General features: G+C 39.2%; 2 protein-coding genes across 3 annotated transcripts; one reads left to right on the forward strand and one right to left on the reverse strand.

Annotated features, from left to right (window-relative positions):
- The first annotated feature begins 31228 nt into the window (after nt 1-31228).
- Nucleotides 31229-33077, forward strand: LOC145119242 (phosphoglycerate mutase-like protein AT74H). Its single transcript, XM_079054869.1, has 4 exons — nt 31229-31814; nt 32290-32409; nt 32499-32793; nt 32876-33077. Exons 1-4 carry the CDS (start codon nt 31364-31366, stop codon nt 32979-32981), a joined length of 972 nt encoding a protein of 323 aa, XP_078910995.1. The 5' UTR covers nt 31229-31363; the 3' UTR covers nt 32982-33077.
- Nucleotides 33078-33129: 52 nt separating this feature from the next.
- On the reverse strand, nt 33130-38911 carry LOC145119241 (uncharacterized). Of its 2 annotated transcripts, XM_079054868.1 has the most exons (6): nt 38610-38911; nt 37288-37371; nt 36903-37199; nt 34852-36809; nt 33331-34753; nt 33130-33211 (listed from the first exon to the last, which is right to left on the reverse strand). In XM_079054868.1, exons 2-5 carry the CDS (start codon nt 37288-37290, stop codon nt 33352-33354), a joined length of 3660 nt encoding a protein of 1219 aa, XP_078910994.1. In that variant the 5' UTR covers nt 37291-37371; nt 38610-38911; the 3' UTR covers nt 33130-33211; nt 33331-33351. The 2 variants fall into 2 exon arrangements, with proteins under 2 accessions (XP_078910994.1, XP_078910993.1); XM_079054867.1 differs by having other exon boundaries at nt 33130-34753.
- Nucleotides 38912-72089: the final 33178 nt, after the last annotated feature.

A 72089-nucleotide genomic window follows, 5' to 3' on the forward strand; every position in this document is an offset into this window, starting at 1 on the left:
TATTAATGATAAGAAGTTAAATTAGGGAACCGTATTTACGACTCCTAACTCCGTCACTGGTCTCACGAACACAAAATTAGTTAATTACTTATATTTCATAATTTGTATTAATAATATTTTTTATGTTTATTATTATCTTAGTTACATCACGTTCGATATATTGAATAGCAACCTCAAAATTTCATTATTGTTAAGTTTATATAAAATGACTTCATTTGATTAAATTTTATTGTCGAGTGACATTTTTTATATAACATATGTTTAAAAATAATAAACTATATAAAACTTTATAAAATATTTCACAAAATATAATCAACTAGTTAATTAAAAAAAATTAGAGAAGGTTTATAGAAATATGTTTTGTTAAATATACAAATGTTGTAAAAAAAAAACACTCGGCGTTAGCTAGTCGTTAGAATGAAGTTAAGTAAATAATCGGTTAGGCGAGAATTAATTAGGGGATTAAACGATGACCCTAAATTGCTAATTCATTGATTTTTAAAAAAATAAATATAGCTAATATGATAACAAAGTTCGTAAATATCACGAATATCACAAAAAATGTAACAACCCAATTTTTCAAAAGAAAATTTTCATTTTTGATTAATCAAATACCTTCTCCAGACCATGAAATCCCAAACACATTATAAAAGCTACATATACCACATAAGTCATGCATACAACATATAAGGAAGCCATGGAAACCCTCCAGGGTCTTACACCTAGTGCCACTGGAACCCCCACGTGATCTTAGCTGCCTGCCATGGGAACCCCCACATGGTCTTCCTGCCATGGGAACCCCCACATGGTCTTCACTACCAAACAAGACATAATGCAAACTACATATGCAAATATACTAGGATGCCTTGGAAACCCTCCAAGGTCTTACACCAAATGTCACGGGAACCACCACATGGTCTCAGACTACTACCATGGGAACCCCCCAAGGTCTTCTATGCAAATGTCCTACTAACATAACGCATATTCAATCAACAATCCACATATCATAAAATGGGTCGGCCTTGGTGCCTTAGACCCATTGGTATGGTGAGAAGACTCACATCTCACATTCTTCTTGGTCAAGCGGGTCAATGGCACAACAATCTTGGAGAAATCCTGGATAAATCTCCGATAATAGCCTGCTAAACCCAAGAAGCTACGGATCTCGGAAGCATTCTTCGGTACTTCCCACTGCATCACTGCCTCAACCTTGGCGGGATCAACCGAAATACCCTCCTGGTTGATGATGTGCCCCAAAAACTGTACCTCTCGCAACCAGAAATCACACTTGGAGAACTTGGCATACAGCCTCTCAGCCCTTAGGGTCTCCAATACCTCTCTCAGATTCTGCTAATGCTGCTCCTTGGTCTTAGAATAGACCAAGATATCATCAATAAAAACGATCATCGACCGATCCAGTATCGGTCTACACACTCTGTTTCATGAGATCCATGAACGCTACTGGGGCATTGGTGAGCCCAAATGGCATCACCACAAACTCATAATGTCCATACTGAGTCCTGAAAGCTGTCTTCGGTATGTCCTCATCTCGAATCCTCATCTGATGGTATCCCGACCGTAGATCAATCTTGGAAAACCAAGACACGCCCTGCAGTTGATCGAACAAATCATCGATCCTCGGTAATGGATAACAGATCTTCACCGTTAGTTTGTTCAGCTCTCGATAATCAATGCACATCCTGTGTGACCCATCCTTTTTTTCACAAACAGGATCGGAGCTCCCACGGGGAAATACTCGGTCGGATAAACCCTCGGTCTAGCAGCTCCTGAAGCTGCATAGATAGCTCCTGCATCTCGGGCGGTACTAGCCGGTACGGTGCCTTTGCTATCGGTGCGGCACCCGACACTAAATCAATGTGAAACTCCACTTGCCTCTCCGGAGGCACTCCCAGTAACTCCTCGAGAAAGACATCCCGATACTCCTGTACAACCGACACACTGCCCACCTCCGTCGTAGGATCCACCCTCGTATCCGAGATATAAGCCAGAAATCCCATACATCCCTGCTGCAGAAATCTCCTAGCCCTCGCAGCTGAACAAAGGGTTGGCCCCTGCGGGGCCCTCTCACCATGAATAACTAGTTCTCCCCCACTTGGGGTTCGAACCCCCACCAACTGGCGCTCGCAATCAATCATGGCCCCATTGGCCCTCAGCCAGTCCGTCCCGACAATCATCTTCATCCCTCTCAACGGTATCGGGAATAGATCAACACGAAACCTCTCTCCAAGCACATTCAGGACACAGTCCCGATACACCCTCGCAGCACTCACAGTGCGGTCATCTGCAATCTCTACCTCGAGCGGGGAATCCAAAGTTCCCGACGTATCCCGGAACTTCTTGCTAAGAGCAAGAGACACGAATGATCGGGTAGCTCCCGAATCGAACAAAACATGAGCCGACATACCATTGACCAAAAAGGTCCCTATACATAAGCACAATGTACACATAAGCAGTGCAAATAATATAGAGCATAGAAGAATAAACACGTACCAGCCACAACGTCTGGTGCTGCCCGAGCCTCCTCGGTAGTAAACTGAAATGCGCGGCTCTTCACTGCTGGAGCATTCGCCTTAGCAGGGCGGCCATCAGTAATCCTCATCGTGGCGGGCGCAGGCGCCGTCACTGCTCCCCCTCCCTGCAACCTCAGATAATCGGCCTTTTATGGCCAGTCTGGTTGCAGTGGAAACATATCAAGCCCTTCTTGGGGCAATCCCTGCTCACGTAGCCCGGCTGACCACACGTATAACATACCGGGCTCGCCCCCGGCAAACTCCCCCATGAGATCTCCCACACTTGGCACACCGGCCACGGTCCTACTGGCCCTTACTAGATGAATCTGAGGTCTTAGGCTTTTTAACCTGACCCACTGCTGCTTGTGCCTGCTCAGGCTTCTGCTTGGTGCGGAAGTCCAGCTCCATCTCCCGCTTGCAGGCCTTCTCCACCATCTCATTCAGGGTTTTGCACCCTGTAAATCTCATGAACTCCCAGATATCATCCCTCAGCATGGAATGATATTTCGTCCTTTGCATGCCCTCATCGGTAGCATGTGGGATCAACAATGTTCACTCCCGAAACTTGGCGGTGATCTCTGCCACAGTCTCGGTGGTCTGCTGGAGCTCCTGGACTCCCTCACCATCTGTTGCACCTCAATAGCTGGTGCAAACTCCAAATCAAATCGCCGAACAAACTCATCCCATGTCATCTCAGCTACACCGGCTGATCCCACCTGACTAGTCACCTCGCCCCACCAGTCTCGGGCTCTGTCTCTCAGCATGCATGAAGCAAAACCCACATTTGTTGCATCCGGGCAAGAACTCGTGCGTTGGGCGTTCTCGATATCCGCCACCCAGCGACGGCTAACAATGGGGTCCTTGACCCCGAAAAACTTCGGCGCTCCACACGCCTTGAACTCCCGGAACGAGGGAGTTCGGGCTCTGACCTGGCCCGCAGCAATCTCGGCTCTGAATGACCTGAGCCTCTCCTCCATAATCTCCATCATACCCTCCTTGACCGTCCCAAAGATAACTGGGGTAGCGTCTAGAATGCCTCTCGTAACCTCGACTGTGATGAGCTTGTGCAGCCTCTCATCAATGGGCTCAGTACCGCTGCCCGACCCAGATCCAGATCCAGATCCTGATCATGATCCTGATCCCCCTGTCCCAAATCGTGTCACCACCATGTTGAATTGAAATGTCATAAATCATAATGATCAGGATATCTATATAGAGGATCTTCCCACACCGGTCCTCCTTAGAGCTTCCAGGTCTAACATTGGTGCGGGTACAGGTCATGTGCTTTCAGTAGTATGGGCCCAATACTACCTTCCACACCAACCTGTACCTTCCCCAATGCTATACCTGATAACTCCAATTCATCCCAAAATAAATCATATCCCACCAACTAGGACATATCTCAAATCCTAGGCGATCCTAAGATTTACCCTACTCACATCAATCAGACCAATCATAGCAGGTTGCCTTTATGCATGCAAATTATATACAGAAAAATGATCAAATAGGCTTTCGAATAATAGATTCTACCCTACAACCACAACCAAACAAGGAACACGAAATAAGGCCAAATCAATCATTCTAAGGCTATAAGCTCCTAACCGTATACAATTTAAGAAGCATACACATAGCAAGATCCATACGATTATCATAGCTCAAATATCAGTATAACATGGCTAACATATTGGGGAACTACTTACTTGGCTCGGCCGATCACGCGCGTTGTACTCTCCTCTTTTCCATTCTTTAAAAGTAATAAGTTTCATTTTATTTTTGAAAACAGTTTTACCATTTCCCTAGTTTGAGTCCCGACACACCCGAGAGTGTGCCTGAATCTCTCAAACCAAGGCTCTGATACCAACTTGTAACAACCCAATTTTTCAAAAGAAAATTTTCATTTTTGATTAATCAAATACCTTCTCCAAACCATGAAATCCCAAACACATTTGTTTTTAAAATTCATAACAATAACAATCTTATTCTAAAACATCAGAGTGTCCCATAAAACGCCTGAGAGATAGTGCATGCCGCGACATCAAGCCTTGCCCTTGCCCTTAGGCTCAGATGTACCTGCAACAAATCCACAAACTGTAAGCTAATGCTTAGTGAGTCCCCCGGAGAATACCCCACACACAATCCACATAACACATATCATATAAGCTATAAAAGCTACATATACCACATAAGCCATGCATACAACATATAAGGAAGCTATAGAAACCCTCCAGTGTCTTACACCTAGTGCCATTGGAACCCCCACGGGGTCTTAGCTGCCTGCCATGGGAACCCCCACATGGTCTTCCTACCATGGGAACCCCCACATGGTCTTCACTACCAAACAAGACATAATGCAAACTACATATGCAAATATACTAGGATGCATTGGAAACCCTTCAAGGTCTTACACCAAATGCCACGGGAACCCCCACGTGGTCTCATACTACTGCCACGGGAACCCCCCGACGTCTTCTATGAAAATCTCCTACTAACATAACGCATATTCAATCAACAATCCACATATCATAAAATGGGTCGGCCTTGGTGCCTTAGACCCATTGGTATGGTGAGAAGACTCACCTCTCGGATGTTAAACTGAAAAGCTAGAATCAGATATGTCCCACGTGCTGCTCCAACTCAACTGCCTATAATCATTATGTTATTACTTGTCACAATCCCATAATTACCCTCAACGTCAACCCTGGTCAACCCTAGTCAAAGTCAAGGTCAACAGTCCATGTTGACCTCAACTCGTCGAGTGGATTCAACCACTCGTCGAGTTCCTGTATGAATCGTTAACTCGCCGAATTACCTTTGTAACTCGTCGAGTTTCTCCCGAGTCTATTCCACTGAATCCCGCATCAACTCGTCGAGTTACCCTAGTGACTCGTCGAGTTCTTCATATGTCCAGAAAACTAATGTCTGATCAGACCAAAACCCTAATCCTTCACTGCACTCTCCAGAAACCCAGATCGGACAAACCCTACCCCGACTCGTCGAGTCAGCTAAGGGACTCGACGAGTTCCTTCAGTCCTTCCAAAGTTCAGCCCTTTTCAGTAGGATCTAGGGTCCCAAACTCCCTTAGTGTAGATACCACGTAAAGTTGCAAACTTTACGTGCATGCAAGGCCCTTCAAGGCCATAACATCAAAATTAGGCTTCTTAAAAGGTTTTTGTGCATGGAAAGGTGTTAGGTTGCATAAAGTGAGCAACTTTATGTTATTGGGGACCTAGAATGGTCCAGATCTGGAACCATATCCTTGTGATAAGTCCAAATCCGAGTAGGACACCTTTTTGGCACCAAAAGTGACATTTTACTTCAAGAAAGCAGATCTAAGCAACTAAAGGTCAAGATGGTGACTTTATACCTCAATATGGTCGCCAATACAGCGTAGAAGTCGGATCTACTGCTTCCCTCTTTGCTCCTTATTCTTCAAGCTCCAAGATCTTCACAATCACACCAAAAAATCACTCTCAAAGGCTCTCTTTCTCTCTCTAGAGGGTGCAAGGCTCAAGCTAGGGCTTCTCTAGCTGTAGGGACGATGGAAAAGGCTAGGAATGAGCCATAAGTTCTTTAAATAGGGTCAAAACCCCTGAAAAATAGGGTTTCTCTTTTACAGTGCCTACTCGTCGAGTCGGGCCCTCCGACTCGTCGAGTAGGCCCGAAGTTCCGCGTCCTCATAATAACCTCTACTCGATGAGTTGGAGCTCCCCAACTCGCCGAGTCCATGCACAAAACCCTTAAAATAGATAAATTCAATAATACATGGAACAGGTGTTACAAAAAAGTTAAATTAATATAATTAATGCAACACTAATAACTCATTAGATAGTTTTATTGAGATAGATTTTCTTCAAAGTGTTAAAATTTAATCGTTTGCTACTGCTTCACTTAGTTTGTAGGTAGTGATTAATCGTTATACATTTTCTAGTCGGTTGGGTATCGTCTAAGGACTAATCGGAGATTAATCGGGACCAAGTCGGATTTTTTGCAACACTAAATATAACTAATGGAAATATAATTTGATAAGTTATATTTAGGCGTGCTAGGTTTCTGATAAGAAAGAGGCATATGTGAACTTCTTGAGTAACCCGTTAGAAAGAAGATCAACACTTAGACCAGCTGACATTTTAATTTTTGGATAGATATGAAGGAAGCATGCATTTGTGGATCTAACACGGGTTTTCCCTCTTGTGGGCTTGAGCAGTGGGGTTTTTACTATGAGACATGTTGTTTAAAAGCTACTTTATGCAAAGTGACAAAACATGCGAAAACGTGCTTGAAAAATCAACACGTGTTTATGCCTTTTGTGTGTGATACTTTCGATTTCTTTGTGCCAGATGCTATGAAGCTTCTCAATAGAGTCCAACACGTCATGTATATTAATGTTATGACCTCAAAATCTATATATGAATATTGGTTTTTTTAAAAAGTGTTGTTATCCAAAAAGGGTTAGCGGCGCAGCTTAAAAAAAGTGCTGCTATTCAAAAAAGTTAGCGTCGCAACTTGTTGTCCGTTTACCCGCTATATATATACATATATATATATATATATATATATATATATATATATATATATATATATATAATACTTTTATGTTTAGTGATGCGACATCCACCTCCGACGAGTCTTCTAGTCTTCTGCTCCGGCGGAGATCTGGATATCACAGTGCAAACCCGTTAGAGCCGACCCAGGGAATGTGCCCCGGGAGCAGGCTCCGACGGTCAAGTTAGATCAGCTAGAAGATCTGAGATGGTTCTCCATAGCTGGAGGGAACCATCTTGGTGCTGGTGGTGGCTGACGGCGGCGGGTGGCGGCTGAGCCATCCTGCCGGAGTATAGTGGCGGCTGAGCCATGGGGAAGTCTAGTGGTGGCTGAACCACTTGGGAGAGAGTCCAGGGGAAAGGGTCTAGGGAAAGAGTCCTCCTTCATGGAGGAGGTACTGTTCATTATATAGGGGACAATTAGGTCAGGCCTTGGGCCAGCCCAATTCAGGCCCAGCTAGCAAGGAGCTGGGCGAGGCCGCCCGGAGGCGCCGGGCGGGGCTGGCGGGCGCGCACCAGGAGAGGATGGCAAGGGAGTGCCAGGCGAGGGAGCGCCTGGCCGAGCCGGCAGGAGAGTCCCCAGCAGGGCTGGCAAGGGAGTCCCCAGCAAGGCTGGCAAGGGAGCGCCAGGCAAGGCTGGCAAGGGAACGCCAGGCAGGGCTGGCAAGAGCGCGCCAGGCCAGGCTGGCGCACTAGAGCAGTCTAGGCCATGCCAATGGACCATATATCATCAAGTCCCCACAGTCTGGTGTTATTGGTACGCGGCTAATGACATCGGACTGGACTAAGTCGTATAAACCAACAGGAGAGTCCCGAGGGAGGCTGGCAAGGGAGTCCCCGACAGGGTTGGCAGGAGCGCGCCAGGCCAGGCTGGCGCGCTAGAGCCGTCTGGGCTATGCTAATGGACCATATATCATCAAGTCCCCCCAGTCTGGTGTTATTGGTACGCGGCCAATGACATCGGACTGGAACTAGTCATATAAACTGTGCGTCGTCAAGTCCCCCTAGTCTGATGCGATTGGGTTGCTGACAATCGGATCGGACTAGATAAAGCACCAAAGCATTAAATAATAGAAAGAATGACCGAACCTCGCCCACGAAAGTCGTGGGGTTGTGCAAAGAGCCAAACATTGTTTATGCAGCTTGAGCTGACTTGATACTCCTTCATTGAGAGGAGTGTGATATGATTGGTGTGACGCAACGTAACTGTTGTTGTGATCATGCGGACCGAGGCTGCTAAAGAGTGTTACGCGACACTGATGTCGGTGGAATGTCGGACCGGGGTAGCTAAGAAGCGTAAGCTTGCCATTCAGTCCCTGAGACTGTTATCCGACGTGATTGTTGTGGTAGCCATGCGAGATGGGATGTCACTGTTGGGTTTTGAGCATTCTAACACTTCCTAAGTGTACATGCAACCCTATTAAACCTTGGATCTATGTTTGTCTAAGATACATGCAAAATATTGTTTTCCAAGGTTTATAACCTATCTAGCATGGCATGGGGTACTTTTAACCATAAAAGAACTAGATGAATTACATACCTTTTGTTGATTGTTGATTCCTTGGAGTTTGAGAGCCAAGCACCAATAATGTGAATGCCTCAAATGGAAATCACAAATCACCACAAACTTGGAAAATGTATGAGAGAGTATACTAACTCTTGATTTTGGCCACCACACTTACACACACATAAGGGTGTTTTTCATGCAACATAAGCTTGTTTATATAGTGTACATGGTTAGGGTGAAACCCTAATAACCCATGTCTTTTCCTCTTCCAAGGATCTATGGGTAAAAGCTCCATGGATCATCCATGGACTTCCATATAAGCTTAGCCCATTCCCAAATGAGTGTTAGCCCACACCATATAAATATAATAGCCCATGATTTAATTAGTCTTCCTTTTGATCACTAAATTAATTCATAATTAATTCAAGATTAAAACTAATTAAGTAACATGACTTTATATTAATATATTATAACTTATAATATATTAATAAATCGTACGTATACAACTCTCATAAAATTATCCATAACTAGTTTGGGTGAAGTGCAACCCAAATGGACCATGCCGGGTCGGGTCAAGTATATACCAAATAAGTTATGGACTTAGACATCTTATCCAACAGACTCCCACTTGGATAAGTCTAATAACTGTATTTGCCTATATTACTTCAGGAACCAACCGACAATCGTAGCTCTCGAAAACTCTTGTGAACTATGAAGCGCCATTTTAGATAAGTGATCATATAATCCTCTGCTCTCATGATATCAGCCGGACAAATACATGGAACAATGTCTTACTTATTATCTAGCAGTTGTTTCTCGATTTCCGATTTGTTTGACAAAGAACTTAACTGAACACATCAATTTAGTTCTGACCGGGCCCGGTACATGGGTCAACACAAAATCATTGAGGGGCCCAGATATCGCTTCTATTTATAGAAGGAACAGATAAACTTCGACTCATATGCTTTTTCTACTACTTATTGAATTGCACACAAAGGCACGTTTTATAACATCAAGTTACTGATGCGTTTACGTGCAATCAATGCACAACCAACTCATAGGTAACAACTCATATCTCTAGGTTTGAAGACTTATATGATATTACCGTCTCACGATCACTCGAGATAAATTCCATGAAGTGATACAAGTGAGCGTGGGTTTATTCTAATACTCATAACTTATGAGTACTCATGAATGTTGTAGCAACCATTGCTATGGCTAAACACCTTTAGTCATCTACAATCCCAATTCATGACAGTCTTGATTCATACCTACTTCCGACATATGACCGACTGTGGAGAGTTTGAATAAATTAATTATTCTGGAAGTCAAAACATGCAAAACTGAAACAATAGTAAATAATTGACAATGATAGCAACACTTTACTCATAAATAAATCACAAATTTTATTCATCATCAAACGTCGATTACATTTTACAAGTTTCAGAAAAGGCTATCTAATCTGTAAAACTAATATCGTCCCTCAGCCCGATGCGCCTCGCATGCTGCAAATGCTTCACCCTCGTCAGTCCCTTCGTAAGGGGATCCGCAGGGTTCTCATCTGACGATACCCTCTTTGCCACGAGGAGTCTCTCTTCTATCTTGTGTCTTATGAAGTGATATTTTCTGTCAATGTGTCGGGATCTGCCATGATGTCTTGGTTCCTTGGCTAAGGCAACCGCACTATTGCTGTCACAGAAAATCTCCATAGGCTCCTTAATAGCTGGTACAACTCCAAGGTCTCTGATGAAGTTCCTCAGCCATATCGCCTCCTTTGCCGCTTCACTCGCTGCTATGTACTCTGATTCACAAGTCGAATCAGCTACAGTCTCCTGTTTGGAACTCTTCCAAGTGATTGCCCCTCCATTTAAGGTAAAGACCCAGCCCGACTGAGAGCGGAAGTTATCCCTATCAGTCTGAAAGCTAGCATCACTATACCCTACTACTCTCAAGTCATCACTCCCACCAAGGGTAAGGATCCAATCCTTAGTCCTCCGCAGGTACTTGAGAATATTCTTTACCGCAGTCCAATGAGCCTTGCCAGGGTTCCCCTGATATCTGCTGACCATGCTCAAAGCGAAGGCCACATCAGGACGGGTACAAGTCATAGCATACATGATCGAACCAACAACGGAAGCATAAGGTAATCGACTCATCTCAGCTATCTCATCTTCTATACTCGGGCTCTGAGCCTTGCTCAGTTTGGCATTGCTTTGGATCGGAAATTCTCCTTTCTTGGAATTCTGCATGTTGAACCTTTTCAACACCTTATCCAAGTAGATACTCTGACTAAGTCCAATTAGTCTTTTACTCCTTTCTCTTAATATCCTTATCCCTAGGATATAGGTAGCTTCTCCAAGGTCCTTCATAGCAAAGCACTTCCCAAGCCAGGACTTAACCTCCTGCAAGGTTGGGATGTCATTTCCTATGAGTAGTATGTCATCCACATACAGTACCAAAAAACTAACTATACTCCCACTAGCTCTGACATACACGCAGGACTCATCTTCACTTCTTGAGAAACCAAACTCTTTGACCTTCTCATCGAAACAAAGATTCCAACTTCGAGATGCTTGTTTCAATCCATAAATGGATTTCTCAAGCTTGCACACTCTATTGGGGTACTCTGCACTGACAAAACCTTCTGGCTGATTCATGTAAACATCCTCAGCCAACTTTCCGTTAAGGAAAGCGGTTTTGACATCCATTTGCCATATTTCATAATCATGAAATGCAGCAATGGCTAGCATAACCCTAATAGACTTAATCTTTGCTACTGGTGAAAAGGTTTCATCATAATCAATACCCTGAGTCTGAGTAAACCCCTTCGCAACCAGTCGAGCCTTATAAGTGAGCACCTTTCCATCCATGTCGGTCTTCTTCTTGAAGATCCATTTGCACCCGACTGTCTTACGGCCTGGTACATTGTCAACCAAGTTCCAAACTTGATTGTCATACATGGACTGTATCTCGCTGTCCATAGCCTCCTTCCATTTTAGCAGACTCTGGGCCTGCCATGGCTTCCTTAACACTGTTAGGTTCATCCAGATTTACCAGTGTACTGTCACTGATAAATGTATCACCTTCCGTAGTAATATGAAATCCATAATAAAACTCAGGTGTGTTCCTAACCCTTGTGGAACGCCTCGGAAGTATAGACTCGTCAGCTGGATCAACAGGAATTTCCTCCTCAAGTTGATTGCTAGTGTCTGAGGTTCCTTCACCAATTGAGTCTTGAATTTCTTCAAGGTCAATTTGCCTCCCACTGTCTCCTTGGTTTATAAATTCTCTCTCTCGAAAGACCCCTCTCCTAGCCACAAAGACCACATTCTCACTGGGTCTGTAGAAGAGGTAACCAAAGGATTTTTGTGGGTAGCCGATGAAAATACACCTTTCACTTCGAGGTTCGAGCTTGTCATGAGTTTTGCGCCTCACGAAAGCCTCGCAACCCCAAATCTTGATATGGTCTAGATTGGTAACTTTCCCAGTCCACATTTCATGAGGTGTTTTGGCAACCTTCTTTGTAGGGACTAGATTAAGGATGTGGGCGGCAGTCTCTAAGGCATACCCCCAAAAAGAGATTGGTAGCGAAGCTCGACTCATCATAGAGCGAACCATGTCCAACAAAGTTCGATTGCGCCTCTCAGCTACACCATTCAGCTGTGGTGTCCTGGGAGGTGTCAATTGTGAGACAATCCCACACTCCTTAAGATAGTCGAGGAACTCAGTACTAAGATACTCACCACCTCGATCGGATCGAAGCATCTTAATGTTCCTGCCCAATTGATTTTCTACTTCCTGTTTAAACTCTTTAAACCTTTCAAAAGTTTCTGACTTATGTTTGATTAAGTAGACATAACCATATCTACTAAAATCATCAATAAAAGTCACATAATAGCGATTAGCATCCCTTGTGGCGGTTTTGAATGGTCCACATACATCAGTATGTATAAGGTCCAACAAACCCTCACCCCTTGCACAAGTACCAGTGAAGGGTGATTTTGTCATTTTTCCAAGTAGACAAGACTCACAACTATCATCCGACTTGAGGTCGAACGACTCCAAGACTCCATCCTTTTGGAGCTGGCCTATGCGTTTCTTGCTTACATGTCCAAGACGACAATGCCACAAAGATGCTTTATCCAAGCTAGTAGAAGAATCAATACATAATACATTATTTCCTAAATTATCTACAACCGATACAGTTTCATACACACCATCACAAGGTAATGCTTTAAAATAAAGAACATTATTAAAGAAAGCATTAATACTACCAACTTCATTATCAAAAGAAAAGGTAAAACCTTGTTTGTACAAAGCATGAAAGGAAATAATATTCCTCGCCATTTCAGACGAGTACACACATTTATTCAAATCTAACTTTAACCCACTATCTAGCAACAAAGTATAAACTCCAATCTTGGTAACAGGTGCAACCTTCTTGTTCCCCATGATTAAGTTTATCTTTCCGTGCTCCACATCCTCACTTCTTCTTAGGCCCTGCAAGTCACAACAGATGTGAATACCACAACCTGTATCAAGAACCCAAGAATTAGAATATGGTGAGTTATTAGACAATATAGTGTAAATACCTGCATGGGATGGTTTCACTTTCCCATCCTTGACATCCTGCAAGTACTTTGGGCAGTTTCGCTTCCAGTGCCCCTTATTTTGACAGTAGAAGCATTCAACATCCTTAGGGATGGCAGAAGGAGTGATAGAACCACCTTTGGTTCCAGATGAGGAGCCTTCAAGGGACTTTCCCTTGGTACCCTTCGAAGGGTGCTTCCTCTTCTTCCCTTTGCCTTGCCCGATAGCCAAAACAGGGGTAGTAGTAGGAGTAGGAGTAGCAACCGACTTACTCTTAAGACCACTTTCGGCAGTCTTCAGAAGTCCTTGAAGCTTACTGAGTGTGACTTCCTCCTTGTTCATGTGGTATGTCATACGAAATTGATCATAACACGATGGAAAGGAGTGCAAAATGATATCAATTGCCAACTCCTCAGGGAAGTTCACATTCAGTTTCATTAGACGGTCCACATACCTTTGCATTTTCTGCATGTGGCTCGTGATTGGTTCGCTATCCTTCATACGGGTAGTGATCATGGAGGAGATTATTTCATACCGCTCTTGACGAGCACTCTGATGGTACCTTTCCATCAGATCCTGATGCATCTCAAAAGGGTAATAGTCCTCATAGGACTTTTGGAGTTCAGCTGTCATGGTGGCCATCATGATGCATGCCACCTTGGTGGCATCTCTTTCATGTGCCTGATACTCAGCGACCTCCTCAGGAGTAGCAGTGGACTCATCAAGCTCTTTTAGCTCCTTATCGAGGACATATTCCTTGTCCTCGTAACGAGTAACCATCCTGATGTTCCGGATCCAATCCATGAAGTTGGAACCATCAAAGATGACCCTCCCACAAAGGTTCATGAGGGAAAAGGAGCCAGTAGGGTTAGAGCCCGAAGCTTTGTTGTTGGAAGACATCTGAAAAGAAGAAAACAAGTTCAGATTAGATATATCGAATCCTTAATAATACACCCAAATGTAATATTAAGGCTAGGATCCAACACAATATATTAGAACTTAGAAGAGGGATGCCGTAATCTAAGCTATAATATATTTGAAGGTAGGTGAATGACGATTCACCAATTTCCACCATGAAAACGAAATGAATTATTAGGTTTAATTGGCTTTTTGAAATTCCTAGATTCTTTTGAGATTCATTGAACTTTTCAATGGCATGTTTCAATCTCGATTGTGCCCTTCAAGTTTTGTGACTGGGATGCCGAGGATCACAAAACAAGGTGTGAATAACCATGCAAATTCACTTGGTACCCTTAATATTATCACCTAATCAATGTGCCGGTTAACCACACACGCTCCACCGATCTATGATAAACATTAAGTCACCCTTCGTTATCCTTACTAGTCCAAGTTAGTGTGCTGGTTAACCACACACGCTCCACCAACGACTTGGTAAGGTACAAAGTGTGAATTTCATGGGTTAGCACCATATTCACATTTTCCTAAAGTAACTAAGATTGGGAGTTTATATAAGGTTTAGTTACTTTATAATATTCATCATATTTTTAATGAGAATTTATAAGTCCTTGTCCTACCCGTTCGGCTAACGACCCTCCACCAGTCAAGCAAGCGGTGGGTGAGAGTGGACACCCATTAAGTTGCCATTTTATAGGCAACAACCTTATACCCACCTTATAGACTGGCTTTGTGAATGAGGCGTACTAGCGGTAAGACGACTTTGATCTTATACATATATATAATAATTAACCATTAATGTTATAAATAGTATAAGGGTTGAATTTTAACTTTTAAAACTCTAAGGGTTTGGAATTAAAGTATATTAAAGTGTGTGTAACTTTACAAATTCCAAAACTTGAGGACAAGTTTTGAAACTATTCAAAACCTTTCATTTCATAACTTATGAATTAAAGGTTCATAAAAATGAAGACTCTTCATTTCCATGTAACTTATGTGTTTTAAGTGTGTGTTTAAAAGAAGTGACCTTTGGATATCCATAACTTGAGGACAAATTATGGACTCCATTAAAACACATAAATGATCAAGAATTAATCCTAAACAATTCAGCAAATAATTCCTATCATCTTCTAAATTCATAAGAACATGAACATGATCATCAAAGTTTCAAGAATTATATGAACACATACAAAGCATGAAATTTTGATATAAGCTATTGTAAATGGATTAGAACAACCATTACACCAACTAAAACAAGTTTTAAAACACCAAAACAGTTTAGGGTAATGTTTCTAGTCCATTTCCAGCAGCAAAAGTCGAAAATCTGCATTCTGAGGCTCCTACTCGCCGAGTGCACGAACCTACTCGGCGAGTAGGATGAGTTTACACATGAACTCGGCGAGTCCCCCCATGGACTCGGCGAGTTCATCAGTCAGACAGCAAAAAAAAACGACTTTTTATCACTATTTTGCATCAAGTATCAAACAAACAAGCCTAGGCTCTGATACCACTGTTGGGTTTTGAGCATTCTAACACTTCCTAAGTGTACATGCAACCCTATTAAACCTTGGATCTATGTTTGTCTAAGATACATGCAAAATATTGTTTTCCAAGGTTTATAACCTATCTAGCATGGCATGGGGTACTTTTAACCATAAAAGAACTAGATGAATTACATACCTTTTGTTGATTGTTGATTCCTTGGAGTTTGAGAGCCAAGCACCAATAATGTGAATGCCTCAAATGGAAATCACAAATCACCACAAACTTGGAAAATGTATGAGAGAGTATACTAACTCTTGATTTTGGCCACCACACTTACACACACATAAGGGTGTTTTTCATGCAACATAAGCTTGTTTATATAGTGTACATGGTTAGGGTGAAACCCTAATAACCCATGTTTTTTCCTCTTCCAAGGATCCATGGGTAAAAGCTCCATGGATCATCCATGGACTTCCATATAAGCTTAGCCCATTCCCAAATGAGTGTTAGCCCACACCATATAAATATAATAGCCCATGATTTAATTAGTCTTCCTTTTGATCACTAAATTAATTCATAATTAATTCAAGATTAAAACTAATTAAGTAACATGACTTTATATTAATATATTATAACTTATAATATATTAATAAATCGTACGTATACAACTCTCATAAAATTATCCATAACTGGTTTGGGTGAAGTGCAACCCAAATGGACCATGCCGGGTCGGGTCAAGTATATACCAAATAAGTTATGGACTTAGACATCTTATCCAACAGTCACCAGTAACCATCTACATAGTCTGCATTAATAACCATCTTGAGGATCTTTCTTGCTTGGGCTACACCTAGCTGGATTGCGGCGTACCAACCCTACTCCCCCCCCCCCTTTCTTAGAGGAGGCGAGGAATAGATTCCGAGAGCTGGGCGACTAGGTTGCCAGCGAGGGTCACGTAGTGAGACTATTGCCGATAGCCAGACAATAGAATTGTTGAGGGATAGGCAAGGAGGCTATAGGTTGGGGTTGCATAGCAATACCGTTTCTGGGAGCCAGGAAACAGAGGTGTTGTGGGGTACGCGGTGAGGCTACAGGTAAGGTTGCACAGCGAAACCATTTCCAAGAGCCAGGAAACAGAGATATTGTAGGGTACGCGGCTAGGCTACAGGTCGGGTTACGCAGCAAGACCGTTTCCGAGAGCCAGGAAACAGAGATGCTATGGGGTACGCGGCTAGGCTACAGGTCGGGTTACGCAGCAAGACCGTTTCCGAGAGCCAGGAAACAGAGATGCTGCGGGGTCGTAGGTAGCAGGGTCGCTGTCGGGATGACCTTCTTGCTGGAGAGTATCCTCACTATAGCAGGTTGTAATGTGGATAACACTTCATCGATCGTCCGAGCACAAGAGAACCATGATGATTGTGAGAGAGGAAGCACCAAGATCATGGTGTGGAAGAAGCTTGTGATGCGCGACTTATGATGCGCGACTTAGGAGAATAGCTTGGGCTTAGCAGTCAATGATCATGGAGGTTTCATGCGGGAAAGCCTCGCGTGTAACAGATCGGGTTTGGTTGCTAACGATCGTAGATAAATCATGCGGAAGAGCGTCGCGTGGAATGGATCGGGCTTGGCTGCCAGCGATCGTAGATAGATCACGCGGAAGGGCGTCGCATGGAATGGATCAGGCTTGGCTGCCAGCGATCGTAGATAGATCACGCGGAAGGGCGTCGCGTGGAATGGATCGGGCTTGGCTGCCAGCGATCGTAGATAGATCACGCGGAAGGGCATCGCGTGGAATGGATCGGGCTTGGCTGCCAGTGATCGTAGATAGATCACGCGGAAGGGCGTCGCGTGGAATGGTCGGAGCAAGTTGCTATAATGGAGTCGGGCTGAGAAGCCAGGCGACTCAAGGCGAGGGTACTAAACCTCGCATGCGGAGCTTGCCGCTATAATGGAGTCGGGCTGAGAAGCCAGGCGACTCGAGGCGAGGGTACTGAACCTCGCATGCGGAGCTTGCCGCTGTAATGGAGTCGGGCTTGGAAGCCAGGCGACTCGAGGCGAGGGTACCGAACCTCGCATGCAGAGCTTGCCGATGTAATGGAGTCGGGCTGGGAAGCCAGGCGACTCGAGGCGAGGGTACTGAACCTCGTATGCGGAGCGTGCCGCTATACTAGAGTCGGGCTGAGAAGCCAGGCGACTCGAGGCGAGGGTACTGAACCTCGCATGCGGAGCTTGCTGCTATAATGGAGTCGGGCTGAGAAGCCAGGCGAATCGAGGCGAGGGTACTGAACCTCGCATGCGGAGCTTGCTGCTGTAATGGAGTCGGGTTGGGAAGCCAGGCGACTCGAGGCGAGGGTACCGAACCTCGCATGCGGAGCTTGCCGCTGTAATGGAATCGGGCTGGGAAGCCAGGCGACTCGAGGCGAGGGTACTGAACCTCGTATGCGGAGCGTGCCGCTATACTGGAGTCGGGCTGAGAAGCCAGGCGACTCGAGGCGAGGGTACTGAACCTCGCATGCGGAGCTTGCCGCTGTAATGGAGTCGGGCTGGGAAGCCAGGCGACTCGAGGTGAGGGTACCGAACCTCGCATGATTGGGCGTAGCACCCTACAATCTATGTGTCTAGCTCGTGTGACCAGTCTGAGTTAAAGCGGAATGGTACCTGGTGCTTTGCTGCATCTCTAGTCATACTAATAATTGATGCCCTCGGTGTCTTGGTTGTTTGCGGAGAGCTATGTGGCAGTGCTACCTAGAGCTCGATAGTGTAGCTATTGTCAAGTGGTGCGTAGCGAGACTGCTGTCAGGAACTGGTCAGCAGGGCCGTTGAGGCCCGGGCAGCGAGCTGTTAGCGATAGGTGAGTAACACGACTATTGAGAGTTGGACCACGTGGCTACTCTTCCAATCCGGAATACCAACGTCACCTCGGGGATACACCATCATTCATGGTTCTTTATGTACTTTAACTCTTTCCCTTGGGAATAACAATCACATCTACATAGTTTCGTACCAACCCTACTCCCCCCCCATTTTTTCTTCTTAGAGGGGGTGAAGAAAAGAGAAATATGGATGTACAGTTGTTGAAAGTTGAGATACATAGCTGCTGGAAAGAGCTAGGCGACACAAGTGCTAACAAAAAGTGGATAACACGGCTGCCGAGAGCTAAGCAGCGCGACTGCTGGGAGTCAGACAAAGTAGCTGCTGATGGTTGGGCTTTGCAGCTGCTGAGCCAGGTCGTGTCGCTGCTGAAGGTCGAGCTATGCGACTACTAAGAGCTGGGCAGTAAGACTAGCCGGGGTCGGTCAACATGAATGTGAGAGTTGATTAGCGAGACTTCCCGGGATTGGTCAACACGGCTGCTGATGACCGCGCAGCGCGGTTACTGATGGATATTTCGAAACGCTTCAAGAGTAGTAGTAGTAGTGTACTACTCTTCTCCTCCCCCTTTTTTTTTGAAAATACCAAGTGTATTCTGAAATGTATTTGCCGAGCGAGGCTTGCGGCGTGCGAGTATAAAATTGCTAATTTTTGTCTTGCAAAATTGGATCATTTTTGCATTGGAGGTAACCCATTAAATACCAATTTATATGAAACCCAAACTGTCACAGCCCAAAATCGCTATTTGTTCTTGTTAGAGCCCGCGAATAATCAACCCAAGTTCATATTCTCCTTCTTTTTTTTAAAAAAAAACTCCGAGCGTTCCAGACCTGGGTTGCAACACATTTTTTAGAATCTGGCTTTTTGATTAAAGTCACAACATTTGAGCATTGATTGACACACTAATTTATTTTTGCAAAAAACTGGGCCATTTAATTGTCTTTAGGCAGCCAAGATGCCAAAATATATAAGAAGTCCAAATAAGATCTCACAGCCCACATACAAATGCAGCCCGTTAGGGTATATGGAGCTGTAAGTCCATATTCTCTCTTTTTTTGTGTACGTTTTTGAACGTCCATGGGTATCAAGTGTGGGGCTGCTTCCTTTGGCTTTCATCTTACAACCGCCTCCCCTTCTCGCTCTCATGATCCTTCCCAAGGGTGCTCCGACGAAGAAAAAAGGACACTAGAAAAAACCCTGTCGATTGTAGAGGGACATCGGAGCATCGAGTTCTAATGGCGACGGTAAGTTGTTAGGTCGAAGGTTGAGGGTGAGGTGGATCGGTGATGTTGTGGTTTCGTTCGCAGGTGGCGATAATGGAGAGCGCGAAGGCTAGCGGCGGCGATGGAGGACACGGAGGCAGGTCGTGTTTGGCGGAAACGCTGCTAGCTTTTTGAGGTAGATCGGTGGTGACTGGAAGAGATAGCGTCGCTGTTTCAGCTTCTGTTGGCGGCAACGGATCTGGAAAACGAGGGGTCGGCGACTGGGCATGGTCCGGCTGTGACGGTGATTTGGTTGTGCCATTGCTTGGGCCGGTGATGATTAATCGAGTACAGGGGGCCGACAATAGCTGTTGGGCTGTTTCGTTGGCGACATTGGTTTGGAGGAGGTGGCCGGTCGGCTCGTCACCGGTGACTCATCGGGAAACAAAGGGGCTAACCTTCCTTTGGAAAGAGAAAACCAAGTGGGGCCCTGTTTTGTTTCTGATTTTCGCTGATAGCTCTATCATTTGTATGGTGCATTGTGCACCTTTACCCTTTTTTTTTTCTCTTTTTTTTTTGACATGTACGCAAAGAAATGGACCAGCTGGGTCCACATCCACATTTGTAATTTAGCTTGTATACAGTACCCGGTTACCCTCTTTTTTTTCTATATTTTTGTAAGACCATTTACTGAAATGGTAATTAAAACATAAGGGTAACTTTGAAATAAGTTAAAAATAAATACATGGTGGGTGGAAAGCATACAAAGATACTTAGATGAGACTTCTGGAAGTTTAAGAAGATAAAAGGTTTATTTATTTTTACTTCAAGTTTTTAGACAACTTGAATGAGTTTGAAGATCTTCAGCAAAATACATGAACTGAAAGTGGGTTAAGACCCATCAAAACTTCTCCTCCCTTTTTTTTTGAAGGTTTTGTACAATGTACAAGCGATACAGCTTTATGTACAAATAGTTGTTACAGAAAATGCATAACTGAAGATGAGTTTGATAATGAATGAACAAGAGATAGGTAAAACTCATAAAAAACCTCACCATTTTAAACAAAAAACGAATTTAATCAAGTTTTCTTCTCATTAAACCCTCCTTACTCTTCAGTTTGCTCCACAGATCTAAAAATCTTTTGTTTCCCATCTCTAAGCTTCCATAGGAAGCATCAAATAAACAACATGAATGAAGTTGAACATGAGAAATCAGGAATCAAAAACCGATTTTCTTGGTAATGAGCAAACAAGAGAGGTAAATACTTGTAAAATATTGTTTGTTCTTCAACTTGCTGAGTAAAATTCGAAAGTATGAACAAAAAATGAAGAAAAACTCGATTTTTTGATAACATGAACTTGATGAAATGAATAAAACTTGTAAAAGTTTCTTTTCTTCTCCATCAAGTTGCTGAAATATTCACTCAAATATAAAAACGAAAATAGATCCAAGATCTCTTTGAAAGCTTCATGAGCTGAAAACTTGAACAAATCTTGAGATCAGATCTTAAAAACGAAAACAAATTTGGAGATCTGAGCTGAAAAACGAAAAATTCTACAGATCTGATCTGAAAACGAAGTAGATCTTTGAGATCTAAAATATGGCAAAACAGATCTGAAAAGGTCTTGGCAAAAGCCAAACAGATCTGAACTAAGGAATATAGAGATGAATAGATCTGAACAAACCTTAGGTGGAAACACATCAGATCTGGGCAAAAACGAGCTTGAAACCAACTGAGGCTTTTTCTACTTGCTCGAGCCCGGGATGGCGCCAAATGATGCAACATCGACCTCCGACGAGTCTTCTAGTCTTCTGCTCCGGCGGAGATCTGGATATCACAGTGCAAACCCGTTAGAGTCGACCCAGGGACTGTGCCCCGGGAGCGGGCTCCGACGGTCAAGTTAGATCAGCTAGAAGATCTGAGATGGTTCTCCATAGCTGGAGGGAACCATCTTGGTGCTGGTGGTGGCTGACGGCGGCGGGTGGCGGCTGAGCCACCCTGCCGGAGTATAGTGGCGGCTGAGCCATGGGGAAGTCTAGTGGTGACTGAACCACTTAGGAGAGAGTCCAGGGGAAAGGGTCTAGGGAAAGAGTCCTCCTTCATGGAGGAGGTACTGTTCATTATATAGGGGACAATTAGGCTGGCAAGGGAGTCCCCGACAAGGTTGGCAGGAGCGCGCTAGGCCAGGCTGGCACGCTAGAGCCGTCTGGGCTATGCTAATGGACCATATATCATCAAGTCCACCCAGTCTGGTGTTATTGGTACGCGGCCAATGACATCGGACTGGAACTAGTCATATAAACTGTGTGTCGTCATTTAGTATCAATGAAAGTCATTGAAAAAAAACTATAAACATGATTAATAAGAATGGATGCCCTGAGGGTATTATGTATTGGGATTTTATAATATGTTCCCTAGGCCATATATAAGAACCATTTTGCCTAGCAGTAAGGGATGACTTTCTCATTTGAAAAGTCATGGGTTCAAGTCTTGCTTGAGACATAGGTGGTAATAGTTAGGAGTATATCAGTTTGTTGTTTTAAAAAAATATATCAAAAGTATTACCATAATTAAATGTAAAATGCATTTATTATGAAAATTATTAATAAAATTCACATTTAATTATGGTAATATTCTTTATAATTAACGCATTTCATATTTAATTATCACAATTTTTGTCATAATTAATGGTTCTTATATGTGCTTTAGAACACATGTTAGAAAATCCTATTTGTATTAACCGTATTACAATTATTTTTGTTACACCAAAACTATATAAAAAATAGCTATAAGAAAAAGTAAATATAGGATATTTGATTTCTCAATTTATAATTTAGTCAATAAAATATTGTAATTGTTTTTTGCGTAAGTGAAATATCACTATGCATGTTCCATATCTAAATTATGCACTTAACTTTCATAGGTCAATGTATCATTTATCATCAATGTATGATATATGATCGAATAATAAACTCTTTCTTTGGGTAGCACGTAAAGTACGTTATTTAAGTTTCATAGATACATCAAATAACAATATTACATATCCTGATTTTTTTACAAATTAGAAAAAGAAAATGAAAAGAAAGATTTATAGTACGATTTACACCTCTGCAAGTAAAAAGGTAAAGAAAAGAATCACCCACAAAAATAGGGGGTTTTATTGAAACTTGTAGTAGAGTAATCAATAATGCTAGGTGGTGGTCCATGCATCACACACCGTGGACCATCCTAAAAACCTACCACCCGCTTTTTTTTATTTATTATTCATCTCACTATCAATTTAGATTAAAAATATTTTTTCTTCTAAATTCGATTAAACTATGTTTATGTTATAAAATTGAGATATTGATTAAGCTAACACTTATAAACGAAGTAATTAATAAAAATGATTATATTTATCTCATTTATAAAAATTAACTATTTTATATAATAACATAATGTTCGTGATTGGTTACATTTGTTTGGAAGTGACAATGAAGTTGGTTAGACGTGACATAAATGATTCTAAAACCTGACATGATAGAAATAATGTATTATGGACTTTTATCGTAGATAAGGTATATTCCGGCCATACAGTTTAGATTGTTTTCAAATACATAATTTGTTTGTATAAATTCTTTTATTACGAAAAAGTTTTGCCAACATCACTCTTTACTGTTCAAATAAATAATCCTGGAACTGTTAACCATGATAAGGAAGATGTGAACGAGAGTTTAGAGTTTTGCTTTGTCACCATTAGATGTGTAGTAAGTAAATTACACGAATGGTCCTATGCTTTGGGGTAATTTGCGCGTTTGGTCCCTAACTTATTTTTTTAACTCGTAAGGTCCCTATTGTTTGTTTTTGTTACGTGATTGGTCTCTACTGTTTGTTTTTGTTACACGTTTAGTCACTGTCTTACCTAAAAAGACTATTATTTAAATAGCAAAAAATGGTGGGGTATGTAAGGTAAGGTAAAGGGGTGGGGCTGGGGGTGTTTTTATTTAAATAAATTAAAAATCAAGGGCAAAATAGTCTTTTAATGTAAGACAGGGACCAAACGCGTAACAAAAACAAACAGTAGGGACCTTCCGAGTTAAAAAAATAAGTTAGGGACCAAACGCACAAATTACCCTAAACCATAGGGACCATTCGTGTAATTCACTCGACATTTTATAATGTCACTTGTTCATTAATATTGTTTTGATTGATGGTCTAATAATTTGTAGATTCAAACATTTCTAAGTTGAGTGCTACAAATGATCATTCATAGGTAGTGCCCATTTGAAACAAAACTACTTAAAAACGACATTCATAGTTGTCACAGACAGAAACCATCAGACTGCGCCCTAGTGTACGTTTTGGGCATGAAACAGAGTGTAGCATCTTATTCATGGTAATTGATGACGATGAAGGAATGTCTTAGGGATGTAGCATTCATAACAAATATGTTTGTTTATATTGACATTACCCGTAGTCATCTATTCATGTATTCATATCATGAGAATGTCGCAATTTATTTATGAAAATGCTATATATCTCGGACTAGAAAAGCTCGGGCAATGGAACTTTTGTTACAGAATACGTGCAAATCTTATAGAATATATGATTATAATTAAATAAAATAAAATAAAAATACACTAGTTTTAAACATGTAATCTTGACTCGAAGTGGGTGGCTTGGTAATATTGGTCATGTGAAATGGGCAAGGGCCTTTTCCATAACATATGTTTCAATATAAAGACTTTTAATATTCCTATTGTTGTGTACATGATATCAATGGATGATGTAACGTCCCAAAATAGAGAGTAAATTTTTCGTTTTAAATGTGATAAAACCATTCATTTCATTTCATCAAGATAATCAGAGTTTAATATGTAATCTCATAACATCAGTGTAAAACATAAAACAAATAATGCAAAAATCTTCGGTGGATGCAATGCGATCAAACCTAGCCCTTCCCCTTTGCTACAAGATGTACCTGAAACATTTAAACTTAAAACTGTAAGCGCAAAGCTTAGAGGGTTCTCCAAAATACCACATATCATACATAAAACATACAAAACAATACGACCTATTTCAGCTAACGGGTCTATTTCAACCCATGTGAATGTTATGGTCCTCTCATAGCCTTTCATAGAGCTGTCATGGTCCTCCCATGGTCTTTCATACGGTTGTTATGGTCCTCCCATAGTCTTTAATTCAAATTTTACAAAGACAATTTAGCATACTTCATAGTATAATGAGAAGACTCACCTCTCAATCAAAGTAGACTAACACCACAGCTCGCAAAAACATAAAGGCGGGTACTACACATCACTTAACATTATTCAAATTGTCAAACCCTAGTCTACTTTCTAAAACTATCAAATTGAACAAATGTCAACCTGGTCAAAGTCAACGGTCAACAGTTAAAGTCAACCATATAGACCAACACATTGTGGCAATACATTGGTCACGTTATGGTCTGGCTCAACAAAAAAATATGATGGATCTGCCCACTGCGTTAAATGAAGTGAAGAACAAATGAAGCTTTGTATTCATAGGTTTTGGAGAGAGAGAGAGAGGGGGTCCCTCTTATTTTTTAATTGTTTAAATAAATAAATAAGTATTATATTTTAAAAAAATGAAAGAAAAAAAAATACCCCAATGGTATTACAGTCATTTCAGTTTACTGAGGGACCAAATCCGCAACAAAACTATCTCAAAAAGACCACAAAACTAAAAAAGTCGAGGTTTCGACTAAATCCAGAAAAATTACATACCACAGGGACCATTTTTATAGTTTTGTCTTAAAAATACTAATAAAAATGTGAAAGGTATATCTACTATCAACATGATCATGTCAAAAAACAAAACAATAACTAATAAAACATACTAATATGTTACTTTTTAAGCATAACTTTTATTTGTAATGCTAACTATGGATGATATATTATGTTAAGTTTCGGCTTTAAACCGGCATCAGTTTTGGTAAAAAAAAAAACTAATAAAAATAAGAAATTCATTTCAATTGTCAACATGACCATGTCAACCACCAAAACAAGTATCTAACAAAACATATTATGTTATTTTTTACGCATAACTTTAATTTGTAATGCTAACTATGCATGATATATTATGTTAAGTTTCGGGTTTGAACCTGACAACACAATTTTTGAAAAAAAAATACTAATAAAAATGAGAAACTAATTTCTACTTATTGACATATTGAAAGGGATAATCTTATCTAATATTGTTGGTGGAAGAGAATATGAAAGTCAAATTCTTTCTATAAAAACTCTAGACTAGAGAAAAAAAATTTATTTGGTGGATCTTTTTTTTTGTAGGATACCTTTTGGTTGAGGTTACAAACTTTTGAGTAAATTACATGAATCGTCCCTGGTCCAAGTGTCAAATTGCACGTGTCCCTATTTTTGAAAATTAACTCGGACCGTCCCTCATGTATTTAAATACTACCCGTCCAGTCCCTATTGTCGTTAGACGTTAGTTTTCTCTGTTTGGGTGCCCCACGTGCCTTGCACGTAGGGGTATTTTTGTCATTTCATGTTGTGTGCCCCTATTAGAGCCGTTACCCCTCCCCTGCTTTCATTTATCTTCGTCGGTCTTCTTCCCCATTACTTTTTCCCCCTTTCGTTCTTCGATTACCCTTCTCTAACCAACAAAAATGGCAATTAGATGCAATTGTGGAGCTGAAACTGTGATTCGTACCTCATGGAGCAAGAACAACCCTGGAAAACGTTACTATGCTTGTTCTAACCCGGTTAATTTCGATTTCTTGATAAATCTAACCTAATCTCCTAATTTCTCCTATTTTCTGTAAATTTTTGCATTGTTAAATGTTTTTGCACTTATTTTGCAGACTCGTGGTTGCAAGTTCATTGGTTAGGTGGTGGAGGATCAGAAATGTGCTTGTATGAACATTAGGATGAAGCTTGAACAACAAAATCTGAAACTGAAGTTGTATCTAGCTATTAGTTGGTTTCTGTTTGTGTCAATTCTAGTGTACAAAGTGTAGGATAAGTTATCAGATACGTTTACCTTTTAGTTGTACAAACTCAAGTTGGATCTATCAGTTTGCATGTTAATGAAAATTGGGTGTTTTTTTGGTAATTGCCAAACATGTATTCATACCAAAGTATTCATACCAAAACAACAATTTATATCATACCATTAAGTCATCAAACCATTACAAACATGCATTCATACATTAACAACCTAATTAATCATTAAGTCATTCAAACCATTACAAACATTCATCAAGTCAACATAGTTTGAAGTACATCGCCATCATAGTTAAAGAAGTAGCACAACATTAGTTCAAACTAAAATTACAGACCCAAAAGACATGAAAGAACATTGTTTCAAGTACATCAAAAGCATTAGCCAACCAAAAGAGAAGAAATTAATACACAAACACTAAACCATCAGACTTTTCCCTTTGTTCACAGCACCTGAGTTCTGTCCCACATCACTACCACTGGCCTGTGATCCTCCCACTGCCTGCCCCTTGCAGCTCCTACCATTATGCCCAACATTTCCATACGTTGAACATCTAACTATTCTGGTCCCTGTAGCACTATCATCTTCAGTGGCAGATCTTCTTCTTTTCTTTTTTGGCCTACCAATAGGCACATGATGTTTTAGTGGTAGTAACTTTGTTGGACAAGGACTTTTTGCCCACATCATCCTCCCATTAATTGGTTCGGTTTTAAAGGCATACATCTTTTGCCATGTCTTCAACCAGTATGTTGGGTGAACCCATGTTTCAGGTATCCCAACATTCTCATTCTCCTCATATCTCATATAGCTGCAATTGTGTGCTTGCATGGTATGTCAGTGACCTCCCACTTGTTACATGATCATGTATGTTGTGTTATGTTAACTACACATTGGTCCACACCTTCACCACCTGTAACCTGATACTTCCCATTTACACAAAACACAGCCCTATACTCTGCATCTTCACCTTTGATCTTCTCTAGAGTCTTGGTAGCTGTAGGAGTTAGTGGGTCAGAACATTTGTCAATTGTCTTTTGTACAATAACAAGCTTCTTCATTATGTATCTCTAATAAATTCCAAGCAACTTATAATTGGTTTGTCACGACCCTTGACAAGTTTGCTATTCAATGTCTCACACAGGTTGTTTAACAATGCATCGCAATGTGCTCTTCCTGTAGAATAACAATGTTGCATCATAATTTTTAGTAATCTTTTAAGATGCATACAATCAACAATGTTGAAGAATTCTAACATGTATAACTAACCTGTAAAGTGAGACCTGGACCAATGTTGGGGTGGAATGGCTTTAAGCCATTCATATGCATCATTGTTCAATTTCTTCAGTTCCTCCATTGCAATATTGAATTGTTGTACAGTTGATGTTGTTGCACATACAATCAACAATGTTGAAGAATCCTAGTATCTGATGTAGGATTGGAAGAATTATCCACTTGAAGCTTGACTGTTGTGTTTGGAGACATTTATGCTCCTTTTCATACGTTTTCACATTCCAATCATCATCCTTTTTCCATTTACTTACTAAAAGTTTCCAAGGGCACTTATTGCTTTCATCTACTTTCACTGCACTTTTCTTTTTACTTGGTCCTCCTTTTTCACCCGTTTGACTGGGTCCACCATTTATGTTCCTTTGACTTGGCCCACCTTTCCCACTAGTTTTACTTGGTCCACCTTTCCCAGAAGTCTCAAGTATCCCCATATATGGTATTGTTCATTTACATACTACCCTGACCATGTTTTTATCATTCTTGACAATATCCAATTCTCTTCTTGTCTCTATTGCATGCAAGTAAATTCTGTCGTTTGCTTCCTGAGAACTTGAGAATGTTTGAAGTATGTAGAAATGGTCACTCACTTGAGCTGCATCATTTATATGTGCCCTTTCAGCAGCCCGAATTTTATTTCTTCTTTTACTCATTTTCCCTTCATCAGATGATGACTCAGATTGTAGAACATCAGTGTTAATCACCTCCATCTCCTCATCAGACATTACTACATTCTCTGTTGTAATAGGGGCATCACCAACCCACTCCAAATTATCATCAATGTTGAGGTAGAAATCATGCATGTCCACCTCAGGATCATCCAACAAGTTATCCTCATCCACAATGAAATCACTATCATCACTATCACTTGAATCTCCACTACCCTCACTATCACTAGATCCACACAGGGCTTCACTAAAGGGTTCCATAATAGGGGGTTCCATGTTTGGTTCTTTCACAGATTCAACTTCAATAGGGGATTCCATTCTAGGGGTGAAACATGTACAACATCAGTATGACTAGGGGATTCCATGTTAGGTTCCATTGTAGGGGTTTGCATGTTTAGTTCTAAAACAGGGGGTTCAACTGTGGTTGTGTCAATCTATTCGAGACACAACCTTCTAGACCAAGAAGGGGGTTCAACAATCTCTTCAATCCTGAGTTTTGAAGGGTTAGGAGACATAGCATATGTATGCAAGTTGGTACGCCAAAATTCTATATACACTTCTATAAGCTTGTGTAAAGCAACGTAGGACCTTAAGTGATTGACATCTTGATCACTACCCAATGCAAACAACCCAAAATCTAAATCCCCTAACGGTCGTTTAAAGTGATAATACATAACCTTACCTTCTTCAACGCAACCCAACTCCTCCATCATATCATCAATGTCGTGAACAGAGAACAAATCATTGTCGATCAAGTCCACAAATTTGTATTGTCCCTTGATGTATTTTCTCCCAGGAAATTTGGTAAACTCTCCTCCATAGTGCAAGTGTATACTAAAAACAGTTGGATTCCCACCTTCACAAGAAAAAAACAACAATATTTTCAAAATCAGTGATAAAATGATCAAGAACAGAGCATAAAATGGTTGTTTTCCTTACTGTAACTTGCTTCCAAATCAATTTCATCCATCTGTGGTCGTATTCGCCACCCACTCATCTTCACTCTTGACGGAAAACTAGGGTTTTTGTGAGACGAGAAAGGTTTTGATCGGGGACTGGGTATGCAACATTTGGGTGAACTCGATATGGCGTCATACGCAGTTGATAATATACACGCGACATGAAATGACGAAGATACCCCTGCGTGCAAGGCACGTGGGGCACCCAAACGGAGAAAACTAACGTCTAACGACAATAGGAACTGGGCGGGTAGTATTTAAATACATGAGGGTCGGTTCGAGTTAATTTTCAAAAATAAGGATTGAACGTGCAATTTGGCACTTGGACCAGGGACGATTCGTGTAATTTACTCCAAACTTTTTCAAACCTAAAATACATGGTTTAAAGTTTTGGTTTCTTCAGTGTTGCTGAAACTATTTTTTTAGTAAAAAAAATTTTGTTTGAGGGATGCGTTTCGTAGGTTAGTCTTATCTCAACCAAACCCGGCCCAACACGAACCTGTTTTTCAGGTTTATGTTATTATATTTGATCGGGAAAAAAATAGTATCACTACTACTAGATATATATATGTGTCTCCCTTTTTACATGTCTACTTATAGTTTTGAGTGTCTTACATATAATTCATGTAAGCATCTCATTAATATCGACTTAAATAAAAACAAAATTTGAATACTTCCAAATAAACAGTTTAATTCGTGCAAACTGTCTTATTAGTTCGAAACTTAAAAATAATAATAAACGAAATCTTTACAAAAAAAGACAAACAAAGAAGCCTTATGGTTTTAGAACTTATGGTAGTGGGTTATTAAGATGGGTTATATCCAGAAGCCCAAACTTGATTCATCACTTGCTAGGTATGAGTAATTTTAATATTCGGCCATATAATATTGAATATTCTCCGGGTCTTAGCCATATGTTTGAAGTTTGAACCACGGATTTATCGAGTCATATTTAGTGAAAACATGTTTCTCATGCAAATATATGTGATGATCGATTTAAGTGTTTTAATTGCCATATCACAAAAAACATATAAGTACATCTATTTTTCTTAATTATTTGCTAAAATACAGCCTAAAATTTCATATTTTCTCAAAGCAACTGTTAATTTCGCAATGCCCCCATAGAAAAATACATTATTCACTGCAAAACTCACTTTTTTTATATTTTACCCGCCAAAAAATAATACCAAACAATTACTGTTCACTACAAAACCAAAATAAATTGATATTATACATATTTTCAAATTAGTCATATTTTTATGAAAAACAATTAAGATAACTGATAACATTTTTTTAAGTTCTTTGTAGTGTGATCTTCAGAAGATATTTTCACATTAAAATAAAAAAATGAGTTTATATTGTAAAAAATATATATTTAAAAAAAAAAAAAAAACAAAACTTGAATTTTAAAAAAATGTCTTAACCAATAACCATGCTGTCCTATACTCCTATTTCGGAGTACATTTTGCATTTGTTTCGAAAACAAGTGGTTATTTTTATAAAATAATTATTTTTTATTTATTTCTTATAGAATGATTAATAATTATAGTTATTTTTAGAATTTTTTTTTTAAAGTTAACAAAATACAATGACTTAATATTTAATAATAAGACAAAACAAGTTAATATTTAATAATAAGACAAAACAAGTTGAAGAAAAAAAAATTATACATGATGTGAACAAGACGAATGGATTGACCACCAGTCTCACAAAATTTCATCAAATTTCTTGCTTTGCATGATGCCATGAATATGCCCCCAAATAAATAAAAACTTCAAAGTTTCAAACCCTCTATTCTTCCATTTATACGGAGGTTTCAGTACCACCATGTCTGTCACAGCATCTTCATCGCCATATTCGACTATAATCAAGTGCTGTGAAGACACAATTGGGCGCCGAAGAAGAGTCGCCATTGACGAGAATTGTTTCCCGGAGAAGAATCTGACACTCAACGCCACCACCGTGAAACCTCCACGGCCGCGACGAATCATCCTGGTGCGACACGGGCAGAGTGAAGGAAACGTGGATGAAGGAGCTTACACGAGAGTCGCAGATCCGAGAATTAGATTGACGGAGAAAGGGAAACAAGAGGCGGAGCAATGTGGGGTGAGGATACGAGAGATGATTGAGAAGGATGGAGCTGATGATTGGAAGGTTTACTTTTACGTTTCGCCGTATCAGAGAACGATTGAGACTCTTCGTGGTTTGGGGACTGCGTTTCAACGATCGAGAATCGCCGGCGTCAGGGAAGAACCGCGGTTGCGAGAACAGGATTTCGGTGAGCTTCTTCTATCCTTATCCACCTACTCCGCCCTCTCTCTCTCTCTCTCTCTCTCTCTCTCTCTCTCTCTCTACACGTTTAAATTTGACCGGACTGCAAACCGCCACATGTTGCTTTGGTGGTAGTACCGTACAACCATATTATCCAAGTCGATTCTTAAATCTCACATTCCTTGGCTTTGATTATAGTATTAATCTTTTTTAACTTTGAATTATGGTTAAACATTGTAAAAACTAATATTATAAAAGAATAGCATAATATGAAGATTGTAAATAAAATAAAGATATAGTAGTATAAAATACCTTTTGTTTTTTAGTTTTTTTTTTATATGGACACCTTTTTACTTTCAAAGACATTTTTACATATTCTTTAAGCTTGTTTATATGTTTCATGGATAATATTCCGGTAATTGATTTTTTAAATATAAGAAATCATTTTTTTTATATTGAACGTTTGAATATCAAAATGCAAGGGAACTTCCAAGATCAAGAACAGATGAAGATTCAGAAAGCAGTTCGAGTCCAATACGGCCGTTTCTTCTACCGTTTTCCAAACGGAGAATCCGCAGCAGATGTCTATGATCGAATCACAGGTTAATTAATACTAAATTCAATTCAATTCAATTTATCATCATCTCTAAAAAAATCATATTATATAAAAGAAAGATGAAATTGTGTGTAGGGTTTCGGGAGACATTAAGAACTGATATTGACATAGGTAGATTTCAACCACCAGGGGAGCAAAGCCCGAACATGAACTTGGTCATAGTTTCTCATGGTTTAACCTTAAGAGTCTTCTTAATGAGATGGTATAAGTGGACAGTTGAACAGTTTGAAGGACTCAACAACATGCAAAATGGGAATATGATCGTTATGCAAACAGGTCAAGGTGGAAGATACAGTTTGTTAGTTCACCACACCAAACAACAAATGATGGACTTTGGTTTGACCCAAGATATGCTCGTTGACCAAGAATGGTATCTATCCATTAATCATTAACCCCTCCTTCCTTCCATGAGAGATTTATTTAAGCCAATTTTTTTGTATTGTTTTCTTCAGGCAAAAAACAGCAAAACCAGGTGAATTAAACTATGAAATCCCAACAGGCGGACCATCTTTCTTCACACATTTTGACGATGAAAACAATGGAAAATTCAGGAGCTAAGTTTTGTGTATATATAGATATGAGAAACCATTAATGATGTGTAGTGTACTTTTTTTTTCTAATAATACCAAGAAAACAGAAGGATAATTTAACTTATGCTTGATTTAAAAAGCAAAACTAAAAAAAAATATGAATGCAAAACGAAGACTAGACTAATCTGAATGCAAATTAAACCCAAGCCAGCGAAAACCAGGGGAGCAACAGCAAAGATTCAGATGAGTTTCTGAGAGCTGAAAAAAAAAAATATAAAAGAAAAAACTTTCAAAAGGTTCAGTGCTATGGGAATAAATGCGTATGTGTAATGCATATTCCTCCCTATATATTAGTAAAGGGCAAAAGTAGCACGAACCATGGTTTGGTTTGGTTTGGTTTAGTTAGCTGCCAACATCGGTTTACTATTATCACCTTCCTTCACCACCACCTCATTAGTCATCATGACCATGGAGTCAAGGTTAGATTGGTCTTTTTCTTCTTTTGTGTCAGAATCTTTCCTTTCTCTAGACCGCCGTTTAAACTCACCAACCACCACCTCCCTGTCTTCCCTCGACCGTCTTGGAAAATCTTTAAACCTGCCATTTGTCCCTGTCCCATTACTTTTGATATTCCCACGTGCATGAACTTCCAAAGCATGTTTGTCACGTGCATCAAAACCCCTCCCAAAACCATCTTCATCATCGTACTGAAACCTCTTCACATGTCCATCCATGTTATACCGCTGCTGCCTCACAAACCCCCCACGCCTGTATCCATTATCGGGTCGATCACCTTCATTACCCACATACCTGGGTCTGCCCCGCCCGGCTTCACTCGGGTCAAATCTTCCAGGTTGCCCGGATCTGTAGAACTCATTTTGCTTTGGTTTTCTTTCATAAAAACCAAATCGTTCCCTTTCCCTTGCACTTTCCCTTTCCCTTACACTCTCCCTTTCCACCACCTGTGGTGGCGGTGATCTCCGGTCAAAAACAACCGGGCGTTCCTTGTAATTTACCCACCGCGAATTCGGCGGCGGCGGTGATGAGTTACTGCTTCGAGGTCCGGAATTGTATTCCGGTTCAAACCCACCACGCCGGTAGTTGGGTGATCTTGGCCTTCGCATTCTGAAAGTAGGCGATCGACTCCGGCGTCGGAACCCGGAATTGGAAACCGGAGAACGCGTCCGCGGTCTTGAAGGTGATCTCGAATCGGAATAATGATTCCCATTCCCTCTTCTTTCCACGGGTGAAAAGCACCGGCGTCTCCTCGGGAAAGGATCTGGGTAATCCGGTAGAAACTCATCGCATTCGTCACTTCCAGGTCCATGGTATCTTCTAGGTCCGGGCCCGGGTCCTTCCCCGTCAACCCGTGTACTGTACCTCACTTGCCCGACCCGCCCGCGTCCCCTGCTCCGACCCATATTGAACCTCTCGTGACCCGTGTCCCCAGTTGGTCTTAATCCTAAACGTGCCCGAAAATCATTTGCTTCGCGATTCATTGGTGAGCGGCTTCTGAAAGGTCTACGAGTCATATATGATGAAGTGTTTGGTCTGTTTGAAGAATCATTTTGATCCATGGAGCCTTCGTTTGTTATATTATCCAAACTTCCGGAATCTTCTAGCATAGTACGAATGAATGGTTGGTTACGATCTGGGGAACGATTCCATACACCGCTTCCCCGTCCACTACCACGGTTATGCGGGGAGTATCTACCACTACCACTACCACCACGTCCAAAGGATCTTACCACACCTGATTCCCTCTCTGGTCTGGAAGCTAAACCATCACCAGACTTTGAACTGTAAATAAACACATTAACAAAAGTCAAAATGTTGACCAGACTTAAGGTCAACAAGAAAGAGATTTACTAAATATGTTTTACTTTTAGTTTTAGTACCTGCATCCTTGCACCCGAAATCTACCTCTAGAAAGGAACATGTCATGTGTCGATGGACCTCCGATACGTGTGATCGATTCCTTTCTGTAGAATCTTGACCCTTCACCTTTCATTTCCATATCCTCAGGGTCAAATCCGTCTTTTTGTTCGCCATACGAAAATTTCCGACTTGTAAAGTTTCTGGTTTTAGTGAAATTATTCAAAGAGATTCGTTGATTTTCATGATCCAATCCAGAAACGTTCATCTTCCACTCGTCTGATTGGTTCAGATTCTGGACAATTTCCTGTCTTTCACTGTTGGCTTGATTGCTAACTGTCTCATTTGGTTCTGAACCGGATAAGACTTCATCAGTGTTATGAAGTTTCTCTGGCAACACGACATTAGATGTTAAATCAGTTTCAGTGAGTTTGATTCCTGGAGAGGCTTCTTGTCCACATGGAGAGGTATTAGTTTCATGGGAATCCATGATTCCGATGTTCGAATCGTCTCCCCTGTTGTCAATCACATATTCATTTTCTTCTCCTTTCCAAGCATTTATACTCGATTCCCTTAGCTCTCCATCTTCATATTGAGAATCGTATCCACTTCCAGCTCGATTGTCAGTCTGTGAATTATCATAACGGATTCCATTCTCCAATGGCGCTTCGGATTCATGTATAGAAGGAATTGAAGCAGTTTGTAAAGGAAGTTCTGTCCCCTTGCTGGCATCATTGCTAGTTAACTCCATTTTCACCATGGATTCATCGACTTTATTTGAAAGATCTCCATTTTCCATAGAGGTTGCTGCAGGGGTAAGTGATAAATCATGTTTCTCGTATTCAGGTTTACAGGTGTTAGTCATGGCTGGTTGTGTAGTAACAGGAATGGCTGATTCCGCCACCACATTTTCTTTGGATGCATTCAAGTTTAGATAATGATCAAAACCCGGGGGCACAGAACAATCCATTGATAATTTTGTGTCAACAGCCTCAGTAGCAGAAGAAGTTTGACCACCACGAGTCGCCCACTTTGAAAAAATATCGGGTGTTGGGTTCTCCAAGGTTAGGGTTTTAGTAACAGGAATTACTGATTCCGCCACCACGGAATGTTGAGCATTATCTAGTTCACAAGACAATGGTTTTCCCAGCTTTAACTCGTTTTCGTGAGCCAGACTTTTCATCTCAATGGGTATGTTAAGATTGCTGATGTCTTTTGATGGAATCCCGGATTCCCCCTCGCTTCCAGGCTTATGATCTCCGGAATTGTCTTTTGTACAATGGTCTTTTTTGTCTTCGAAAAATGTGACTTTGTTGTGTGCAGAAACTTCATGCTCGCTTACAAATGGTTCCTCCCATGCATCATCCATCACGGTGTTCAAGTCCCAGTTGAATCTGACATCTCTTGAAGTCGGAATTGCTGATTCCGGAGGGGAATGTGAAGAGGAGTTATCCAATGTGGATTCATTTGGTGAAGATTTCTCCAATGGGAACTTATCTGGGGCAGATTGGTCCTTTGTTGATGTATGGGGATCAGATTCTTCCTTAGCAGACTTTGAAATGTTTTCTTTTAGTTCAATAGTGGTTAGAAGAGCTTCTGGACTTTTAGTGACAGATGAGGCGATTCCAATTCCAGACTCTTCACTGCGATCGGCTTCAGCTCCCAAACTGTTACTACATGCTGCAGCAGCAAGTATAGATATGCCAGAAAAGTCATCATCTTCACCAGGTTCATTTTTAGTCTTCACCAACTCCTTTTTTACCGATTTATCATCATTGCTACCTCTTTCACTCATTCCAGTAACTGATTCAGGTAGACAAGCTGCATTCGGGTTTAATTTTAGCTCATGATTATAAGCTTTGGGACTCTCCAGTGATGGATTCCGTGGCGGAGATGATGCCCGGAATAAGAATCTCCTTTTCTTGATTGGAATGTGTTCTGCCTTTTCACTGAAGTGACACCCAAGAACAGAGACTCCCAACTGCAATTTTAGTAAAAGAGTGTTTAGGTTACAACTAACAACTAATGAGTTTCTGCTAAAAGAGTATGATTATAGTGAACATTGAAATATCACCTTTTCTGATTCAGAAACAGGCATTTCTAGAACTTTTGAATCCTTAGTTAAGTTAATTGTGTTTGAACTTCGAGGTCTCCTTGATGAACTCCTACAACCTTTTGAAACTTTTGTCCAAGTAAAGTCTGAATTGATTAAGCTAGTAAGTTCCAAAACTGTGCTAAGAAGACAACTTGAAGAGCTTTTTCCATTAATTGATGATCTTCCACCACAGTTTTTGCAGGATAGTGTTCCACTACGTCTTTTGCTTGATGTGTTAGTAGAGGTTGAACCCCCAGTGCAGGTACACAGATGAATCTGCAAGTCCAGAAACAATTACCTCCATCAAAATGCTGTAACATCAAAAGTGTTGTAATGGAATGTTTTGAGTGATTGCAACTCCCACCATTAGATGTGGCCCCTCATTGTTTGCCTTTGAAGATAGCGATGTCTGTAAAGCTTTGAAAACACAAGCTACTCAATTCACAGCCTGTAAAGCATCATAGAAATACATGATTAGATGAGCCAACAAAGCAATTAATGCAAAAGGGATTATATGTTCAGTATTTGGGGCCAAGAAATGCAAAAGCTGACAAGACTCCTGAACTCTTATGGATACATCCACACTAAAAGAAATGGCACTGTAAATCAAAGATGAAGCGTTTGGAACAGGACATCAATCACTCAGGATCTAAAGCATAAACGAACTGCTTTCAAAAAGAAGCTAAGTCTAGTTGAGTTGCTGGCTTGCTGCAGATTCAGGCTTCCAAGACAATCATGTGAAACATGCGAGTCATAACATAACAAGATAAGCACGATTCAAATATGCCTTCAACAGAGAAGATTTTGATCCATGTGTTAGCATTTTCCTAATCTCCAAATGAGCAGAAACGAAATACTGAGGATGATGAAGATTGAAGAGATAGCAAAAGCATATTCCATGCCTTGTCTCAAACAACTTCAGATTGATTCGAGTAGAAGCCATGGATTCCAATAATTAGTAGCAAACAATCTTTCTCCATTCAAACCAAGGAGATTTACAGAGCTCTAAGGAAACAAATAGGTTATGTGTGGTCAAGACACACTGCACGCCCTTGTTGACCTGTAAATGTTGTGAATCGGAGCATAACGTCTCAAATGATGAACATCTAAGGAGATTAGATCCCTCAATGTGCTAAACCTAGGTAGAAGAAAAACGAGATCAGCTTCCGTGAATATCAAGCTCGTAGCAATAAACCACAGATCCACCATATCGACCTAAAAATGGCATAGCAGATTGATGCTTATACCGCAGATGAACAAGCACATAAGATTTCAAAAAATGAGTTCGCTGAGGATGTGATTCAAGATCCACGACGCCGTGAACTCAGCCATGGAGAGAGAAAATCACCACGAGAATCATGAAGAATGCCACCAGTGAACTCGAAGATACAGCGGTAAAGCAAGAAAACCCTCCTTAACATATATTCTTCTTCAAACAAAACCACTTGCAATCGCGAAAACCATCAAAATCCATCACTCGTCGCAACACTTCAAATGAGACTATAAGATTTCCGAAGCGAGAAACTTCCATTTCATTTCAACCTTTCAATCGAATCGATCTAAGAAAGCATCGAACCATCCAATATCATCGAACCTCAATAAAACAAAATTACACACAAACAAACAGATAATATCAAATACACACACGTCCACACGCACACAGACGCAAACTAGGGTTTCAAATACCTGATGAAAAAATCAAAACACAGATCGAATGATTCACATTAACCGATCCTTCGACAAACTCCGACGAATCAAAAACCAAAACTTCTCCGCCGTAACAAAAATGGCGGCGACTAATGACTGAAAAACTTTCTCTCTCTACAACTTTCTCTCACTAAACACACACACATCATCTGTATATATATAATATATATGCATAAATCAATCTTCTTCAAACGCTTATATTCCACACATTTCTTCTCCCATATGCCACTCTATTACGCGATCCCTTGCTTCGATTGTGTGTGACTGTGTGTATTTTCACACCCTACTGTGTGTGTATATATATACAGATGCATCACCACCAATTTCTAAGTAGTTTTTTGACGATTTTGCCCATGACTTTGGAGGTGTATTGACCGTTTTGCCCTTTTCAAGAATCACCAACCCTTCTGCAAGTAGCGTGTTTAGTTTAGCCTTCTCAATAATAAAAGTCAACCGACACCAATTATGAAAGGGCCAATTAAAGCCTAAAATAATATTCTAGATTTAGATCTTAAATATGTATAAACTCTTTTTTTTACCTAATATTTCCTCATAATAGATTTATTATTTTCCTATTTGAATTAAATTTATTTTTTGGTTTAGCATTTTTTTTTTTTGGCAAAAACTTGTTTTCATTTTAATTTTTTGAAATTTATGATCAAAATATTTAAATTTTAGATCAACTTATACCTACTGTTCCCGTGATCAAGTAGTTGTTTTGGATTTAGTTAAAGAAAATTCGTTATTAATCTTTCTTTTATTGTTTCATAACATTTTTTGGTCTAAAATCATTTTAGATTAAACATGTTATTCCCTTTTAAGGTGAGCAACTTGCTGTTGGATGGATCCAAAGGTTCTTTGCTCTACATAGGCTTGGTATAAATAGGTGAGGAGTGCCACAGGAAATGGATTATTTGAGGGTATTGTTGGAGAAGAGTGGACTTGTGTGGACCCTTAATTATGGAAAGTAGGTTAGGGTTTGAAACAATAAATACATAATTAAAATGTATAATCGTCTTATATCCACCGGTAAATTAAAGGGGTTTATTGATTTAATGAGGTTTACAATTATATCAATACTAGGCGAATGCCCGCACGTTGCGCAGAAAACATATATAGTTGAAGTCTTTACAAATATATGTTTTTTTTAAATATAACAATAACGTTGTTGTTAAATTTGATTTAATAATTCGTATACTAAATTGATATAATATATTGATTATTTTGAATTATATAATAATATATACATCTATTATAACTGCATAATCTCAATCGTTTGAATGACTTCTACCCGCGAGTTACACATGAATAAAATTAAATATAATATATGGTTTAATGTTATTTATAGTTGTTGGTATTGTTAATTAATTTTTTTTTTAAAAATTCTTAATGTTTTAATTTCTATCATTATAATTATTTAAAAGGGAAATCTCCAGAAAAGTCCTAAAATTTTACCCTAATTTACGAAAAAGTCTCAAACTAAATTTTGTTTACGAAAAAGCATGAATTACCGGTAAAAATGGCGATTTGACCCCTTTTTTCCGGTTTACCGGTTTTATTACTTACTTGTTTCACTAAAGTCTCATTATTTTACCCTAATTTGCGAATAAGTCTCAAAATAAAATTTACTGATGATTTTGCCATTTGTTCTATGTAACATACATTTTACCGGTTTTGTTGCTGACCTAGACGCCTAGTCAGTAAATGAGATAATGAGATGGATATGTTGAGTTATATAATGTTATGTTTAGCATAAAACTTGATATCCTGATGTATTGTATATCTTTTTGGAACATAAAATGCATCCAACGAAGACTACAATAATTACATAAACTAACAACAACTACGTTATTTTTTACGTTTATAAGAAATATCAAATTGTCTATCTAATCTTATGTAACCCAATATATCAATCTCATCAGACATCAACTCATTTTCTGCCCTTTTTTCTTGGAAACACGCATTTTATTGGTTTCATTGCTGACGTAGATACATAGTCATAAATGAGCCGATGAGATGGATATCAAATTTTACAGTAAATGTGACATTATATAACCCATCGTATTCATCTTATCAGCTAACTTAATGACTAGGTGTCTAAGTCAGCAATGAAACCGATAAAATGTGTGTTACATGAAGAAAATGGTCAAATCATTAGTAAATTTTATTTTGGGACTTATTTGCAAATTAGGGTAAAATAATAGGACTTTAGTGAAACATGTAAGTAATAAAACCGGTAAACCGGAAAAAATGGTTAAATCGTCATTTTTACCGGTAATTCATGCTTTTTCGTAAACAAGTTTTAGTTTGGGACATTTTCGTAAATTATGGTAAAATTTTAGGACTTTTCTGGAGATTTCCCTATTTAAAACATCAAACATTGTTTTTGGATTTTAAAGGTAACAATATAATCATTTATATAGAGTTATTTTTAACTATTGTTATTGTAAATTATTTTAAACTACTTATTTGAAAACTTTTAACGATTATAAAAATATCTTTAGGAAATATTTTAGTTAAATTGAGATTACAATTTAGTTTTTGCATTTATCACTACAATTTATCACTTTTAACTATTTACAAAATACTCTTTGGTTTTTTAAATGGAACTGAAATTTATATTTAAGTTGACATTGTAATGTTATATTTAAATTAACAATTTAAGTATTTTGTCCAAATTGTTCAAAAGTTATAGTTTTAAACTGATAATGGTTTACATACAACAACATATTAAATCTAATAAATTAAGTATAATATATTAAAAGTTAAAGACATAACTTTATAAGTAGAAGTAAATATATTATTTTAAAATTGAAATTTAGTATATTTATGATTACACTTTAGGTTTGATATTTATTTAACTTTATTAACCAAATTATAATCATTATTAGAAAGACACTACAATTAATCATTTTTAACTATTTACAAAATATTCTTTGGATTATTTAAGTTAAACTCAAATTTATATTAAAGTTGACATTGTAATGTTATATTCAGATTAACAATTTAAATAGTTGACATTGTAATGTTATATTCAAATTAACAATTTAAATATTTTATACAAATTAACAATTTAAATATTTTATACAAATTGTTCCAAAATTGTATCATTAAAATGATAATGGTTTAGATCCAACAATATATTAAAACTAATAAATTAACTATAATATGTTAAAAGTTAAAAAAAATAACTTTATAAGTAAAAGTACAGATATTATTTTAATATTGAAATTTAGTTTATATATGATTACACTTTAGGTTTGATATTTATTTAACCTTATTAACCAACTTATAATTATTATTAGAAAGAAATTGAAAAGTCATGGGAGTTTCAAATAAATGTGGTGAAAGGAAAAATGCATGGGAGTTTCAAATGAATGTGGTGAAAGGAAAAATGCTTCATTTATAATATAGTATGATATGATAAATATATATATATATATATATATATATATATATATATATATATATATATATATAGAGAGAGAGAGAGAGAGAGATAGAGAGAGAGAGCTATATATTTATTTTTTTATCCTAAAACAATATAGGTGTTTGATTTTGATACTAAAACTACCTAGTTTTTTTATTTCGACCAAAAAACTAAATCTTAATAGTGGCAATAAAGTCAATGAGTAATCAAACTCCACAAGTAAATAGCTTATTAAACCAAATGTTTCATCACTCGCTTGAGAAACACCTAAACATTGTTCAAGGATGTCTCGTCCTCAACCGTATCATGCAAAAACATAATCAACATAAATAGAAAAAAGAATGTCTTCCATTCTAGATTTAAATCGAACTTGGATGAGTTGAAGATATAGGGTATCCTCAAGGCTTTTGAACAACTCAACTACTTAAACAAAAAGGTTTGCAAATGAAAGTGCATGGGCAAATTCAGTAGCTACTATAATTAGCAATAATATTGGGTATATGACAACAATTAATGTTGAAACTCTTGGGTTATGATGATTTTCACACACATCGCAATGGAAACAAAACATAAACAAAACTTTTTATCATCATAATTCACCATGGATCTTGTTCTAGAAAACTTTTAGCAACAAAAATACATCATAATGCAAGGATCGAATATACCTTTCTTGTGGAGAGTATGAATTGCCCCCTTCCTTCTCTTGGATGACTTAGAGCCCAAAGGAGAACCCTTTTAATGTAGTCACACCCAAGATGAATGATTAAGCACCAAGACACAAGCTACTCTTATTTGTTCCTTGCCAAAACCAAGAAAGCATCACATTAAGAAAGGGGTTGTCGAGTGTTGCTTAGAACCGATAGACATAAGAAAACAAAAGAGGGGTAGAGAGAGCAGACCGAAGAGTGTACCAATTAGCTAGGGCTTTAAGGATTTGTACCCTTATATTTTCACTAGGCATAATTATCCCTTAGTATAAGCAATAATTATTACCAACTCAAATTAGGGATATTTACACTTAAACCCTTTAACTTTAGTAGTTTCCAGTTAATTTATCATCTAATGATTAATTAACAAACTAGCCCCTCTAACTTCTCTTTTATCATCTTATGCTTAAATCACATCTTATGTTTAACCCAAAAGGACCCTATTAATTATGGAAAGTTATAAAACTTGTTATGAACAAGGGATAGTTACTATGTAACAATTGTTTTATTGGTGTGTTATTTGTCTATTTTAATGGAATGAAAATGAGGGTTTTAGCAGGCTTCGCGACGCGACCATGCGATGGTGTGTTATTTGTCTATTTTAATGGAATAGGAATATTAAGATGTGAGAATTAAGTAACCTCAACATCTTTGAGAACTAGAATGCCTACTTGACTATATGCTTCATGCAAAATAAAACTCCAGAAACGAGCATTGGTTATCTCAGTAGTCTTCTTCGAGTGCTTGACAGACGTGGTAAATTTATCCCACAACAACGAAGCATAATCCACATTCATGTTATAATACAGATAAACCATAACAAAGTAAAAGTGAACTTTGGATTTATCAAGTCCATAATTCCTCCCAGTTAAACAGTGTGACATCCCCAAAATCACGACCAGAAAAGACCGGTTTCATTTATGCTTTTAAAATAATTTCAGAGTAAATCCATTGATTTAAAAGAGTTGCGGAAATTTGTCCCCAAAACAAAACATGATAAAATAAAGTTTATCAAAGCATTTCTTAAAGAAATGTATTTTCATTATATATCAAAACTCGGGATGTCATTGTGACAACCCGAAATTTTGTCCGTTTCCGTTACGCGATTTCCGTTAATAAAATTTCGAATTCATTAACTTTTCCGTCAAACTTCTTGGTTTAGAAAATAATCTAGTTATATAAAATTAAATTATTTACAAGTTGGAACCAAAGATCGCGTGGAAACCCGAATATCTCGAAAACCAAACAATTCCGTCCTAAGTGAGGTTACGACCGTAAACTAGTTTAAGACCGTAAACTCGTTTACGGCCGTAAACCCGTTTACGGCCAGTAAAGAGTGGACCCCCCACCGACCACAAGACCCCTATAAATACGAGACCTCCACCTTCATTTGAACATTTCTGGCAAAAAAACTCTCTCCTTCTCTCTCTAAGAACCTTGACCGTAAACACCTAAAAACACCTTCAAACTTCGGGAAACATCGAGAAACACCGGTTGGAGTCACTTCGGAACGCCTGGAAACGCTTATCTCTTCGAAGTCAGCACCAGTGTTCTTGAGTTTACGGTCCATCTTCAAAGACCGTAAACCCTGTTCTTGAGTTTACGGTCCAAGCCTTCAAAGACCGTAAACTCTGTTCTTGAGTTTACGGCCGTAAACTCATCAAGCCTTCAGAAACTGTAAACTCACCGAGCCTTCAGAAACCGTAAACCCCAGTTCATGGCCGTAAACCCTGTTCACGGCCGTAAACTGTATGTCGACCGTAAACCCTTGTTCACGGCCGTAAACACCTTTTAAGTGGTGGTTTTGGCTGAAAACCCATTTTCATCGATTCGATCAAGTCCCGGTAACATTCCTCAACCGAATACAAGTGTTCCTCTAACACTTTATCTAACGAAATCGCTAATTTAGATACATATATGTATTTATTTGATAATAGGATTCCGTTAAGTGTCACGTGCAACAACTCAAGGATCTTCATTTCAGTCAGCGCTTTCACGCAACAACTGTGAGTTCATACCCCTACATTTTCCGTATTTTTAATGTTTTCAGGGGGGAATGCAAGCTAAACATAAATGTTTTCAAAACTTATGCAAATCTCATACTTTAACCCTTTTGTACTGTGTTGAGCATAAGGGACGTTTTCACTAAAATTGCATAGTTTTCCGGACACGCTATTCACTATACATGCAAACTATAATCGGTATAGTTTGGGATTTTTCTAAACATAACAAGTACAGGAACTTTCATTACTAAACATATGCGCTAAGACAGAAACAGTTTACAGTCTCATCACTACTTTATCATGGTTTTCATAACTGTAATTATCACTACATCTGGTATGCATACGGATTTTCACTATGGTAGAACGCTACTACACTACATGTAAACTAGATTGTACGATACTGTGAGGCGCTACTTCACTGCTGTACCCTTAGGTGTACAGGGATAAATCCTATCATAGTATAACCAGAGTCTCCTGGAGGGAGAGCGTGAGATTTGTGAATAGATCTATTCGGGACTGACAATCCCACACCCGAACTGCTAGCTACAGTTGGGCAGGCATGCCTAGGGTGCAAATGTCATTTAACTCGTTGCCTGAAGAACGTTGGAAAGGTCTCTAGTCATATCAAGCATGGTTATACGACTCACAATGTGTATAAATCACCTTTAGTTTACAACTTAACACTCTTCAACAGTTTTATTTACATTAAATAGAACTAATACACACTACAACTGGAGAACTTTCAGGGTTTTCAAACAGAAACGAGCATACAATGGTTTTACACACGAAATACTATTACATCATGATTACCATTAGCTAGTCACATGAAGTAATAATTTCGCATATCACTACAGTTTTCAGTGACAAACATTCATGGTTTTATACAGAATTGAAAACACTACATCCTCACTAAAGAAAATATCGGATTTTCTTGGAACTATACAAACACTTTAAGAACTCATCAACGATTTTCACTACAAACCACCGCTTATGAACTCACCAGCTTTATGCTGATACTCTTTCAAACTGCTTGTATTCTCAGGAAATCAGTAGACAGGTACTTGCTGGATTTTCGAGGAAGTGGAGAAATAAGAGTTTTAAGTTTATACTATACAAAGCTATTGAATGTAATTCGAACTAAGTTTCAGACAAAGTTTCAAACTGATGTAAACATTATTATTTAAGCATTCACTGTAATGGTTGTGTTGCTATGATTGTTGTTATTCATTGGTTGTGATGCTACACATGACGTCCTCCGCCCTGGAACGTTTCCGCCATCGGTTTCGGGGTGTGACAGATTGGTATCAGAGCCCTTGTTTATAGCGAACTAGTATACCGAACCTTACGTGGTATACAACTATAAACACTAAGGGGCCTAAGTGCTCTACGCTAAAAGTATACTTTCAAAATATAAAGTATTTTTATAAAAAGTATACGAGCATTCATACATAACAAAATTCGTGTCGCAAGTAGAACAGAACAAAAGTATTTGGATGCTGGAACGCTGCGGTTAAACCTGGGCAGTTATGTAATCATGTCTAGGGTGAATATAACCTGATCAACTATATTCAGTCGAGACATGACCAACACGTGCTTGGGAGTGACTGTGGTGTTACAGCTGTTGGATTAATGTCTAAGTCCATAACTATATTTGGTATGTACTTGACCCGACCCGGCATGGTCCATTTGGGTTGCACTTCACCGACACAATTTATATGGATAGTCTTTTGAGAATAGTATATTTATGATTTATATTAATATATTATAAGTTCTAATATATTAATATGGAATCATATTATTTAATTAGTATTGATCAAGAATTAATTTAGAATTAATTAACTGATCAAAAAGAACTAATTAAATATGGACTCTTGTATATATGGAATGGGCCAAGTTCATTTAGGTTGGGCTAAGCTTTCATGGATGGTCCATGGAGCTTTTAACCCATGGATCCTATGTAAATGAAAGGTCATGGGTATTAGGGTTTACATGGATGTAACCCTAATCCTCCATAATATATAAAGGGGTCCTTGGCTCACAAAATTGGCACAAGTGTGTGAAAATAAGAGTGAGCTGATTTTAGTGTGAATACATATTCTCTCAAGTTCTTCCAAGGTGTTTTGGTGATTTGTGATTCCAAGGTGTTTTGGTGATTTGTGATTCCATTTGAGGCTTCCACACTATTGGGGCTAAGCTCTTAAAGCTTGAAGACATCAAGCTACATCCAAAGGTATGTCATCTAACTAGAACTTTGTAGTATAGGTGCTTCATAATATGCTAGTTAGGATGAAACCTTGGAATAGTTAATATTTGCATGTATAATAGAGAAAACATAGATCCAAGGTTTATAGGGTTGTATGTGCACCATAGGATGTTGTAGTATACTAAAACCCAACAGTGGTATCAGAGCCATGAGTTGTTTTCTGTTATATTGATGCAAATGTTTTATTTTCAAGTTGAAAAAAAAGGAAAAAAAAAACATGACGTTTGTCAAATTTTAAGATAATTACTTGTTTTGTGAAAAACGAATTATTTGTAAAATTTGAATCATTTGTTATATGAGTTGAATTAGGTCAAATTTAGTAAAAGATAAAATGATATGATTATTTTATTAGTTTTAAAAGTTTGATCTAAATGTTTTAAGGAGTTACATATTTTGTCATAAAATTTTGGAGCTCAAAGTTTTTTTTTAAGTTGTGATCTTAAGGGTTTTTGAAACTTCCATAAGTTATGGATATGAAAGTTTTTTTTTTAAAAAAAAAAAATTGATTCAAAGTTTTTATGGAGTTACAAAATTTGGTGTTAATGTTTTAAAGAATTCCATAACTTGTTCTTAAGTTATGGAACATGGAAAGTTTCATCATAAAACACCATTAATTCCATAAGTTATGGAATCCAAAGGTTTTCAAGAATTACAAAACTTGCCCTCAAGTTTTGGAATTTGAGAAAAGTTTTTTATGAAAAAAAGAATTGAATTCTAAAACTCTTGGGTTCATAACATAAACAATTAATTAAATGGTTTTAATTTTGAGTTTAATAATTGGAATTATGATGTTTTGTTGAATAGTTCAAATTAACTCTTATGGACTTTATTAATAGTTAATTAAAGCGTTTAATTAAAAGAGTATTATTAATCCATAAATATATGGTTTGAGTTTAATTAAATTAAAAGTCTAGTTTAATTAATAGATTAAACCACCAAGTATTTTAAATGTCTAAAATACACCCTTATACTATTATAATATTAAAAGTTTAATATATTATATGTATAAGAGCAAGTCGTCTTACCATTAGTAGGCCTCATTCACGAAGTCGTTCTATAAGGGGGGTATAAGGTTACTGCCTATAAAATGGCAGTTTAATGGGTGTCCACTCTCACTCACCGTTTCCTTGACCGGTGGAGGGTCGTTAGCCGAACAGGTAGGACAATGACTATAATTCTCCCTTCATTATAAGTATAATGATAAATACTAAGTAACTAAATACTTATAAATTCCCAATCTTAGTTACTTAGGAAAATGTGAATAAGGTGCTAATCCATGAAATTACACTTTGCACTTTGTTTAAGCTGTTAGTGGAGCGTGTGTGGTTAACCGGCACACTAACATGGACTTAACAAGGTAGACAAAGGGTAACTTAATGTTTATCATAGTATCGTTGGAGCGTGTGTGGTTAACCGGCACATCGATTGAGGGGTAAATATTAAGGGTACCAAGTATATTTGCATGGTTACTTCACACCTTGTTTTGTGATCCTCGGCATCCCAGTCACAAAACCTGAAGGGCACACTCGAGATTGAAACATGCCATTGAAAAGTTCAATGAATCTCAAAAGAATCTAGGAGTTTCAAAACCAATTAAAACCTAATAATACATTTCGTTTATCTTGGTGGAAATTGGTGAATCGTCATTCACCTACCTTCAAATATTTTATAGCTTGGATTACGGCATCCCTCTTCCAAGTTATAAAATAGTTTGTTGGGTCCTAGCCTTAATATATCATATTGGGTGTTATATTAAGGACTTAAATCAACTTTACGTGAATTTCTCCCATTGTTGATGTCTGGTTTAGACAACAATGATCTTCCCAAACCAAGCTTTCCTAATGAATATGACTTCCCAAGTTTGGCTCATGGAAGTCATACTTCTCTTCCTCCACCTCCTCCAATTATTCTCCCTAACCCACAAGTTCAAGGTCACTCAAGCCCTAATGACAAGCAAGGTCTATGTGTGATCACATCTTAGAGATGAAGTCACATATTGACAAGCCGGGAGAGTTGGGTGTCAAAGTCTTGAGAAAGTTGGATGTTCAATCACTTTCTAAGTCACATAGTGAGTTCCTTTGGGACTACTATGAAACAGACTATGACATGAACCTTAATGAGCATATCTATTTGCTTGGTGCTGCTGAATCAGCAATGATTTGGAACGATAGTAAAGCAAATTTGATTAGAAGATCAACTTCCCAAAAACTTTATGGACAGTGACAATGGTGACACTGGAAATCCAGAAAAAGCATTCTCTTCCCAATGGAAAGGGATTGGCCATAGTCAACCCGGTTGACCAAATGGTAAAGAGAAAGGCTAAGTCTGAGATAGTCCCATTACCAAAGGGTCCATATGTTTATTTTGCCAAAGGAAGGGGCGTTGATTGCAAAGCTGCCAAATTTACCTAAGGATGTTAAAGTCAATAAGTTTGACTCTACATCAGGTAGAGCCCATTATCTAACTCTGTTAAGTTCTATTCTGAGATCCTCATTACATGATGTGACTGGGTCACATGTTGATGTTTTAAGAATCAAAGAATAGAGAGAAATCTTAAAGGAAGTATATGCTGATTCTGATCGCGAAGGTGGATTTCGATCGCATCAGAATTTTGAGCAGTTGCTTAAGAAGTTATGATATATTGCTAAGGAATAGATAACAACAATTTTCCATGTGGATTGTAAGGATAAGTTTTTCCGCAAAGTTTTAAAATAAAAGAAAATTGTTTAATTTTATTTATTTGAAGTATCCTTACAATGGCATTTGTGGAAAATTGTTGCTTATATGATTCCACTGACAGCAATATTGGAAAATGGATTTGATTCTTTCATTTGTGGTAGTGTCTAAATTTACCAAATCAGGAAAGTTCGTCATCACCCAAGTTTCAATTGGACCGAAACTTGGAATCATGCAAGTTGAATAGTATGATGAATGAGAACTTTCAAGCATTGGAAAATCAAGGCTAATTACTTGTTTACATGGATGTGTGAGTCAAGTGAAGGACTAAAGGGATCGAGTACACATTCTTGTGCACTGGTCATGTGCACCACAAAGCTCGTTAAGACTATTTGATTTACTAAAGTTTAGTAAATATGGTTATACTTACAAGTTTAAGTATAATTCTGAAACATTGGAAAAGTCTCAATGTATGGCAGAACGAATGGGAAGAATCAAATTAGGCAGAAAGATAAAAGTTTCTCAAATCTGAAAAGATGGGAGAGTACTTTAGTATCATGTTTGTGATCATCTTAATGATTTAGAAATCATATCACAATTAGTCCTCTAAAGGTCATCTTAGTGCATTCTTATGACTAAGAAGAGGAGTCATGAATTGTTGAAATGGTTAGATCAGGAAGATGAGTCATACTTTGTTCCAAAACAATTCTTAGAGTCATACTCCAAGATTGTAACTTGAGTGACATATCTTAAAGAAAGGTTTAAAACACTTGTCAAATGTAAGAGTAAAAGTGTCCTACTCTTGTACATTTGAAATTGGTAAGTTGTGATGTTTTGGATAAAACAAAGACCAACTAAGGCCAATTGTGTGAAGTGTTTGTCTTGATAAAGAATCTGCACTATCTCTTGAATATTTGGCAATGTAGTCTTATATGTCAAGAGGATAGTGGGAGTCTTAAAGATCCTAAAAAGAATTTCAAGAACTAATCAAGAATAAAACCTGAGGTTCTTCACTAGCACACGACTTGAGGTTTATAACCTATCGTGTTGACATATTCTGTGCCCATTCCAGTTAAAGTTGGCTTTGCATAGGAGTTCTGAAAGTTCTCAACTGGTTGCATAACAACTTGGAAGCAATGGCAGGCCCTGTACTACCAGGTGGCAAGAAGTTAAGATTGCATAAGTTCAGTCCATATGAGTTTGGATTTGTTATTATCCTTGTCTTGTGACTATGGTTTTGACGATTCACATGGATAAGAACACATACACCATAAAATCTAAGGGTCATAAGGTTTCTCTCCGATTCATGAAAATGATGGTGAGGAAACACTTCCACCAAGTAGATTTGAAGCAGATGGAAAAAGGTTTAAACAATTGAGACTATGATTACGACATCCCTTTTCATAGTTCTGAAATTGTTTAGACACACATGCATGCTATCTAAGGAAAGGTGTATGATTTTGATAAAGTTTTATCAAAGCATCTCGTATCAGAAATCTGAACTTTCGTAAGAAAGTCAATAAAGTATTGATTTCTAGAAGTCCAGCTGATTTCTGAGTACATGTCAAAGCTAGTGGGAGCATAAGTGTTATGCTAATAATCATCATGTTAGTGGGAGCATGATAATTATTGTTAGTGTTGCAAGTTAGCAATGTTAATTATAGAAAACAAAAGTTTCAATTCTTGAGGCTGCAGGGATTGAAAAAGTTGTTTTGCTATAATTAAGGGAGAGGATATACTTCATTTCAGTTCTAAAGGCTTAGATTGAGACCTTAATCATCTTTAGTCAAGAATATATATATGAATTTCATGTTGGATTGGTTCAACTTAAGGAAATTCTATATATTGCGTTCTCAAAATTCGATTATGATTACGGCATCCCTCTTCATAGTCAAATTTTGAAAACATGGCAAATAAAAATATTGTAGCAAAAGACTGGTCTAGAATCATGTCTTTATGTGAGACATCATGAATCGTGTACCATTTGCTTTGGGTACAGGATCGATTGCATGTGCTATAATATTTGTCATTTCTAAATTTTTCCAAATGCCCAGAGGCATTAAGAAGGGAAAAGGTATAGAATTGGATATGACTAAAATGATTAAGCAATTGTCGAGGACAATCTGAGGTTTACCAAAGATTGGTTGCTCAGGGACAGTTGGAAGTATAGTGCTAATTTTGGAAGGACCATATTGACATATTCTGAAAAGAGGCATCTCTTTTTCAGAAGTGATAGTCAAAATGAGAATATGGAGTTGTCTCCATAGGTGGAAGTTATCTGTGTAAGATTAGAAAACTTAATGCAAGAAGCATGTCCAAAGCAATGTACTTTGAATATGAGACTTAGTTTCCATGGAGTTGATCTCCATTGGAATACCTTATAATGACTGTTGACAAGTCTTTGTGACTTTGTACATATTCATTACAGGAGGGTCAGTGCATATAAGTTTAAAATCTAAACAGATTTCGATAAATGATAGGAATTTGAAATTCTCACATTTTTCGATAAGGATTTGGGAGTGTGAAATTAGAATCATTGAAATTATGTTCAATTGGTTTATTTCACAAAGTAAGGATCATAGACAAACATAGAGTGCATACTTGGTGTATGGCAAAGCTATTGTTTAAGAAAAACATAATGTACATGCTTGGAGCATAGGACAACTAGTGTTTTTAATTCAAGTATAAAGTTGATAAAACCGAAACAATGAATAATGAGTAATCAGTATGGTGATAAATAAAAGTGTTTATTTATATTCATAGGGTTTGATACCATATTTGATTCATTTATTCTTGTGTTTCACTTTGCATGTTTTGACTTCCAGAATAACTAAGTCGCTCTTCCTGAATGATTAAGTTATTCAAACCATCCACAGTCGGTCATATGTTGGAAGTAGATATGAATCAAGACTGTCATGGGTTGGTTTGTAGAGGTCCAAGTTGGTGGACAAAGTGGTGCTACAACACTCATGAGTGCTCATAAGTTCCGAGTATTGGATTCAACCCGCGCTCATTTGAATCACTTCATGGATTTTATCACGAGTGATCATGAGACGATAATATCTTATATTCTTCAAACCTAGAGATATGAGTTGTTACTATGAGTTGGTTATACATTGATTGCATGAAAACGCATTTGGTAACTCGATGTTATAAAACGTGCCTTTGTGTATGATTCAACAAGTAGTAGAACAAGCCATATGAGTCGAAGTTTATCCATTCCTTTTACCTTCGGGATAAAAGCGATATATGTGGGCCCCTCGATGATTTAGCGATGACACATGTGAGTGCTTGACCAAGCCAGGACTGATTTGATTTGTTCAATCAGTCAGTCATCATAAATCGAAAATCGGGAAACAACAAATGGACAGAGAGAATGATTATAATCCATGTCTCAGTCCATATGATATCTAGAATGGAGGAATATATGATCCCTTATCTAATGGACAAGTCATTGACAAGGTCAGAGTTAGACAACGGCTTTAAGAGCTACGATTGCCAGTTAGGTTTTGAAGTCATACTCAATAATAGTTTTAGACTTATCCAAGTGGGAGACTGTTGGATTAATGTCTAAGTCCATAACTATATTTGGTATGTACTTGACCCGACCCGGCATGGTCCATTTGGGTTGCACTTCACCGATACAATTTATATGGATAGTCTTTTGAGAATAGTATATTTATGATTTATATTAATATATTATAAGTTCTAATATATTAATATGGAATCATATTATTTAATTAGTATTGATCAAGAATTAATTTAGAATTAATTAACTGATCAAAAAGAACTAATTAAATATGGACTCTTATATATATAGAATGGGCCAAGTTCATTTAGGTTGGGCTAAGCTTTCGTGGATGGTCCATGGAGCTTTTAACCCATGGATCCTATGTAAATGAAAGGTCATGGGTATTAGGGTTTACATGGATGTAACCCTAATCCTCCATAATATATAAAGGGGTCCTTGGCTCACAAAATTGGCACAAGTGTGTGAAAATAAGAGTGAGCCGATTTTAGTGTGAATACATATTCTCTCAAGTTCTTCCAAGGTGTTTTGGTGATTTGTGATTCCATTTGAGGCTTCCACACTATTGGGGCTAAGCTCTTAAAGCTTGAAGACATCAAGTTACATCAAAAGGTATGTCATCTAACTAGAACTTTGTAGTATAGGTGCTTCATAATATGCTAGTTAGGATGAAACCTTGGAATAGTTAATATTTGCATGTATAATAGAGAAAACATAGATCCAAGGTTTATAGGGTTGCATGTACACCATAGGAGTGTTAGAATGCTCAAAACCCAACAACAGCAGGCCTAAAACTTACCAAAATTATCTTACATAAAATACTATAGGAGTATTTTCGGTAGAGCCAAACTCAGTTCGAACCTCCGTATCATTTCGTGCATCAAAGCTTAGAAGTATCTGCGGAAGGAGTGCCATGCATTCCTAGCTCATGTTGTCGATGGACGCAAAAAGTTAGAGACCTCGAGAGCATCCCCGAAGTTTGTAACTCTCCTGAGGTTTTCCCCGAAGATCTCCCAGGAATCCCTCCCGAGCACCAAGTCGAGTTTCGTATCGACTTAATCCCCGGAGCTACTCCTGTAGCTAAATCTCCTTACCGTCTAGCGCCAGCGGAAATGCAGGAGTTATCCAGCCAGCTTAATGAGCTGATAAGCAAAGGATTCATAAGGCCGAGTTCCTCACCCTGGGGAGCTCCGATCTTATTCGTGAAAAAGAAAGATGGATCCTTTCGGATGTGCGTTGACTACCGAGAGCTGAATAAGCTGACCATCAAGAACCGATATCCCTTACCCAGAATCGAAGATCTCTTCGACCAACTTCAGGGAGCCAGTTATTTCTCAAAGATCGATCTAAGATCAGGGTACCATCAGTTGCGAGTTCATGAGAATGATGTACCCAAAACAGCATTCCGTACTCGCTATGGACACTATGAGTTTGTAGTAATGCCCTTTGGTCTAACCAACGCACCGACAGTATTCATGGACCTGATGAATCGGGTGTGCCGCCCTTTCTTAGACAAGTTTGTGATTGTGTTCATCGACGATATACTTGTCTATTCGCGGAGTGAGAATGATCATAAACAACACTTAAGGCAGGTGTTGGAAACTTTAAGGGCAGAAAAACTATACGCGAAATTCTCGAAATGCGAATTTTGGATCAGGAAGGTAAATTTCCTAGGACACGTGATTAGCAAGGAAGGAATACACGTGTACCCTTCCAAGATCAAAGCGATTGAGAATTGGTCTGCACCAAAGACACCCACAGAAATCCGACAATTCTTGGGTCTCGCGGGCTATTATCGCAGGTTCATCCAGAACTTCTCCAGAATCGCAAAGCCTTTAACTACCCTAACACAAAATGGTGTAACCTTTAGTTGGGGAGTTAAGCAAGACACTGCGTTTCAAACCTTGAAACAGGCTCTATGCAGCGCACCTATCTTGTCCCTGCCCGAAGGGACGGAAGACTTCGTGGTCTATTGTGATGCATCCAATCAGGGCCTAGGGTGTGTGCTCATGCAGAGAGGAAAGGTCATCGCCTATGCCTCGAGACAGTTGAAAACACACGAGGTAAATTACACAACTCACGATTTAGAATTGGGAGCAGTGGTCTTTGCGTTAAAGATCTGGAGACACTATCTCTATGGAACCAAGTGCACTATCTTCACCGACCATAAGAGCTTACAACATATTCTTGATCAAAAGGAGTTAAACATGAGACAACGGAGATGGGTAGAGCTACTCAGTGACTACGAGTGCGAAATTCGCTATCATCCCGGCAAGGCCAATGTGGTAGCGGATGCCCTCAGTCGAAAGGAGTATTCAGGGCGTAAGGTGAAGGCACTGACCATGACTATCCATTCCCATTTATCCGTGCAAATCAAGGAGGCTCAGCTGCAAGCCTTAAAACCAGAGAACATGTCGGGTGAAGCATTGAGAGGAATGGAAAAGAACCTAGAGATCAAGGGAGACGGAGTCTATTATTTCATGGACCGGATCTGGACCCCAAAGTTCGGTGGTTACAGAGAGGTTGTAATGAACGAAGCTCACAGGACGAAATACTCCGTTCACCCAGGGTCGGATAAGATGTACTTGGATCTCAAACAGCTCTATTGGTGGCCAAACATGAAAGCAGAGATTGCTACCTTCGTGGGCAAGTGCCTGACTTGCGCCAAGGTGAAGGTCGAATATCAGAAGCCCTCAGGTCTACTTCAGCAGCCGGAAATACCTGAGTGGAAGTGGGAAAGGATAACCATGGATTTTATCACCAAGTTACCCAGATCTCCGAGTGGGCACGATGTCATCTGGGTAATTGTCGATCGGTTGACGAAGTCCGCCCACTTCCTGCCAATCAAAGAAAGCTTCAAGATGGAGAGACTCACACGGATCTACCTTCAAGAGATAGTTCGCCTTCATGGTGTACATGCATCCATTATCTCCGATCGAGATAGCAGGTTTACATCGAGGTTCTGGCAGTCACTATAGAAAGCTCTTGGAACTAAATTGGATATGAGCACGACTTATCATCTGCAGACTGATGGACAGAGTGAGAGAACAATTCAGACATTGGAAGACATGTTGAGAGCCTGCGTCATCGACTTCGGCGCGTCATGGGACACTCATCTTCCATTGGTTGAATTTTCCTACAACAACAGCTACCATACCAGCATCAAGGCTGCGCCGTTGGAAGCCCTCTATAGCCGTAAGTGCAGATCCCCTCTGTGCTGGGCTGAGGTGGGTGACACGCAGCTAGCCAGGGGTCAAGTTCCCGACAGTACTCTCACTGGTCCTGAGATCATCCGAGAGACAACTGAAAAGATTGTGCAAATCCGAGAACGACTGAAAGCCTCACGAGATAGACAAAAGAGCTACGCCGATAAGAGATGAAAACCCTTGGAATTCCAGGTTGGTGACCGCGTCCTTCTGAAGGTCTCACCCTGGAAAGGCATGATACGCTTTGGGAAGCATGGAAAGCTAAACCCAAGGTACATTGGACCGTTTGAGATCCTTGCTAGAATCGGTCCCGTAGCATACAAACTCCAATTACCGCGAGAGCTGAGCAACACCCACCCTGTTTTCCACGTATCGAACCTAAAGAAGTGTCTGTCCGATGAGACACTTGTGATTCCTCTCGATGAGATTGAAATCAACGAGAACCTCAACTTCGTGGAAGAACCGGTCGAAATCATGGACATAGAGATCAAACGAACGAAACAAAGTCGCATCCCGATAATGAAGGTTCGCTGGAATGCCAAGCGGGGACCTGAATTCACTTGGGAGCGCGAAGATCAGATGAAACAGAAATATCCGCATCTCTTTCCTAATCCATGATTTGTATTCTATGTTCGAATTTCGGGACGAAATTCCCTCTAACGGGGGGATGATGTGACAACCCGAAATTTTTTCCGTTTCCGTTACGCGATTTCCGTTAATAAAATTTCGAATTCATTAACTTTTCCGTCAAACTTCTTGGTTTAGAAAATAATCTAGTTATATAAAATTAAATTATTTACAAGTTGGAACCAAAGATCGTGTGGAAACCCGAATATCTCGAAAACCAAACAATTCCGTCCTAAGTGAGGTTACGACCGTAAACTAGTTTAAGACCGTAAACTCGTTTACGGCCGTAAACCCGTTTACGACCGTAAACCCGTTTACGGCCAATAAAGAGTGGACCCCCACCGACCACAAGACCCCTATAAATACGAGACCTCCACCTTCATGTGAACATTTCTGGCCAAAAACTCTCTCCTTCTCTCTCTAAGAACCTTGACCGTAAACACCTAAAAACACCTTCAAACTTCGGGAAACATCGAGAAACACCGGTTGGAGTCACTTCGGAACGCCTGGAAACGCTTATCTCTTCGAAGTCAGCACCAGTGTTCTTGAGTTTACGGTCCATCTTCAAAGACCGTAAACCCTGTTCTTGAGAGCCTGGTGAGCATATAGGGTTTTCAACCCACAATACATAAATATATTTAGTTCATCAACCAACAATAACCCGATTACCCATTCCCGTTATCCTCACTTTATGTCCCTATAACAACAACTATTACAAGGGACCTAATCTAGGATTTTCATCGGGACAGACATTACTGCAAAGGGGTTTCCTTAACAATAGATGTCCTAAAGGCTTGGGAGCCTGGTGAGCATATAGGGTTTTCAACCCACAATACATAAATATATTTAGTTCATCAACCAACAATAACCCGATTACCCATTCCCGTTATCCTCACTTTATGTCCCTATAACAACAACTATTACAAGGGACCTAATCTAGGATTTTACCGGGGACGGACATTACTGCAAAGGGGTTTCCTTAACAATAGATGTCCTAAAGGCAACCATGAGGGGGATGGAGTACAACAAATGAACACCCAAGTTCATTAACACCTACAGGTAATGAGCCTGCTAGCGTTCCACTGGACTGTCTAGAAAAGTTCGTGGTCGTCATCTAAACTCCGCTAGATGACTGAATCAGCAACAACAACGAGGCCTCTCATCATTTTATTTCATCACACAACAACTGTCTACCCATGTTCTACCCAACATATTAGTAGATAAAGTATATACATTTACATACAACTTAAAACCTGTACAAAACATCCGTTCAACAACTAGTTCAAATATACAAACAATATATAAAAACACCTAGCACGTATTTTATAAAGAATACTTCATATCTATGTGTTAGAAGAAAACGAATATACACTCACTTGATAAGACGATGATCGGACAGCACTACGGCTCTAAAAGTAGTATTCTTCGGTGAAACCGGGAGATCTTCACACACCGGGCTTCTCGCGGGCAGAGCTTCGGCTCGGAAACATTACTTCTCGGGATTTTCGGGGCTTCGGGACTCGCTTCGGGTCTCGGGATGATACCGAGGCTTCGGGGGTATAATTTGCACGCAAATCGAGGCAATAAGGAGTGAGAGAGAAGAAATGAGCAACAAATCCTGGAGGCCTTGCATTCTATTTATAGGGTTGGAGTCAGTCGCGAACGCAGGGCGTTCCCTTCGAACGCGGTGCGTAGGAGCGGGGTTCCGATCCTATCCCTTATCCGTTGAGTCAGCATCGACGTGGCCAATCCGGAGCCAAGCACTGAACGCGGTGCGTTCCCCAGTTGAACGTGAGGCGTTCCCACTTTGGGATGCGAGCCTCGAACTTCAAAAATTCATACCTTTCGCATACGATCTCCGTTTTTGACGTTCTTTATATCCACGCGTAGGTGAGATTATGCTCTACAACTTTCGTTTAGACTCCGTCGACTAATTTTGACTTTATTTTTATTATATTATTTTTAGTAGGCCGGGACAGGAAAACTCCGTTATAAATCCATAACTTCTTCATCCGACGTTCGTTTTCGTCTGTCCTTTTACCGTTGCACTAATATTGACGAGATCTTCGATTCTCATTTAGATTGTTTCGGCTAGAAATCACTCGATCTCATATTCGAACTTCGGGCTGCATACTGCTAAGCTGAAACTTAGAAAAATCATAACTTCCTCATACGAAGTCAGATTTAGACGTTCTTTTTATGCCCGCTCTCGGTTTAACGTATTCTACGTCTTTCTTTTAGATCACTAAGGCTAAATATCGCTCTATCTTAAATTCATATTTTACGTCATTCAACGTCGTGCCGGTTCTGTCGCAAAACTTCGACAGGTCATAACTTCTTCGTTATAACTCGGATTTCGGCATTCTTTATATATTCGGAAACCTTGTCACGACCACTTCGTCTTCATGTATCGATATCGGTTCTATCTAATATTTCATTTTTACGCTTATTTTTATTCTTAATTCAATTAAGTCACATAATTAAGCATAAAACACATAATACTCAAATAATACCTTATTATTATTTCAAAACGAGTTACAAGGGTTAACCTAGACTATTACATCAATATTAATGTCTAGCCTAGAAACGCGGGCGTTACAATTCTCTCCACCTTAGGATGATTCCGTCCCCTGAATCACACATCAACAAACAAATGCGGATAGCGACTCATCTTGTCACTCTCCGTCTCCCAGGTAAGATTTGGCCCATTCGTATGTTTCCATCGGACAAGCACTAATTCGACCATCTTGCGTCGCAACTTCTTAGTCTTTCGGTCAACGATTGCCTCTGGTTCTTCAATTAACCTTTTGTTCTCATCAATTCTTAACTCAAAAATTGGAATTATATTGGGAACTTCTCCCGTGGACTTCCTCAAATAACACACATGGAAATTGTTATGAATTCCATTCAGTTCTTCGGGTAATTCCAGCTTGTAAGCTTGGTTCCCAATCCTCTGAAGAACCTTAAACGGTCCAATAAACCTTGGACTTAAATTTCCCCTTTTGCTAAACCTTATAAGTCCCTTCCATGGCGAGACTTTAAGTAAAACCGAATCTCCAACTTCAAAAGTCATCGGTCTTCGCTTTTTGTCAGCATAGCTCTTTTGACGATCCTGAGCTGCTAACATTCTCTCCCTGATTATTTTCAACTTTTCAGCAGTCTGATGGACTATCTCCGGTCCCATAAACTGCTTTTCTCCAGCCTCAAGCCAACAAGACGGCGTACGACACTTCTGTCCGTACAAAGCTTGATAAGGTGCCATCTTGATGCTCGAATGGAAACTATTATTGTAGGAAAATTCTGCCAAAGGTAAATGCTCATCCCAGTTACCTTGGAATTCCAGGGTACATGCTCTCAGCATATCTTCAAGCGTTTGTATCGTCCTTTCGCTCTGACCATCAGTCTGTGGATGGTAAGTTGTACTTAAACACAACTTGGTACCCAATTCCTCTTGTAGACTTCTCCAAAATCGCGAGGTGAAACGACTGTCACGATTTGACACAATCGTTAACGGAACACCATGAAGCCTCACAATTTCCTTCACGTAAGAATTCGCAAGCTTATCCATAGACCATTTCTCATTGGCTGCTATGAAATGCGCACTCTTAGTGAATCGATCAACGACCACCCAAATCATGTCGTGACCATTCTTTGTTCTGGGCAGTTTAGTGACAAAATCCATAGCAATGTCTTCCCATTTATCCATCGGCACAGGTAAAGGTTCTAAACTCCCGTATGGTTTCTGATGTTGTGCCTTCACTCTTGCACATGTCACACACTCAACCACATACTTTGCAATATCGAGCTTCATCGTCGGCCACCAGTAATAGGGTTTTAGGTCCCTATACATTTTAGTGCTACCAGGATGAATCGAGTACATGATTTTGTAAGCTTCTTCCATCAGAAGATCTCTTATTCCTCCTGACTTAGGTACCCAAATACGATCTTGGAATACCATCAGTCCATGACCGTTTGTACCGAACACCAACGTTTTGCCCAAACGTTCCTCCTTCCGGTCATTCTTTTCAGAAGCTTCCTCTTGAGCTTTCTTTATACTTTCCACAATGGTCGAAACAACTTCTATTCTCAACGCTCTTGGCCTTTTTCTCTCAAGATTGACTTTCCAACTGAGAGCATCAGCGACAACATTTGCTTTACCGGGATGGTAAAGTATCTCACAATCGTAGTCCTTAAGTAATTCTAGCCAGCGTCGTTGCCACATATTCAATTCTTTTTTATTAAAGAGATATTGGAGACTCTTATGATTAATGAAAAGTTTGCACTTCGTGCCATAGAGGTAATGCATCCATATCTTTAGAGCGAAAATTACCGCTGTCAGCTCCAAATCATGAGTGGGGTAGTTCTTTTCATGCTCTTTCAGCTGTCGAGACGCATATGCTATCACCTTTTCTTTTTGGGTCAAAACTCAACCCAACCCAACACCAGACGCATCACTATAGACAGCAAAGTCTTCAACTCCATCGGGTAGGGAAAGAATCGGTGCCTCACATAGCTTCTTCTTTAGCAACTCGAATGCTTCTTTGTGCTTATCACTCCATGCATAAGTAGCTCCTTTGTGAGTCAAAGTTGTTAATGGAGTAGCGATCGAAGAAGAGCCTTGGATAAACCTTCGGTAATATCTGGCTAATCCTAAAAAGCTTCGGATCTCCGTGGGACTTTTTCTTTGTTCCCACTTCATCACAGCTTCAATCTTTGCTGGATCAACCATTATTCCTTCTTGGTTGACCACGTGACCCAAGAATTGGACTTCTCGAATCCAAAAATCACATTTGGAGAACTTAGCATACAACTTCTCCTTCTTCAAGACTTCTAACACTTCTCGCAAGTGTCTGTCATGCTCCTCTTGACTTTTTGAGTAAATTAGAATGTCGTCTATGAACACTATCAAAGATTTATCAAGGAACGGATTACAAACCATGTTCATTAAATCCATGAATGCTACGGGAGCATTGGTTAGTCCAAACGACATAACCAAAAACTCGTAGTGTCCATATCGTGTTCTGAATGCAGTCTTCTCGATATCCTGATCTCTTACTTTCAGCTGATGATATCGTGACCTTAGGTCGATCTTTGAAAAATAACTTGAACCTTGTAGTTGATCGAACAGGTCATTAATCCTCGGCAATGGATATCTATTCTTTATCGTTGCCTTATTCAGCTCTCTGTAGTCAATGCACATTCTCATACTCTTGTCTTTCTTTTTCACAAACAACACCGGAGCTCCCCAGGGTGATGAACTAGGTCTAATGAAACCTTTGTCTAATAACTCCTGAAGTTGCATCATTAGCTCCTTCATCTCCGTCGGTGCTAGTCGGTAAGGTGCTTTTGCTATTGGCGTGGTTCCTGGTAACAAGTCAATACGGAATTCTACTTGTCGATCAGGCGGTAATCCAGGAAGATCTTCGAGAAATACTTCCGGATAATCACACACGACAGGAATGCTCTGCATTTCCTTTTTCTCCTTCTTAGCATCGATCACGAATGCCAAATATGATGTACATCCTTTGGCCAAACACTTTCTGGATTTCATTAGAGAAATGATTCCAGAATTTACTCTTCGTTTGTCCCCATACACCATAAATGACTCTTTCCCTGGCGGGTTTACTTTTACAATCTTCTTCTTGCACAGTATTTCGGCATCATTGGCGCTAAGCCAATCCATTCCCAACACGATGTCGAAACCGTTAAGTTTGATAGGCAATAATTCCTCGTGGAACTTATTCCCATTCAGGTCGATTAAGATGTTTTTCATACGATGGCTAACAGGTATAAAATTGGCACTAGCAACTTCGACTAATAAAACATTATCTAGTCTATCAACAGGCAAAACTAGTTTTCTACCAAATTCATGCGATATAAAGGAGTAGTTGGCTCCTGAATCAAATAAAATTTGGGAAGGCAATTCGTTTACGAGAAAGGTACCTGAAGCGAAATCAGCTTCTTCTTTAGCAGCTTCGAGTGTCATCTGGAAGGCTCTCGCCTTCGGCTTTGGTGGAATGTTGGGCTTTGTTGCCTCCCTCTTTTTAGGACAGTCTTTCAAAATGTGCTCCTCTTCGTTACATCCAAAACACACTCTTTTGTTGGACGGACACTCATTGGCATAATGCCTCGTCTTTCCACACTTGTAGCAGGTCACATCCTCGCTACATTTCCCAGAGTGCTTTTTCTTGCACTTTTCACACCATTCCGATTCGCCTCCAAACTTCTTCGAATTAGGCTTCGAAGATTTGTTCTTCTTGCTGGAACCTGAAGTTCCCTCAAACTTTCTCTTATCACCAACTTCAACTTTGCTGGCGGTTCTTCCCTTGATCATGTCCTCAACAGACTTGGCAGCCCAGATAGCTGCCTCTAGAGTAGGTGCCTAACATACTGGCACTGCGTACTCCCACGGAAGTCCCTTTGCGTACCGGTCAACTTTTGTCAGCTAATCTGGAACGATGCGCAAAGAAAACTCCATTTTGTCTGTAAAGGCGTTAGTGTATTCATCAACTGACATGCTGCCTTTTGTCAATGTCAGAAACTTGTTCTCCAACTCCAGTAGATTTTGGGCCGAGCAGAACTTGCGCTTGAACTGCACCAAGAACTCTGCCCAAGTCAGTTGCAGTGGCTCATTAGGGCTTAGGGTCTTCCCCAGAGTGTTCCACCATCAAACAGCTCCAGCCCTGAACTGACGCACTGCGAAAGTGGTCTGCAACTTGCCTCTGCAACCACACGTCCGAAGGCTAGCTCCATTTCTGAGATCCAATCCATGACTCCAATCGGATCCAACATCGTCTGAATCATCAATTGTACACCATCCATTGTCACCGGCTCAGGTGCAGCAGCTACAACAGGTATTTGCTCAATTACAGGTGGTTGATTCCTGTTTTCATTCGCGTTTCTAACTCCGCTTCTTGTTCTTGCCATTCTTGATCTATACACCGAATAAGGTGAATTTAGATCCTCAATGACGATAGATAATCAAATCATCCTTATCACTCCGAAACGTTTACATGTTAGTTCTAATATCGTAGTCGTACGTTTAGAATCCTAAACACATAAGGTTTCCAGATCCGGTTGGCAACAGACCATAGATCCGAACAAATAACAACATATAAGGCATAAATAATTTAGCACATAAAGCATATTAGGCATACTTTCCTAAATAAGCTAGTGCTCACATCTCACAATCATCGCTTAACATTCTAAGTTTAAGTCTAGAAATCCTACAAATTCCTAGTTCGCTTAAACTAATGCTCTGATACCAACTGTGACATCCCCAAAATCACGGCCAGAAAAGACCGGTTTCATTTATGCTTTTAAAATAATTTCAGAGTAAATCCATTGATTTAAAAGAGTTGCGGAAATTTGTCCCCAAAACAAAACATGATGAAATAAAGTTTATCAAAGCATTTCTTAAAGAAATGTATTTTCATTATATATCAAAACTCGGGATGTCATGTTCCGATACAGATCAAAAGCATAAACAATACAATATAGACCTTACAATAGTTACATATAACTACTGGTCTATAATCCAAAAATATCTTGACAATGTCATCCAACTTATGCTCTTGCGCCACTACCTGTAATACAAAGAAACTGAGTGGGTCAGGCTTGGGAGCCTGGTGAGCATATAGGGTTTTCAACCCACAATACATAAATATATTTAGTTCATCAACCAACAATAACCCGATTACCCATTCCCGTTATCCTCACTTTATGTCCCTATAACAACAACTATTACAAGGGACCTAATCTAGGAATTTCATCGGGACAGACATTTCTGAAAAGGGGTTTCCGTAACAATAGATGTCCTAAAGGCAACCATGAGGGGGATGGAGTACAGCAAATGAACACCCAAGTTCATTAACACCTACAGGTAATGAGCCTTCTAGCGTTCCACTGGACTGTCTAGAAAAGTTCGTGGTCGTCATCTAAACTCCGCTAGATGACTGAATCAGCAACAACAACGAGGCCTCTCATCATTTTATTTCATCACATAACAACTGTCTACCCATGTTCTACCCAACATATTAGTAGATAAAGTATATACATTTACATACAACTTAAAACCTGTACAAAACATCCGTTCAACAACTAGTTCAAATATACAAACAATATATAAAAACACCTAGCACGTATTTTATAAAGAATACTTCATATCTATGTGTTAGAAGAAAACGAATATACACTCACTTGATAAGACGATGATCGGACAGCACTACGGCTCTAAAAGTAGTATTCTTCGGTGAAACCGGGAGATCTTCACACACCGGGCTTCTCGCGGGCAGAGCTTCGGCTCGGAAACATTACTTCTCGGGATTTTCGGGGCTTCGGGACTCGCTTCGGGTCTCGGGATGATACCGGGGCTTCGGGGGTATAATTTGCACGCAAATCGAGGCAATAAGGAGTGAGAGAGAAGAAATGAGCAACAAATCCCGGAGGCCTTGCATTCTATTTATAGGGTTGGAGTCAGTCGCGAACGCAGGGCGTTCCCTTCGAACGCGGTGCGTAGGAGCGGGGTTCCGATCCTATCCCTTATCCGTTGAGTCAGCATCGACGTGGCCAATCCGGAGCCAAGCACTGAACGCGGTGCGTTCCCCAGTTGAACGTGAGGCGTTCCCACTTTGGGATGCGAGCCTCGAACTTCAAAAATTCATACCTTTCGCATACGATCTCCGTTTTTGACGTTCTTTATATCCACGCGTAGGTGAGATTATGCTCTACAACTTTCATTTCGACTCCGTCGACTAATTTTGACTTTATTTTTATTATATTATTTTTAGTAGGCCGGGACAGGAAAACTCCGTTATAAATCTATAACTTCTTCATCTGACGTTCGTTTTCGTCTGTCCTTTTACCGTTGCACTAATATTGACGAGATCTTCGATTCTCATTTAGATTGTTTCGGCTAGAAATCACTCGATCTCATATTCGAACTTCGGGCTGCATACTGCTAAGCTGAAACTTAGAAAAATCATAACTTCCTCATACGAAGTCAGATTTAGACGTTCTTTTTATGCCCGCTCTCGGTTTAACGTATTCTACGTCTTTCTTTTAGATCACTAAGGCTAAATATCGCTCTATCTTAAATTCATATTTTACGTCATTCAGCGTCGTGTCGGTTCTGTCGCGAAACTTCGACAGGTCATAACTTCTTCGTTATAACTCGGATTTCGGCATTCTTTATATATTCGGAAACCTTGTCACGACCACTTCGTCTTCATGTATCGATATCGGTTCTATCTAATATTTCATTTTTACGCTTATTTTTATTCTTAATTCAATTAAGCCACACAATTAAGCATAAAACACATAATACTCAAACAATACCTTCTTATTATTTCAAAAAGAGTTACAAGGGTTAACCTAGACTATTACATAAATATTAATGCCTAGCCTAGAAACGCGGGCGTTACAAACAGTGAAGTGTAACGCCAAAGAAAAAATTCCACAAGAAAAATCGGAGGTTGATAGCCTATTTCATCAAAAATTTGAAGTACCTACTCAGGTGTAGGAACTTCAAACAGACCCTCAGATGGCAACTGAAGAATTAGAGCAAATTGTTTCTTTTACAAGCGTTTGTTCCCCTTGGATTCCATCTGAAATATAAAAACTTCATCCAATTTGTTGTAAAATGTTGTAGAACCAGCAAGCGATAGCCAATTCATTGGAATGGAAAAATAAGTCGTCAAATCATGACCAATGATAGAATCATTCAAACATTGAACAAGTATATTCAAATCTTCAGGGTACGCTTTTATCGACAGATTAAACCAGACGTTGTTGGATTAAACCTGCGAGGCGGTCCAATCATGCCAAAGGCTCGTAGAGGGGTCCAGATATGTTGTAGGCCCTACGAGGCGGTCCAGTCAGGTTGGTTGATCATATTTGTATGCTTGTTTGCTATGTGGTGTGTTGGTACTTTTTGAGAACTCACTAAGCTTGGGCTTATAGTTTCTAGTTTATCGTTTTAGGTACTTCTGAGGATCGTGGGAAAATAAAGGCGTGATCGTGCACAACTTCCTGTTTTATGTCACTGGGTCTTGGGAAAACTCTGATTTGAAATAATCTTTTTGAAACAATGACTCTTTTTGTAAATAATGTTGGTTAATGGTTGATTTTGAAAATTCTAAATTTCTTTGATTTTTAGAGTGTTACATTCAGGGAATCAGAAAGATTGAATTGAACCGCTGAGTTGTCACACCCCCAAACAGAACGGCGGAAACGTTCGGGGGCGGATGACGTCATGCTCAGTATCATAACCATAGTGAAGAAAGTAATACACAACCATCATAGATATAATTTAAAAGATTACATTGTTTCCAAAATACATGTTCCAAAAATACATGTTTTCAATTAAATTACATATGATGATAAAATGTAGCAAAATAATCTACGCCTTAGCGTCTTGACTTCAGAAATCTTGCGGTTACCTGTATTACTGATTACCTGAGAATACAAGTTGTTTTGAAAAGAGAGTATCAGCATAAAGCTGGTGAGTTCACAAGTATTTTATAAAAATAATTGTTGTTTCCAGAAAATCCAATATTTTCTAAAAGATTTGTTGTAAACTGAATTGAAACAAGGCCTAGTATGTGTAAGTAAATCGTCATACTTATGTGTGTGTTTTATATTTAAATAAAACTCCTTAGTATAAAGCCTTAGAATTTCCGTGAATTTTATGCTGTGTTAATATTTCATGCGAGATGTTATAATCATACTAAAGACTAGGTGGCCTTGAATGCGACGTTCTTCAGGCGTCGGAAAGTTATGACACTTGTCACCATAGACCTGCCGGTCTAGCTGTTGCAAGCAGCTCAGGTGCGGGTTTGTCGGACCCAGTATAGATCTATACACAACTATCACGTTCTCACTCCAAGAGATTCTGATTATAACTAAAGGACTTTTCTGTGGTACTTGGAGTACCCCGAAGGAGAATGTCTCACAAATATTCATTAACGAGTTCACGTAGTGTGTAGTGAAAGTTCGTTTTGTAAATCGATAATGTTATTGTTTTCTTTGTTAGATGTAGTGTTCAAAACTATACCTATTATAGTTTATCAAAAGTGTTGTATGATGGTATTAAGACCTGGTTACACATGTATATGTATTTCAAATAAAGGGCATTGGAAATACTAAGTGTAAATCTTACACACCTTGCTCAACATGTTACAAGGTGTGAATAACTCTTAAATATGTATTTGACAGTTTTACCCTTATCTGTCACTATTTTTGAGTAATTATAGAAAAATCATCGTAAGTCAAAAACTGAATCCGCAAACTCTGAGTATTTGGAAAAAGTGTCTACAGTGTTCATAAATTTTCCCATAATTTTTGGTGGTCTCAAACTAGTGTGAAAATGTTGATTTTCACAACCTGGTCTGATTTCGTTGCTGCAGTGATAGGCAGTTTTGTAAAAATCACCATAAATTGTAGAAAAATTGTATGGAGATGTGCAAGTAGTCATTTTAAAGGTATAAACATGAACTACTTGCATATTATACAGTTTTGAAAAATATTAAGTTTAAGTTGGGTAAAACAGTTCGTGAACAGGTCATAACTTTTCTGTTGTAAGTTGTCAAGTTAAGTTTTGAATATGTTTTGGTGTTTTAACTTGTATTCCCCCCCTGAAAACTGAAGAAAACTAGAAAATGTAGGGGTATGAACTCACCTTTAGTGATTCTTGGAAGAGTGGAAGGTCGAAGACGAGGAGTATCAAGTCAAGAACACTTGATGAACACGTGAGAGTTTGGATGATCCTAAGAACGATTTTTGGTGTTAAGATATGAGTCAATGATCCAAGAGTGTTATGAAATTACGGAATGACACTTGAGTTTAAATGGAATACTTACCAAAAAGTGCAGTAGCAACTCAAGAACACTTGCACAAGGGGGGTGGAAAGTAGAGAGAAAGAAGCTTTCTTGAGGTGATATGAGAAGTGGGTGTATGTTTGAAATGAGCAAGTAACTCAAGAAATCATCCAGGTATTTCCTTATATGGAAGGTTGCTGGAGCAACTTGTGAGTTTGAAGTGATGTGTGCATTGGTTTGTGTGATGTGGATAAGGTGGCAAGTGGGAGGGTGACACATGGAAGGCAAGTGGGCACACTTGACCCACTTGTGGGGTAAATATCCTCTTAATATAAAATAATAATTTTTAATAAATAAATCCTTGAGAAATAAATAAAATATGAGTTTTGGGGGTTAAAAATGGTAAAAATATGAATTTGGTGAAAAAATCCCGTCAAAAACGGGTTTAAGAGGCGAAAGTAGTCAAAAATCAGCTTTAGGAACCGAACCTGCGAGGTTCGGCTCTAAGGAGCTAGGAATCGAGAGTATGAGGGAAGATCCGAAGGTCCGAAGGGGGAGGCCGAAGGTCCGAGGTCTCGCATGGGGGGCCGAGGTTCGGTCCTTGCTGCTGGCTTCGGTCCGAGATGGCCTCTGACAAGTTCGGTTCTGACACTTTCGGCTCCTAAGAGGACTTTCGGTTCCTAAGAGGAGTTTCGGCTCTATATGGCTGTTTTTCGAGAAATCTTTCCGTTTTGCGTGATTTTTGACCAAGTTAAGGGTCGGGATGACCCGGTTGACCATAAAAAGTTTGAGAGAGATTTTGGGAGAGATTTGGGAGAGATTTCACATACTTGAAGAGATTTGTGAGAGATTTCACATACTTGGAGAGATTTGGGAGAGATCTCACATACTTGGAGAGATTTCACATACTCGGAGAGATTTGGGAGAGATCTCACATACTTGGAGAGATTTCACATACTTGGAGAGTTTTGGGAGAGATTTCACATACTTGGAGAGATTTGGGAGAGATTTCACATACTTGGAGAGATTTGGGAGAGATTTCACATACTTGGAGAGATTTGGGAGAGATCTCACATACTTGGAGAGATTTCACATACTTGGAGAGATTTGGGAGAGATCTCACATACTTGGAGAGATTTGGGAGAGATTTCACATACTTGGAGAGATTTGGGAGAGGTCTCACATACTTGGAGAGATTTGGGAGAGATTCAACCTTAGCCATTATTATCGTATAATCTCGTAATGCAAGGTTCGTGAACCCCTTTATGCTTCGTTAATGACCGTTTTAAGTCCCCGAAAGGGTACTTAGCCGTGTTTTGATGCGTTTAACTCCCTTTTTATGGTTTTTACATTGTTAACACTTAGATTCTTCAAGACACTTGAATTTTTGACATACAAATGCACATTTTTACAAGGAATAACTTCTAACATACAAGTACTAGTTAAGTTTGACCGGTTTGACTTGTTGACTTTGACTTTGACTTTGACTTGAATTTGACGGTTGTCACATGAGTTGTCTTTTATAACTGGCATGAAATTCAAATTTGAACCAAAACCCAATAAAGAACTGCCACGTGTAAAGTAGGTAACTAAAGTGACACCATCCCAATCCTCCATATATACACGTAATGAGTATTTTTCTCGATCCAAGATAAAGCAATAATAACGCCAGTTCTCAACGGTCACCTCGATAGCACCAATAAAATCGAACAGTCGTCATGCTTCGATAGTTTCCAAAGACCAATCTTCGATAGTTAAGGTTGGACCTCATTAATTTATGGGAACTTTAAATGAAATCATAAGTCAGACTTTGCAAAATCTTGGTATAGGTTGGTAATACCCAAAACCTCGAGGATTTCAGTGCCATTGTGTTCCAAATGAAAAGATAGAAGCAAAATAAGAAATTTTTGGATAAAGTGTGATATCAAAGAAGCTTTGATATAAAGGAAGTAAGATCCTAGGCAAATATACTCTTCCTTCGATATCAAGAGTGAAATCGAAGTGCTTGTGCGGTTTCCTGTGAATTACAATCGACTACTTATAGAGAAGTATCAAAGAGGCTCTTTTAACAAATATCGAAGGTAGGCTAAATGTTCAAACAAGTTTGTAACTTAACATAATGTAACAACCCGTAATTTCAATCTTGTAAAAAGTCAACCATAGGTCAACAAAAGTCAACATGTCGAATAAAGGTCAAAATTTATTTCTCTTTTATCTTGATAAGGTTAGTTTAATAAGTTATAAAGGTATAGACCTTGTAGTCAAAGGTGTTGTATATTTAAGGAGGAAAATACTTGGAACCGAGAAACTTGTCCGAACCGCAAACCCTCGCATGGGCCACAAACAAAGTTCATGGCTGCATGCGAGGTTCGCAACCGTAAACCTTAGTTCACAGCCGAGAACTCACTCATCGGACCGTAAACCCTCGCATACTTATCTCCTCGGGTAGTGTTCACAGCCGCAAACCCTTAGTCGGTTTGAGTTTACGGCCGTGAACCGTTTACAACCGCAAACTCACACATATATATACATAAATTCCAAAATCTTTCCTCATTCTCTCATATTTCAGCTGCAAACTCAACATTTTTTCTCAAGCATCATCACCAAAACCTCCTCTCTCCTCTCAAGAACACACGAAAATCACTTGTATCTTCATAGAATCTTGCAAGAATCGTTCCTTGATCTTGTTTTCATTTCAAAAACTCACCCTTTCACACTCAAGAACACCAACCGAAAACCCTCATTCTCTCTCAACTATCATCCTTCTTCCTTTGAATCTTCTTAGGATCTTGCTTAGGATCTTCAAGTGTTCTTAATTCATCAAGATCATTGGGCCGTAAACCCTTGAATCTCCTTCATTCCTTCAAGAACACTCAACCGCAAACTCAAGAACACCAAGATCTTCTTGGGCCGTGAACTCCCAGACTAGCCGTAAACTCCTAGAAGCCTTCCATTTTGCTTCTAACACTCTTATTTTGTAAGTTAAACTTACAAATTATTCCAAGTCCTTATCATTCCTATGTTTATATACGCTAATTGTATACATATATTACATAAAATGCTAATTAGGACTCAGTTTTGCTACGGGATTTCACTCGTGGAAATAACATCCTATATCGAACCTTCAAACGAATCACTCACAAAAGGTGAGTTCATGTGACATCCCCAATTTTCTCGGCCAGAAAAGACCGATTTGTTTATG

This window comes from Lactuca virosa, chromosome 6 (assembly GCF_052849685.1).
Source record: "Lactuca virosa cultivar CGN04683 chromosome 6, Lactuca_virosa_CGN04683_v6, whole genome shotgun sequence".
Classification (NCBI taxonomy): Eukaryota; Viridiplantae; Streptophyta; class Magnoliopsida; order Asterales; family Asteraceae; genus Lactuca; species Lactuca virosa.

Bases quoted from the DNA above. Each gene is read 5' to 3' on its own strand.
- LOC145119242 (XM_079054869.1), top strand. From the start codon at position 31,364: ATGTCTGTCACAGCATCTTCATCGCCATATTCGACTATAATCAAGTGC. The intron at 31,815-32,289 runs GTGAGCTTCTTC...TCAAAATGCAAG, and splicing joins GTTGCGAGAACAGGATTTCG to GGAACTTCCAAGATCAAGAA. The intron at 32,794-32,875 runs GTATCTATCCAT...TGTTTTCTTCAG, and splicing joins ATGCTCGTTGACCAAGAATG to GCAAAAAACAGCAAAACCAG.
- LOC145119241 (XM_079054868.1), bottom strand. The intron at 36,810-36,902 runs GTGATATTTCAA...CTAAAATTGCAG, and splicing joins CTGTTTCTGAATCAGAAAAG to TTGGGAGTCTCTGTTCTTGG. The intron at 34,754-34,851 runs GTACTAAAACTA...GTTTATTTACAG, and splicing joins TTTCGGGTGCAAGGATGCAG to TTCAAAGTCTGGTGATGGTT.